The following is a 72,089-nucleotide window of genomic DNA, read 5'->3' as shown; positions in this document are numbered from 1 at the left end:
TCTCTGCTTGGGTGATTCTTATGTATCTCAGATTCAAATGTGTCTGTATTGGTTTCCCATTGCTGCTGTAAAAAAAATTTCTGCAAACTTAGTGGCTTCAAGCAACAGAAATTTATTATTTTACAGTTCTGGAGGTCTGGAGTCCAACACTGGTCTCACTGGACCAAAATCAGTGTTTCAGCAGGGCTGCATTCACTCTGGAAGCTCTAGGGGAGAATCCATTTCTTGCCTTTTCCAGTTTGTGGAGGCTAACTGCAGCCCTTGGCTTATAGCCTATTCCATCTTAAAAGTGAGCTCCCATCTTTCTAACATCACATTACTGCAACTCTTCCTGCCTCTGTCTTTCACTTAAAAGGAGATCTGTGATTACCTTGGACTCACCCAGACATTCCAGGATAATTTCATCTCAAAAACCAAAATCATATTTGCAAAGTCCCTTTTGCATGGAAGGTAACATAGTCACAAGGAATTAGGGTGTGGACATCTTTGGAGGCTATTATTTTGCCTACTACAGTGTCCAAAACTAAATTTGTGATATTCCTCCCTGGTTACCTCTTTCCTTCTCCCATCTTTCCCATCTCAATGATTTGAACCTTAGTCTATACTGGTGCCTCTACTGAAAGCCTAGCCATCATCCTATAATACCCCCTCTTAACTCATTTCCCACATCCAGTTGATAAGTTCTGTCATCTCTTCCCCCTAAAAAGTGTCTAAATCTGCTTGGTTCATCCTATGCCATCAAGTACCCCGGAGTAGATCCTCATTACAGTTTCTTACCCATTTCACTGCTCAGGCCTCGCAACCAGTCTCCCTTCCACCAGAAGTGATATAAAAACATACTGGAGTGAAATTCATGAGCAGAAGCTTTACATCCTCCTCAGTATCACATGCAGCTGGGAAGGAGACTCACATAGAATAAAATGCCAAAGGCATACATTGGATACATTGGATAGTGCTTCACAGAATGCTTTCATAGTCTTACCATGGTTAATCAGCTTCATAGCCGTGTGAGTCAGGGACTGTTCTTGTTAGTGAAGTCAAATGACTCAGACTCAGGTTTTGAAACAAGTCTCCTCCTTCTGTTGCCTCCTGCAGTGTTACCTCCTTACCCTGCTAACTGTCATTTCAAATTGTTAAAAGACAGTTCCTCCTCTGACTCCCCTGGTTCTGTCATGGAGCCCCCTCCCTTCTCATCTACCCACCTGCAAATTTACCTTTGACTTCCTCCATCTAGCCAGACACCAAGATAGGTTGTATTTTCTTTCAAAATATATCTGGCGTCTGTTCCCACAGCCCCCACTGTAGCCAGAATGTCCCGTTTTACCTTCCTGCTAAGCCATTTCAGCTGCCCTGTTGCTAGTCCTCATCTTGTGTATCTCTGCAGAAATAGAGCCTGAAAACATCATTTTGTAATGTCACTTTTTGTTGTTGTTGTTTAGTCGCTAAGTCATTTCTGACCCTTTGGCGACCCCATGGACTGTAGCCCCCCAGGCTCCTCTGTCCATGGGATTTCCCAGGCAAGACTCCTGAAATGGGTTGCCATTTTCCTTCTCCAAGGGATCTTCCCAGCCCAGGGGTCGAACTCGCATCTCTTGCATTGGCAGGTGGATTCTTGACCACTGAGCCACCAGGGAAGCACCTGTAATGTCACTCCTCAGGTCAAAGTCTTCAGTAGCTCCTTATTTTCTATCACATTAACCACAAGCCCCTCAATGTAGCTTTAAAGGTCTGCCATCACTGGAGCCCTCCCTGTCGAGTTTGTGTAATTCCTATGGTTGTCCGCTTCGTGGACCACACTGGTTATTCTTTCAGTGCGTGTGTCCCTGTTGATATCTCCCTGGAAAAGCCTGCCTTCTCCCTCCTGCCTTTCCAAAACTTGTTTTCCTAGCACCTGACTTAATTCGCTTCACACCTAATGCCTTCACTCATAACCAATCCTCAGGAATCATTCTCCTCTAACTTATATAGTCTCTGAGGACTGAGCAACCGAAAGCCTCATGTGTTCTCTCTCACATTCCTCTCATCTCCTCCAGACAAACTGCAGCCAACCTGAGAGCAAGGTCTAAGTTTCCTATTTTCTTTTTCTATAAGTTAATAATACGTTCTTTTCTAACCGATTCCTTTAATTACCCCCAAACTGGTGATACATCTCTGGTCTGAGAATAACTTAGTTCAATGACGTTCAGTTATTTCAAGCCAGGAAGATACTGAACCCGCCTTGAGAATTCAAGGGTTTATATTCATTGATGAGAAAATGATAATAGTGGAAAATCCCAATTGAACCATCCCCAGTTTCTTAAAAGGGACAGAGTGTAAATAACCAGCGTAAACTACACACAGCTATCATGATCGTTCACAGACTGTTCATTGAGGGTTTCTTTGTATGTCAACTGCAGCATGAGACTGTATAAAGTTAGAGAAGATAGAAGAAATGGGAAGAGGACCTGGAACCTGCCCCCCACTTCAACCTCAGGGAATTTAGCAATTTAGCGTGTAGAACATGGTCTGATGATCAAATGAAGATAAACATAAAAGGGAGGGATAGGAGAGCAGTGTAAAAGGACAATCTTTTGATCAAGAAAATAAGTGAATAATTTATAAGCCAAATTATTACTCTGAAAGAGACTTGTCATGACACTGTTTTGCAAATAGTTAATAGCACCATCAAAACCAACATTAAAGGAGGCAAATCCATACCCAGAGTGCCTGAGTGTGAGAGCATTCACTCTGAGAAGATGCGTCCTGTAGAGACAGCTCTTGACAAACACATATTCGGACACGTTAGCAATTTACTAATTTTGAAACTCACTTCTACAGTCTAGTCAAGTAAGGGTTTTTCAGGTCTTTATAGTAAAAAGAGACAGCTTTCTTATCCATACAGTGATTCTCCATCCCTTCACAAACACGTTATAGAATGTCACTAGCTATTTGTACCCTAAATGTGAAACAAGGAATTCCCCAGATAATTTTTAAATTCTGGGGCAATTACTACATAGAGCTTTAAGAGCCAGAAGGAAGAATCAATCTGCCAGGCAACTATTAAGGATAGAATTGCTTCTGCTTCAAAGTATATGCTGGAGTAACTTCTAAAGCAGTTTATTACTTGTCAGTTCATGCTGTGGTGTCACATGACCTAAAGAGAAAAGCACAGTCATCCAAACCTAAGGAGGTGGAAGAGCAGGAAGGTCACGATTTCCTTTATCTTTTAGACTGTGTCTAATGGAACTGGCTTAAAAGTCAAAGCATCAAAAAGCAATTTTTGTTTTGCCAAAACAATGTTGAACACAAAAAATTTTCCCCTTTAAATAGATTAGTTGTTTAAGTGAGTCAACTGATGATTGTTAGATCATTATAAAGGTTTGGAATTAACAGATATACACTATTATCTGTAAAATAGATAAACAACAAGGACCTACTATATAGCACAGGCAACTGTATTGAATATCTCATAATAACCTATAATGGAAAAGAATCTGAAAAGAATATATATCTGTAATGGTGAATCACTTTGTATATACCTGAGACATTGTAAATCAACTGAATTTCAATTAAAAAAAAAGATATAACTGAAATTGAAGCTGCTTATCAAAGACTCAAAAGCTAAATATTTTGGTTGAATATTGCGACTTTAACAATGAACTAAATTTTCTTGGTGAAAAGTGGGGAAATATAGAATCCCAGCATTCATTTCACTTTAGAAGTACCTAATGGGAGATGAAGGACACACTGGTGTTAATGAAAAGGCCAGGAGCAGGGATGGGACATGAGGCACAGCTATTGCCATTTCACCCTTTTCAGACCCAAGGCAATCACCACTTATCAGTCATGGCAGTCTTAGCTCCACCAGCCTTGGACCTGGCTTCAGAAACCTCATCTTGGTGCTTCGGGTGGCCACTATTGGTCAAATGGAACTAGATCTCGAGATAAAATATATTTGCAACATATGATTTAAAAGGAAAATAAACTCAGAAAAAAAAAAAGACTCTGGCAATATACATTTCATTCTCAGAGTTTGTCAATGTCTGTGAAACTTGGGGAAAAAGAACCCTCTTGGTTCTTCAAACCTATTTGGTTCACTGACACCATTGATGGTTTCAGTCTCAGGATGCCTTATCAAAATATTAAAGGTGAAGAGCTAAGTTCACCCTGTCTTCATGTTGATGGATTAGGAAATTGCATCAGGCTTGAGCCACATCCAGCTTAGAGCTCAAGCTTCCTTCCTCTGTGTTCATTCTCCATCTCGTGCTGCCCCTCCAGTGACCATTTGCTGGACTCAGCACATCTTCATTGTCTCAGTTGTATCATCTATGTGTTTATATACAGACTTAAATGGATTATTGACTAAAATAGTACTGTGCGAAAATGACTCACTACTAAACTAGCTATTTTATCAATCTGTAAAATTCTACTCACAACTTCAGATGTTAATGGTCAAAACATACATGACCTAATTGCTGATTTTGGAATAAATGTCTCATATGCTTCGAAGAATAAATGCAAATCTAAAACAGATGGAAAGAAATTGAATGAGATTTCACAACTAATACCAGTTTGTATAGATTCAAAACACGGAAGAGTTGATTAAATGATTTATGACAATTTCCTAGGATTTCAGCATTTCCTGTGCTTACTTAAATTCCTAACTAAAAAGGAAGGCTCCCTAGTTTTTTTTCAAGCGTTCAGAAAAGTAGTATTTAAGGTTCTTTTCAGGACCTACTAGGAGGCAGAACACAGACCTCTTCTCCTCAGCCTTCCCTTCACCTCATCTTTGACTTCTTCCCTTTTTGTGAGTCGTGTAAGTTGACTTTTCCTCTTTATGTGAAAAGTAAAAATAATACTAACCCTATGTCATATACATAAGAGGTCAGTTACTTTAAACCAGTGGTTCTCAACCATGGCTGCTGGTTAAAATCATCCGCTTTTAATGTTCCCAATCCAGATCAGTTGAATCAGAATCTCTGAGGCTGGAGCCCAGGTATTGCTGGTTTCTAGAACTCCCCTATGTTTCCAGTGTGAACTCATGTTTGCCAACCACTGCCTTGAACCAAAAGGATGAAGTGTTACTGCAGGAGCATCATAGATCCGATGAAGGAGAGGCCCCAGCTACAGTTCAGAGATCCTCAGAGCCACCCCAACATTGTTTTTACTGTTTCCACTGCACATCACTGTAAATGTAGTATCCTTCTTCAGAGTGTAACCAGGAAAGGAAATCAGAAGCAGTCTCAGCCTGGGGTCATAGATGGATAGATCCCAAAGTTCTGAAACTGGCTAGTTTTAGCTTGCAAGGTTCAATTGTACAATTGTCAACTTTTCTTCTGGACTTTACGTTTAGTGACGTCATATTGCTAGCCTGAAGGCGGCCATGGTGGGAGTACCATGGAAATCGGTAAACCTTACTAATCATGGCTTGTCATCCCCTAGACAGTCTGTGGTTAAATTTATCAGCACAAAGCTGAATGGATCTTAGTCCTTGAACCTGGTCAAACTTGAGAGAAGGAAACTTAAAATCATCCTTGGTTCATTAGCAAAGCTTGTCTAACTCCTGGCACATAAGGAGGGCAAGTTAAGTCACATAGCAAAAAAATTCAAAGTTTGCTGTCATTTGGATTCTGGCAGCTTCACAGGTAATAGGAGATGATGAAAATAAGTTAATATGGACTGATAACATCCCTTTTCTTTATCACTATTGCCTAGGCACCTGTCTGTTATTTCTTTGGGTAGAGAACCAAGTTAAAGGAAAAATGAGAGTGTTCTTGCATTGGCTAAGTTGTAGTATAAACTGTTCTAATACAGGGACTTCAAAGCTTAGTGGCTTACGCAAGAAAGAACTTGATCATGGAAATTTCCAAAGGTAGATGATCCAAGGCTGTTATGGGAGCGTTCATCTCTGACTACTCCCAGCTCCTGTCATCACATCTGCATACCAAATACTCGGAGGGGAGGAATACAGTGGAGGGAGGGGAGCACATACCTTTCCCATTAAGGACACAACTAGGAATGACTTACGTCATTACCACTCACATCCCACTGGGCCGAACTTAGTCTTAATGGTGCATCTAACTGTTCCAGAGGCTGAAATCAGTCTTAACTAGGCTGTGTGCCCAGCCCAAAATTGACTACTGAAAGAAGAAGGCAAGAGGGAATACTGATGGATATTGATGGACTTTGCCACCCCATACTATTCATTTAAATGCAAATGTGTATGTTGTCATGGCTGGCGGTGGAGGCTTAACAGGACAATACTTTTGATTGACTACAATTTCTTCTCAGTTTTCAAGTCCTGACTTTCGCAGGAGTTTCCTCTCTTAGAAAATATTATCTCAGAAAATTCACTGGAAATAACAATGTACACATGTGAAAACATTTGTTATAAAATTTGGTGATAGATCTAATGTAGTATTTTACTTGATACATTTTTGGCCTAAATGATTCTTTCAAAGCGTATCTTATTAGGACTTATGAAAACACATGGAGTGTTTTCACAATAACAAAGTATAAAACTGTAGACCATTAACATCACTAATTGTAAATAAATAGTAATTATTGTAATTTACAGTCTTTCCTTCTGCAATCTATTTTACACTCATCACACTAATCTTTCCTTTTTTTATTGAAAAATACCTTATGTACATTATTATATTAGTTTCAGGTGTACATTTAAATGTGTACACATTAAATGTGATTCCACATTTAAATACACTGTGAAATGATCACCACATTGTCTGGCAACCATCTGTCCTCATAAAAAATTATTATGGCATTAATGGCCAAATCCCTTAAGCTATATAATATATCCCTATGACTTATAACTGAAAATTTGTCTCTTAATCTCCCCCACCTGTTTCTCTCCTCTCCCTGCCCTAGGGCAACCACCTGTTTGTTCTCTATGACTCTGTTTCTGTTTACTTCTGTTTATTTACTTTACTTTTCTACATTCCCACATAAGTGAACTCATACAGTATTTATCTTTCCCTGTTTGACTTATTTCACTTACCATAGTACCCTCAAAATCCATCTATATTGTCACAAATGGCAAGATGTCCCTTTTTTTTTAATGACTGAGTAATATTCTTTTCTTTTCAATTTATATTCTTTATCCATTCATCTATCAGTGGGTATTTAGGTGTTTTAATATCTTGGCTATTGTAAATAATGTGGCAGTGAACATCGGGGTGCGAATGTCTTTTCAAATTAGTGTTTTCCTTTTCTTCAGATAAATACACAGGAGGAAAGCTGCTGGATCATATGGTAGTTCTATTTTTAAATTTTTGAGGAACATCCATACAGTTTTCCATGGTGGCTATACCAATTCACCTTCCCATGCACATCCATGCCAACGCTTGTTATTTGCTGTCTTTTTTATAATAGCCATTCTGACACGTGTGAAGTGGTATCTCATTGCAAATAACCAATGGAAATGACCATTTTCCTGTTGACCAATGATATTGAGGCTCTTTCCATGTGTCTGTTGGACATCTGTATGTCTTCTTTGGAAAAATGTCTATTCAGAGTCTCTGCCTGTTTTTTAATTGAGTTGTTTGGTTTTTGTTATTGAGTTGTATGAGCTCTTTATATATATTGGATATTAACCCCTCAATGAATACACGATTTGTAAATGTCTTCTTCCATTCAGTAGGTTATCTTTTCCTTTTGGTGATGGTTTTCTTCACTGTGCAGAGGCTTTTTGCTGCTGCTGCTAAGTCACTTCAGTCGTGTGCGACTCTGTGTGACCCCATAGATGGCAGCCCACCAGGCTCCTCCATCCCTGGGATTCTCCAGGCAAGAACACTGGAGTGGGTTGCCATTTCCTTCTCCAATGCATGAAAGTGAAAAGTGAAAGTGAAGTCGCTCAGTTGTGTCCGACTCTTAGTGACCTCATGGACTGCAGCCCACCAGGCTCCTTCATCTGTGGGATTTTCCAGGCAAGAGTACTGGAGTGGGGTGCCATTGCCTTCTCCTTTTAGTTTGATGTAATTCCCACCACCCCCCTGGGTTGTTTTTTTTTTTTTTTTCAAACTGGAGGTTAATTACTTTACAATATTGTATTGGTTTTGCCATACATCAACATGAATGATGTAATTTAATGTTTATTTTTGCCTTTGTTTCCCTTGCCTTGGGAATCAGATCCACAGAAACATCACTAAGGCTGACATTTTCTTACTGCCCATGTTTTCTTCTAGGAATTTTATGTCTTCAGGTCCTACATTCAAATCTTTAATCCATTACGAGTTAAATGTTTGTTCTTTTACATGTAGCTGTCCAGTTTTCCCAACACAGTTTATTGAAGAAATTGTCCTTTCTCCATTGTATATCCTTTGCTCCTTTGTCATAGATTAATTGTCCATATGTTAGGGAGTTAATATCTGGGCTCCCAAATTTGTTCCATTGACCTGGTTCTCCTGCTTTGCAGGCAGATTCTTTACTGTCTGAGTCACCTCCACTGATGTATGTGTCTGTTATTATGCTAGTACCTATTGTGCTAGTACCTAGGATCTTTGTGTCTGTTATTGTGTTTTGCTTACTACAACTTTGTATTAATAATATAACTTGAAATCAGGCAATGTGAGACCTCCAGCTTTATTCTTCCTTTTCAAGATTCTTTTGACTCTTCTCACTAATCTTTCTTGAAAATCACCTCTGTCATAGCACTCTCTTGCTATCCTGTTTCTTAAAGTCAAAATGATTTTGCTTGGCATCTATGTGTGTTTGCTGGAGTCCTAAGTATCATCTACAACGGAAAACAGAAGACTAATCAGAAACTTAGGAGACTTGGATTCTAGTTCTTCTACTTTCTAGTTGGGTGACATTGGACTCACCCACATTCTTACTCTGGGTAGAGCTGACCTTGAAGCTAAGATACAAGATAGATTAGCTAGGAAAAGAGCTCTCTTTAAAGCAGTTGTGGAGAGCAGCTTCTCAAATGATTCTCAATGATTCCTACCTTCTGGTATATACCCCTTGTCTAATCCTCTCCCCTGCACCTAAGGACTTGCTTCTAACAAAAAAGAAAAAAAAAAAAAAGAATACAGCAACAGTGAAGGGATGTCATTTCTTAGATTTCTAAAGACTGATTGCTTGCTCATATTCTCTCTCTGGCTTTCCTTGCTTTCTCTCTGATGAAGCAAGGTGTCATGTTGGGAGAGGTTCTGTGAAGGGATCCCATGTGGTAAGGAACCAAGGGCAGCCACCAGGCAGATGCCAGCTTCTGAGTAGCTCCATAAAAAGGCCTACATGACAAAGAACTGATACTTCTAGTTACTTCTAGTCAACCATCAGCGGGATATGAGGCCTGTCAGGCTCCACAGGAGAGAGCCTGGAAGCAGATCCTCTCCCAGTTGAGCCTTGAGGTGTCTAGAGTCCCAGTTCACACCTCGATTGCATCTTCATGAGACGCTCTGAGCCAGGGGACACCACTAAGCTGTGTCCTGGTTCTCAACCTCTAGAAACTGTGTAGTAATGAAAACGTTGATGTTTAAAGCTGCTAAGTGCTAGAATAATTTGTTACACAGAGATATATAATATAGCTGGTGGCTCAAAAGGTAAAAGAATCTGCCTGCAATGCAGGAGACCCAGGTTTGATCCCTGGGTTGGGAAGATCATCTGGAGAAGGGAATTGCAACCCATTCCAATATTCTTGCCTGGAGAATCCCACGGCAGAGGCAGATTAGAGTCCACGGGTTTGCAGAGGATCGGATACGACTGAGCGACTAACACTTTTCAAGACCTCGTGTCATTTGAAAAGGAAGGGAAATTAGGGGCAAATTACTGAGAAGTTAAACCTAGTAAAGTTGACAATGTGACTATGAAACTGTAACTTTGAAAGTTTGAAATTATTCATTTACTCACAGATGCACCAAGTAAAGAAAAACTAAAGAAATAAAGATACCAGTAAGTGTTGGTCCAGAGACTAAGATGAATTCTTACCCTTAAGGATTCAGAGAACTGTGCTTGGTCTTCCAGAGAATGACTACTGTTTTGGCACAATGTAAAAGACTATCTTTTCATGAATTGGGGATAATAGATCTGAAGAAAACATTGTTGTATAGACCAAAAATGACTAGTTTCAACCAATTTCCTGATAATTGTGATGAAAAAGAAAAGGTGCCTTATTTTTATGAGTGTTATAAAGCTATGCAGTCTAGTACTGTATCCATTAGCCACTTGTGATTTCTTAAATATAAATTAAGAGTAATTAAGATTAAATACAATTTAAAATGTAGTTCCCCACTCTCACTAGCCACATTTCTAGCGCTCAGTAGCCTCAGAGCCAGCGGCCATAGTACTGGGTGGTGCTGGTAAGAACATTTCCTGTGTTGCCAAAGCTTCTATTGGGCAGTGCTGTTGTAAAGTGTTTTCATAAGTCCGGACACCAGTCCTTCTGAAGTTTGTTTCACTGTTGTTCTCTTCATGTGTGGTTAACTAGTATAAAATGTCAAGTGTTCCTGGATATCCCCAAGGGGTCAACCTAAAGGTCTTCTGGACACATTGCAGAGGACCAAAGCCCAATGGGGAGAATCCGTGTTCTGAAAAGTGTTAGAAGGCTAGTACCAAAAAATCAGCTACAAAGACCCTGTCTTAAGGTGAACCATGAGAACTACCACTTCTGATGTGGACACCCAGACATAGCTCCCTTCATCACCCTGGGTGCAGCTTCCCTGTTATCAAATGAGAGCAGAGGGCCAAGTAATCTTTTTAAGCTCCATCAGGCTCTAGACACAATGGCTCTGTGTCTTACTCTGATGAAAAAACAATTGGTTGTCTGAATTATTGCATCCTGCAATAAATGCAGGATGCATGTCCTGTGACTGGTTTAAAACCATCCTCCGCAGGGTTTCCTTTAGTATAGGTCTCCTTCCTTCTCCCTAGATGACATCAGGACACAGGAAGGGGCTAGCAGAAGAGAGGAGGACTGTACCTGGGGACTTCTGCCATCTTCCCCTGAAAACCAGGCCACTCCTGACCTCCAGTTCCCTGGTAGCTCAGCTGATAAAGAATCTGCCTACAATTCAGGAGACCTGAGTTGGATCCCCAGATTGGGAAGATCCCCTGGTAAGAGTATGGCAACACACTCCAATATTCTTGCTTGGAGAATCCCCATGGACAGAGGAGCCTGACAGGCTACATACAGTTCATGGAGTTGAAAAGAGTTGGACACGACAGAGTAACTAAGCACACACAGTCTTTGTACATCCGTTATGGGTTGTGTGCAACCATGGGAGCTTGTTCCATACCACACAGCCACTGCAGGGAGTGCAGTTTGATGGTCTTTCAGAGAGATCTTAGCCTAACAGTATTTTGCCACCATTTTCACAACCTGGTGGTTATTTCATGTTATTGTGGGGCTAAGATGCTTGATAACTTCCTGACCTACTATTTTCTGGAGAACACTGGATTCTCCCAAATTTATCTGCTCACTCCTAGTTCTTCCTATACCCATTGGCTCTTGGATCTGTGTGTCTACCCCAGGGTAGGGGTGGAGGGGACCTCCCACATTCACCGCTGACCTCTTACCCTTTACCTCACTTTAACATCTGACCTCCTGAACTCACCACTTCTTTCCTTCCTTTACCTTTTTGTCTAACCCAAAATGCTTGTCCATCCTATCCTGCCACTCTGCACTGGCTTTTAGCAAACTTTTCCCTCTAATACTTTCAAAAGAGTTCTGAGAAACTTGAACATTTTTAGCTTCATATCTAAATTTCTTTTATTGTAAGTTTGATAATAGCAAAAGATGTAATCTCTGGTGTATTTTACTTACATACTCTAAAATGTACTTTTATGTCAAAACCCTAGAACATTAGATTTTTCTCATTTACTGTCTAGAAGACATCCATGCAGAACCTAACTGGCAAAATCAGTTTTTGTTGTCTAGCCAATAAGCCAGATAATCCATACTTTCTGTCAGAACAAATCTTGATTTTATTTCTCAATTTAAGTCAGTGTTTCAGTATACATCCTCATGGCAACCATATCACTTCTGAATTCTAATACATAGATGCAAATAGATGAGGCAGTGAGCTATCTGTGACTCTGCAGTCTGGATGAAATAAGACTCAGTGACCCTCAGGATTTTACTGTGAATTCACCTGACGCTACTCTCAAAGAACTCTCCTTTGGGGCATGCATTCTCCAACTGTCCAGTCATTTGGTGACCTAGAGAGTTTTGCATCCTGAGGCAATAAACTATTTTAGGATTCTAGATGGTGGAAGGTATGATTCTCTTTTGTAAAGGAAGAAAACAATTTGAAAAGGCAGGTTAATCTGCCAATTCTAAAGGCAGGTTCATTTTAGGAAAGAAGTCACTTGGAAGTTGACAGTTTCCGAAACTGTTCCCTTAAAATTCTTCCCTTAGTCTCCATGGCCCCCACTCCAGGGGTACACACAGGCCAGTGTAAAGACCACAGCTTACCAGTAAAGCTCTGTGCTCAGACCCCCAGCTTTGCTTTTACATAGGTGTTGAAAAAGGAAAGTTTTAGAATTTAGGTAAGATCTTTTTTCCTCTTAATAAAACCTGGAATTATCTTGCTGTGCACTTAAGAAGTTTGGTTTGACAGTCTAAGCTGAGTAATGACTTTGTTCTAGTTGAATATTCATCCTTTCCCAGAAGTACTCAAACCCATAGATTCAATGAGTGAGGGGTCGTAGGACAACATCACTTATGAGAAATGAAAATTACTTTGGTTTAATATTTCAAGGGTATTATCTTTCCTTTATCTTTAATTTGGAACACGGATCAAACTGACTCTGCCTTGGTACAGAGTAGGATCAAAGGAATGTGACATACAGGAGCAGATTTTTTGAATTGCTAGGAGGCAGAAAGAGAGCTGAGAAATCAAGCCTCCTGTGACCCAGATGTCTCAGAGGCTCTGCCTGTGGAGTGAGGTTGACTTGTCCTCGTCTCTCCATTCCCACCAGGTTCATGTCCCAAGGTGTGCCCAAGAGTTCACTGAGTTCCTTTCTCATGGTTACTGCTGACTCTCTATGCCTGCTTTCAGTTCTGCTGTCTGTTTTGCAGCCTGTCAATTCAGATGCATAACTCACTCTTTGATTTTCACAAACAAATTAGAGTGAGAGAAGGCCAAACAGAAGAGACAAAGAAGGAGCTGTTGACATCACAGGAAAATAACCCAATAAAGGGTCCATGGTGTACTAAGTGGAAGGACCTCCGGCGAGCCCCTCTCAAGATGGTGCTGGTGGTCCCAACCTCTCTCCATCTTTTCAAGTGCCCTCTCTCCTCACTTTTCTCTGTAAACTTCTCCCTACTCCTTTTAGGAAGAACACATGGTATTCTCCCTGCCTCATGTAGAACACTTTGGCATGAGAATACAGCCATGTTCTTTGAATCTCACCATACCCTAGTGCCCCAAAGGGGTCCATCTTTCTCTAAATTCTGCTCCCTTTCTAAACAAAAGAAATGGATCATTGGCTGTTAGAAACCTCCAGAAAAGATCCCAGCAGTGGTGGTAGGAGTGGGTACCAGTGAGAGTTAGACTAGGGAAGCCTCTACTGTCCCTTCTACATCAAAATTCTTTGATTCTACCATTCTGATGTGAAGAGATTTTTCAAAATGAAAACACTACTACTATTGGTTCTAAATATGAAGATAACATGTATGCATTGTGAAAGATAAGACAAAGTGAGATAACACAAAAGTATAGAAATTCAAATAATTCACCCATATTTCCATCACCCAAAGAAAAGCATTGCCATTTATATTTTGACAATCATCATTTGAATTTTCAGATTCACACAGAATTTATTTATTTTCATACTTATGTTACAAACATGGGATTGACACTTTGCTTTGTGCCAGAAACCAACACAATATTGTAAATCAACTATACTTCAATTTTTTAAAAAATGAGATTAGAAAAAAATCTTCCTTTTTTTTTTTTCTCTTTCATATATTTATACAAGTTTAAAATGAGTTCATGGCATCTTCTAAATTTTTGGCCAAGAGTAAAAAAACAGGCATTTAAACTTTGGAATGTGCCTACATAGACAGAAAACTGACTCAAACAATAATGGAGGCAGATGCCTGAGAACCAAAGGGCTGGGGAAGTCAGGAACATCTGAAAGAATCTTCAGCCAATTTATGAACTTGGTGCAGTGGTACCTCCCGGCTGACACTGTACACCAGAGATGTGGTTCCATCTAACTGGCACTTGTCCCTTCCGTTACAATTGTAAACCTGCATCATCATTTTTAATAGCTATATAGAATCCTATAACTTAACCAACATCCTGTTTTTGGACATTGAGATTGTTTCCATTTTGTAGACAATGCTGCAATTAACTATTCTAGCATAGACATCTTGTAACAAATATTTTAAATGTTTCTCTTCCCTGAAAATTTTTGAGAGTAACAATTTTACTACACATTTTACACTTATGGAAGTCTGTTTTCCTGCACATTCTTAAATTCTTTAAGATGTACTTGTGCTGTCATTTTGGAAAATGATGGTGATCAAAACAATACCATGTTATTGCATTGTGAGGTTATGGCAGTTCTTTAAAAATTCAAATAAAGGCTTTTTTTGCATATATTCTATATATTATATCCTATTAAAAATATTCCATATGATTATTATTGGTCAAACTCACAAGGATAATTTTTTACTAATTTGAAGCTCATTCTACCACTCTAGAGAAGTTGGAATAAGCTTACTCTCCTATAGGGAAATCCAATTTACATGAAGTTATATGTCTACAAGGAAACAGCTGGCCTGTGATCCAAATGACTATAGTAAAGCTGATATGATATTTAACAATAAAGTTTTCTCAAATCATATTGAAGTGATCTTCAAAAATTCTACCTAGAAAAAAAATTTGCAAGTGTCCTGAAATGAGTCCTACAAGATTTCCTCTGGAAAGTAGAATTCTCTTTGTTAATGCATTTGAGTTGATTAATCCGAGTTTGTGGAATGACCTAGAGGCTGTAACAGTTCTAACGTAACAGCTAGTTATAAATAGCTTTCCTGTTAAAGTATCAGAAATCAGTTCACACTCTGAAGCTAAAATGGGAAATGTGTTATGGGAATACGGAGGAGGTGTCTTGTCAATGGCGTCCTGGGGTTCTTGACACAAAGACCTAGAAAGGTGGGCAACCGCTCTCACTGGGGATGCTCTCTGCGTCTTCTTGAGCATCAGCTCTTTCTTTCCCTGCGTGCTGCTCTCCTGGTCCTCTGCTATGAGAGAGGCTTGCCCCTACCCTTTTCACCAACTCTCTGGAGAAGGAAAGTCAATGACTCTTTTGCTCTCTTTCTCCCAATTGTTAGAAAAGGAGATTCTGACTGGCCCAGCCTGGGTCAGATGACTGTCATGACCCAACTGACTATGGCCAGAAATCAGGAACACACTGCTCAAAATGGGAGCGCAAGGGGGCCTCTGTGAGCTGGGAACAGAGTTCCCAGAAGAGTTCCTTGTGAGAATTGAAGCTTGAGAGAGGCGAGACTGAGAGATAGAAAGTTGACAGCCATTAGATTCTAGATGTTGATTAGACACATGGGAATAGATGAGACCAGGCAAGGAGGGAAGGAATTCTGAAGAATGTGACTTGAAGGCTGAGTCAAGGAAGAGGAGCCATTTCTCTCAAACTGACCCTGGCTTGTCAGGGAGAACTCCAGGAATGTGTCAAGAACTGGCATAGGCAATTTCTGGCTGCCTTTCCTTTCTGGAATTTATCAGGTTTGCTGCTTGTTTCTCTCAAGGGATTTTCTAGATCTTTTGTCTGTTCCTTTTCCCACTTGTGGACTCTGTGAATTTTTCACCTTGACTGATGATGACTCAGTTACACTTCCTCACCTGGGGCTCCTCCGCACAGGGATGGATCCAGGTTTAGATGGGACCTTGAAGTCCCCAGAATAGTGGGGACCATCTTTACAAAATCATAAATTTTGTAGGAAGTATGAAGTTATAAATACAAAATAAGTTACAAGAACAAATATTTATTTATAATGAGAAAAGAATTGACAATTACAATATTTTTAGGTTAAATACCACAGATATCACAAAATCTAGAAGGTCATGTAGTTAAAAAAATTAATTCTTTTAAATACCTCTAGAATACGTTTCCTGTGAATTTTTGATATAATAGATTTTAATCACTCCTGAATATTCATTGGAAGGATTGATGCTGAAGTTGAAACTCCAGTACTTTGGCCACCTGATGCAAAGAACTAACTCACTGGAAAAGATCCTGATGCTGGGAAAGATTGAAGGCTGGAGGAGAAGGGGATGACAGAGGATGAGAAGGTTGGATTGCATCACTGACTCAATGGACATGAGTTTGAGTACACTCTGGGAGTTGGTGATGGACAGGGAGGCCTGGCGTGCTGCAGTCCGTGGGGTCACAAAGAGTCGGACACGACTGAGTGACTGAACTGAACTGAATGTGACAATGGTTTTGTAATAATCATTTTCCATAGAATAAATAGAAAGATAATTCACTGTTTCCTCTAGTATAGTTTAAACTTTCAAAAATTAATAGTTTAGAAAGTTTTTTTCCAGCATCACAAACATTATTGATAATGCCATGTAAGTGTTTAAGGTTGATGTTGAACCTAGAGAAACCATCAAATTTCTTTTCTATATGAGCTATATATACAGTTCAGCCAGACTAGCTTCTGGCCCTCAGAATTTCAAACCTGTTTCTCCATTAAACACATTAAACATCCAGTGCTGGGCTCTGTAAGATGCCTTCGTCCTGTAGGACAGCTGCTGGCTCAGCTCTTTAGGGTCAGGACCCCTCACATTGGAGATGGGGAGATGGGAGATGGCTGGGGAAGGAGAGTGGTCATTTTTGTTGTTGTTGCTTGTGTTGTGCAGTTTGTAGGATCTTAGTTCTGCAACCAGGGATTGAACCTGGACCCCCAGAAATAGAGGCACTGAGTCCTAAACCACTGGACCACCAGGGAATTCCCAGGAGGGTGATCTTGAATAGCAATTCAAGAGAAATTCAAGGGAAAGAGAGAGGTGAAGGTGTGTCTTAAAGTAGGTGAGTCCGAAGAGGAGATGACAGGAAGTTGAGGGAGTTCCTGCTAATGACTTCAGATTTACCATGAGACAGAGTTGGCTACGAGGGGGAGGAAGAGAATTTGGAATTCCATTTTAATTGGGTATTCTGTATTTTGTCTCACAGTCCTAGGTGGGGCCTTAAGAGAAAAGTGAAGCTCTGGAACAGTCATTGAGAGGATTACAAAGCTGACCAAAGATTAATACAAGGAAGGTACGGTTGAGATTAGAAATCAGAAAATTCCTGCCAGTGGTGTTGGGGTGTTTCTCTAATGGGGCTCAGATGTTCAGGTACATTGGTATGCACACAGCCTGTGATTACAGAAACAAGGTTTAAAATATATGGTAAAAGATGGGATTCAGCTAGGTTTCTCTCTTTTTTTTTTTTAATGCTCACTATTTGTGCTTTCAATAAAACCAAGGCAGCAGAAATTTTAAAAAGAAAGATGTACTGATTATAGATTGGCATCCAAATCACAGAATGTGTTAACACAAGAATATTTTATTCTATGCTTCCCAAACATGCCATAATATATTCACCCAAAGCAATAAATCCCAAGCTGCACAAGCAAATTATAAACAAATGATAGAAGCTGAAGTTTCCTCTCAAAACAGGCTAAAGAACAGATAATTTAGAAAGAACAGATTTTATTGGAACGTCAATAGTTTTCATGACACAGATACTTAAACTACTCGTTTTCAACATACCCATATAAAGAAAATTATAAAAGGATTTTTGTGTGTGTTTTTTTAAAGTATAATTTGACAGATGGAGTCTTTTTATGGGATCAGTAGAAGTGATAAAATTGAATAAATTACCAAGACTTTATCTCCATTTCTGTAATTCTCCCTAAAGATTTAGAGATGGCAGATTGAATCAACTGGGAAATAAATTTGCATGTTTATAACATGTCTAAAACAGAAATTAAAGACAAAAACTTCTAACTTGTTTTCAAGAGTGGTTTGTCTTAAGGAAACCTGCTTGCATGAGATATCACACATTTCTTAACCAAGGAGCAAGGCTCATTGAAAGGACCTGTACCACCAAAGTTCCAAACACCTGGGTTCAGTGAACTGTCTATTATTAACATCAGTGTCAAAGGACAGATAATAATAATTGTGAGCTAAAAAAATTGGAACGACTCAAAAAATGTACTAAATTCTAGGTAATTTTATACATGAGGCAATTGTCTTATGACCAGGCTAAACTAGATTTTATAAAGTAAGTTACTAGTAAATCATATCATTTAGGATGCTTTATGCCAGTGTGCCTAATTGTACTACAGTGTCTTGGAAGCAGGACCACTTCCATCTCCAACTAGATCCATGTAATAAAAAAGGATTTGGGGGGTTATTTTGCTAGTGGGTGTTCTCCCTCTGTGTAGGATCCCAATTCTAAATTTGCATTGGTTGCCGTGTATGGATGAGAGATGTTTTGAGAAAATGTGACGCCAGGGGAATAAGAAATTGGAAAGAAAGCAGGGGCTCTAAATGAAGCATGTTGCTGTCTTCCTTTGAGGAAACAGTAAGCTGTTATTTGGATGAAACACGGCTCTAGAACGAACATATTGTTGACCTGGTTGTAGAGAGAAGCTGAGAACATTGTGGTAACTGCATTCTTCTTTTCCTTTTCCCAAGAGCAGAGCGCATCTGCCAGCCCAGCTCCCCCTGCCAGAGGGCACCTCCTACCCTCACTTGGAGACCTCCTGGACTCTTCTTGGGCTGTCTAGCCAATGGCTTGCAGTAGTAGGTGAAACTCACTTCTATTTTGATGGTTGGAAGGAGTGAGGTCTGGTAATCAAACTGGGCATAAATCCCAGCTCCATCACTCACCAACTGTGTGACTTTGGGGAAGTAACTTTTCTGAACCTCAGTTTCCACAACTATAAAACAAGAAGAATAATTTGTACTTTGCAGAGTGGCTGTGAAATTAAACAAAGCAAAATATGTAAAGGCCTTAGTGGTTTCTGGTCTTCTTAGCGGAGGCAGTGGCCTAGTATAAATGCCTCTGAGCCTTCTTCCTGTTTGGCCACCAGTGGGTTGCCTCAGTTCTGGTGCCAGGTTCTGAGAACAGCCTGCTCCACCCTCTTTTTCTTTTATTCCTTCTCATCCCTGTGTTACCTCCTATCCCGGCCTCTCTCCAAATCTGGTTTTATATGACATTGTCTGCCTAAAACTTTGAAGGTGTTCCCAGGCTAGAAATCTCAGGGGTGTCTTCTCTCCTTTCCTACCCTGCCATACCTCCTCCCTGGCATTCTGACTTAGCGATCCCATCCATAAGTGTGGCTTTACCTCGCTTATCGGGAAGGCTCTTAAATTTGTTTCATGCCTTGACTTCTCAAGCCTATCTTTGTCCTCCTTGTTCGCAGAACTCAACCGTCGGGAGAAAAGTATACAATCTGCACTTAGTCATTTTGCAGACATAGCCTATGAAGGCATAGCAACATCCCCTGTTTATTGAGCACCGAGCAGGTCCCTGTCTCTGCACCAGGATACAATACGGGAGGAAAAGATGTGTTTCTTGTCCTCAGGGGCTCCTGGGTCAGAGAGAGTTCCAGTAGGTGCATGAGGCATAATTATAAACAGGTGTCACTGGAAATAGAAAGTTATTTGTCACTGTGGCCTTTAATGCTACCAACGGAGCCAAGAATAAACCATTGGCAGTGCTGTCACCTGGGAGAAGATAATGGAAAGAAAGAAGGGAGGAAGCAAAGGAAGTAAAAGAGAAAAGAAAGAAGAAAAGGAGAAAGAGAAAGGAAGAAACAAAGAAAAAGGGAGGAAAGAAGGAAGGAAGGAAGGGAGATTTAAGAAAGCAGGAAGAGAGAGAAGTGATGAGAAAAGTCAAAAGAAGTCGTATATTAATGCATATATATGGAATTTGGAAAGATGGTGATGACGACCCTATATGCAAGACAGCAAAAGAGACACAGATAAAAAGAACAGACTTTTGGACTCTGTGGGAGAAGGCGAGGGTGGGATGATTTGACAGAAAGCATTGAAACATGTATATTACCATATGTGAAACATGACCAGCCCAGGTTCGATGTGTGGAACAGGACACTCAAAGCCCGTGCACTGGGACAACCCAGAGGGATGGGATGGGGAGGGAGCGGGGAGGGGGTTCAGGATGGGGGACCACATATACCCGTGGCTGATTCACGTCAGTGTATGACAAAAAGCACCATAATATTGTAAAGTAATTAGCCTCCAACTAAAATAAATAAGTTAATTTAAAAGAATAAAGCAAGGGTTTATATATGATGAATGTCACCTAGTCAAACTCCCATCTAAGACTTAATTTCCTCTAGACTGTTTGCATCTAGGTGTGTGACACTTATGCCTGAAAAATTCCAGGGACAGGAAACTCACCCTTAAATATTCCTGGAGCCGATTCCATGGTGGACAGTGATAATTATTAGAATGTTCATCTAATAATGTAGAATTTTAAATTGCCTTCCTATCATTTTTTCTATTAGTTTCAGTTCCCATCTGGGCCCTAAAGCTAAGCCACGCTTCCTTCCCTGGCCTTCACAGCCATCACTGGGCCTGTCTTGTTCTTGAACTTCATTGTGTGCTATTTGCTTCTTCAGCTCAGTTTGCCTGGACTCCTTTCATTGCTAATACACCAAGCACGTTCCCACCTGAGAGCCTTCTGACCAGGGCTCTCTCTCCTGCTCTCTGCATGAAATTTAGGTTTCAGCTCAAGTGCCACCTTGCTAGAGTAGCCTTCCCTACCAGAATAGCTAGCACAGCTCCCTCTTGGGAGGTTAAATTTGAAGACACTGAAAAAGAAAAAACACCTCTGATGACAAAGCACCCATAAGCCAAGTCAAAAGTAGAAAAAACCTGAGAAAGTATTTGCATATTAGCTATGATATGACTGATTTCCTGAAAATATAAGGGCTGTTCCTAAAAAAATCAACGGGGTTATTGGTCTAATGTGAAAAAAAAAAGTGGGCAAAAGATATGAACAGTTCACCAAGCAAGCCACCCACATATGTTGCTCAAACATGTAAAAAAAGTACTCAAACTCACCTTTGGTTAAAAAAAAAGAGTGAAAGAGATACTTTTATACTGCAATTATGCAAACAGTAACCCTCATATCCTGCTGGTAAGAGTGTAAACTGGAACAATTTTTATAGAGGGTAACTTGATAGTATTTATAAAAATTACACATGTGCAAACCTTTCACCCAGTGATTTTTACTCCTAGTAATTTGCTCCACAGATAGTACAAAGGTGCTCATGACAGTGCTGCACATAACAGCAAGAGGCTGGAAATACCTATGGATCAATCAGTTGGGAAAAGGATAAATCAATTACAGTGCATTCTTCATACAATGAAATAATATGTGGTTATTAACAAGAAAGAGGCAGATCTGTGGCACTGGGGTGCAGTGAGTATATTTTGTATTGGCTTGCAGATATTTTTAATTTAGTTTTTCTTAGAGAGGGCCCCTTGAACTGTATCAGCTTCAGGCTTAACAAAACCAGGGTATTCCGCCTGCAATTCACTGAGGAGACAAGACACACACCTGCAGTGACAGCGGTTTGGTCCACGGTGATGCGAGCAGGAGAGGGATATGGAGGGATATAGGGTTGGGATGGACAGGGAGGCCTGGTGTGCTGCAATTCACGGGGTCGCAAATAGTCGGACATGACTGAGCGACTGAATTGACTGACTGACTGACTGGGGAATCTGTCTGCATTGCAGGAGACCCAGGTTTGATCCCTGGGTCGGGAAGATCCCCTGGAGAAGGGAATGACTACCCACTCCAGTATTCTTGCCTGGAGAATTCCACGGACAGAGGAGCCTGACGGAGTACAGTCCATGGGGGTTGCAAAGAGTCAGACATGACTGAGCAACCAACATTAATATGTTTCAATTATGTGGGCATGGATCAAGGTTGAGAGTGTGAAACAGTTCCACAAGAGTCTACTATATAAAAAATAAACAACAAGGATCTACTGTATAGAACAGGGGAACTATATGCAATATTTTATAATAATATATAATGCAAAGAATCTGAAAAAGAATAGATAGATATAGATATATGTCCGAATCACTTTGCTGTACACCAACAACTAAAGCAGCATTGTAAGTCAAGTATATTTCAATGAAAAAAAGTTCCCTAGCTAATTCTGATATGCTCACTGCTTTGAGATTTACTACTACTCTGGGTTCAGCTGCAAGTCCCTGGTGCTGTGCAACCCTTCCCACATGCACCCTAACTCCTCCTTATGACTTCAGAACCACTTGCACCGTCAGTTGAAGACTGATCCCTGCAGCTAATGTCCAGGTGCCTCCATCCGTCTCGTCCATCTCCCTGTCCTCATCAGTCTAGTTACCTCGGCCCTTGAGGTACCCCTCAGATGCTGGGACCAGCCATCCTAACTCCAGAGTTGTTTTCTCTCCCTGGCTCTTCTGGCCTCTGATGTGACATGCCACACAGCTACTATTCACCTCATGTTTAATGGGAAGATGGCAATATGCCACCGGGAATTCCCAGATCATTCTCAAAGCCTATCAGTGTTCTAGAGGCAAGAAGCCTCTGAACAGTTCTTATCTTCTATAAATTGCCTGGGTATTCACTTTCAATTTGTCTCTTTTTTGCCAGTTGTCAAACACCTGCTGCTGCTGGGAGAGTTTGGAGAAATTTTGAGGAAGGTGGGGAGTAAACCAGCCTGACAGGAAAGATTCCAGTCACAAAAAGCAATGAAGTTAGGTTTAAATATATGTGGCTATATAGGTATATACATATATATACAAATATAACCACATATATTGGGAAAATCAGATTTCCTTGAGTTCTGTGCATGAATATAGAAAGTTAAGTATGCAATGCGTTCATTCAGGATATGGTGAATATCTGACTGTGTCAGGCATTGTTTTGGGCACTTAGGGTTGCTGTGGTGAATCCATTCCTGCCCTCAGACTCCTGGGAGGAATAGATGTAAAACAGATTCAAATAAAAAAAAAAAGTCAAGTTTTGATAGGCACCAAAAAGGAAATAAACAGGAAGCTGAGATGGGCGATGCCTCCTCTTGTTTGGGTGATAAAGAAGGCCTTTTGGAAGAAATTTCATGGAGGAAGTGATGAGAAGCTTCCTTTCTGGAGGGTAGGGAAAAGTGTATTCCAAGGTGGAGATACTGTATATGCAGCATTACTAAGGTAGGAAAGAGAGCTTGGCTTGTTTCAAGAACAGCAAAAACCCTTGTGTGACTGGATCACAGTGGGTGAAGAAGATGAGGAACAGTGAACTGGTTCCTGGGCCACGTTAATGAGTTTGGATTTTAAGTGCAGAGATTTTTACAAAGCAGAGTGATGCCACCTTATTTAGGAAAGAAAATTGCTCCAGTTTCTGTGTAGAGAATGGATTGATGTGGGGCAAGTGGCAAGTGGAAGCCCCAAGAGAAGGCTGTTGCAATAATCCACTTGGGAAATGGTGGCAGTCTGGACCAGTTGTGGTGGTGAGACAGGGAGAAGAGGATTTGGAATTACAATTTGGCAGTCAGATTAAGAGGCGTTGCTGTGAATCCAGTGTGGGAACGGAGATTACACATATCAGTCGGTATCCAGCTGGGAAAACAGAAACCATTCTAGGTATTTCATGTGGAGGGAATTTAACCTAAGGAATGAGTTGCAGAAGTGTGGAAAGGTTGGAGCAACCAAAGGGGAGGATGTGTAACCTAGAGATGAGCATCCGAGAGAAGGCTTGGACCACTCCAAAGGCGGAAGACGAAACAGAGAGATGGCAATGTTTTCAGAGCCCAGGAGTATCTGGCATCTAACACTGCAGAAAGCAGCTGATGCTGTTGGCACTGGCTGCTGTCCCGACCAGGGATGCTATTGCTGGAACTACTGAAGGCCACTGGCAGCCACTGTCAGAAGCTTTTTGAAAAGTGGAGGGTCTCTCCTTCCCTCATTTCATCTGGTTTCCCACCAGTGTTTCCCACTGGCAGCATTTAACTGGGCCAGCTGGCAAGGGAGTCTGGGAGATGCCATTTACAGGATCCAAGCCACCTCCAGCTGACCAGCACACAGGATGGCAGGGACTGTACTTAATACCCACAAGCCAGTGACCAGCACATGGAAGAACTAAAGATTTGTTTTAAGTAGGAAAAACAATCTATATTTTAAAAATATATATATATATTTTAGGACTTCCCTGGTGGCCCAGTGGCTAAGACTCCGCGCTCTCAACACTCCCAATACAGGGAGCCCAGGTTCAGTCCCTGGTCAGGGAACTAGTACATTCGATCCCAGCTCTGGGAAGATCCTACCTGCCACAGAACAACTAAGCCTGTGTGCCGCAATGGCTGAGTCTGTGCTCCACAACCCAGAGGCTGCAACTACTGAAGCCCGAGTACCTTAGAGCCTGCGCTCTGCAACTGAGAAGCCCGCACACCAACTAGAGAGTAGCCCCGGCTCAGCGCCACTAGAAAAAAGCCCATTCACCAGTGAAGGCCTAGCACGGCCTAAAGTAAGTAAAAAAAAGTGTGCACTATTTACTATGACTACAAGGTGACCATTTCTCTGGTGGTATCTTTTTGACAGCGAGTAGCTGAAAACCATGACTTTAAGTTGGCTTTAGAAATGAGGAAATGCCTTATCTCAAATAACTGGAAGTCCAGAGGTAGGACAGACTCCCGGAATAGTAAGATAAACTGCTCTGGGATGTCACCAAGGTCCCAAATTCTTTCCACACTATATTCTGCCTTCCTCTGTGTTGGCTTCCTCCTGAGCCTGGCTGCCTTCATGGTGACGAGACGGCTGTCAGAGGCCACGGAGCTGCCTGTTTCCTTTCCCATGTTCAGCAAGAAAATGAGATCCCTCCCTTCATATTCCCTGAAAGGAATATGAATTGCTTTCAAGCAGATCAGTGGTTCTCAGTACTGCCGCAAGTTAAAATCACCAAGAGTGCTGTGTCATTTATTAATTGACGATGATGATATATTATTTATTTGCTATTTTATCTTTGAAACTGCAATACCTAGGCCTTTTCACTAGAAATGTTAATTAGTCGGGGTGGGGCCCAGCTGGAGGTCATTTTTGGAAGCTCCCAGCTGATTCTAATGGACTGCCAGAGCAGAGAACCACTGGGTTAGGTCACCTGCCCACCCCTAGACTAGCAGTCACCAGGGTAATGCCGTGAACTGACTGGCTTAGGAAAGGGCCTCAAAGTGTGACGCATACACCCTCACCCCGACCGACTAGCAGAAACAGCTCCTAGGACCTGTCAGAGACGCAGGTTCATGGGCCTCACTCATGCCTACTGAATTTGAAACTCTAGAGGGCCAAAAGTTTGTGTTTTAACAAGTTTGTCGCTGGTTCTGGTGGATTACTTATGTCTGAGACCTGCCTTAGATCAATCAGGTTCACCTCTGAAGCTGGGGAGGGTAAATATGTTTTACCAGGGAACCCCAGGACATTGACCATTTTAATGCTCCCTCCTCCCACTGCCAGGTCAGAACAGAGCAGGGGATTAGCCTCCTGAACCCCCAGACTCCTGGCTGTACAGGGAGGCCTCCCGATTGTGCCACCAAACCTCAGCCACTGCAACGGGCTCGACAGTGGGCCAACCCAAGATGGGAGGAAGCCATCTTCTGTAGGTACCCATTCCTTCCTACCCTGGGGAAACTGGAAGTTTCTGCAGGTGCTAAAGAACTGAGAAGATAAATCTGGCATATATACTTTCCTGAAATCACTCTGAACTAGTTTCAACTACTGTATAATTTCAGCAGCATCCTGGAGAAGAAAAAGGCCATGCAGTAAAAACAGAAGCAATCTGAACATGAAAAGGACTTTGGTTAATAACAATGTCTCAATATAGACCATAAATTGTGAGAAAGGTACCATACTACTATCTGATGTCAGTGGGGAAACTGGGTGTGGGCCTATGGGAACTGTGTGTAAATCTTCACAACTTGCCTGTGAATGAAAAACTATTCTCTGTGTGGCCCCATGGACTGTAGCCCGCCAGGCTCCTCTGTCCATGAAATCCTCCAAGCAAGAATACTGGAGTGGGTTGCCCTTCCCTTCTCCAGGGATCTTCCTGACTGAGGGATCGAACACGTCTCTTGCATGGGCAGGCAGATCTTTACCTCTGAGCCACCAGGGAAGCCCATTCTAAAATAGGTTTATTTTAAATACAACACATTACGATGTGAAATTCTAATGAATGGAAGAACCTTTGGAAAAGCTTTATAAAATTAAGTAAAGTTAAATTCTTTAAAATATTCCATGCTAATATAAATTTCACACTGCTGTATTTTTATGATTGATGCCATGTTTTTAGCCAGAGCAAATGCTTTTTAGACATTTTTAACTTAAACAAGAGCTGAATTGGAAAATACTAATGAATATTCCAAATACATTGCACTTCCCAGAACCTGCACACAGCAGAATTATCAAAGAGCAAATGAGAGCGGCTTAAACTTGTCCATATGCATTAAAAATTATTAAGAACCAATATAGAAAGTTGCTTTCTTTGCCATCCCCTTAGACCTGGAAATGAGTAGGATGGCTGGACTCCACAAGGAATGGGACATAATCAGATGCATCTCTTTCTCAACCCAATTCATAGCAGTGAGTTCAAGCACATGTTCCCTTCAGGCACTCTCTCCTTATTTCACCAGCTCCATTTAAATGAAATGTACATCCTGTGTCCTGAGGGGCGAGTCACACAACCCGGTGGACTGAGGTGTGCCTCATTTCCCACTACTACTCTCAGCAGACTGTACATCACTGAATTTATATGGGATTCTTGGAAACACTGGGCTATAATTGGAATGGAACAAGGGCTTCCCAGGTGGTGCTAGTTGGAAAGAACCCACCTGCCAATGCAGGTTAGATGTAAGAGACATAGGTTTGATCCCTGGGTCAGGCCGATCCCCTGGAGGAGGGCAAGGCAACCGACTCCAGCATTCTTATCTGGAGAATCCCATGGACAGAGGAGCCTGGCAGGCTGCAGCCCACAGGGTTGCACAGAGTTGGACACGACTAAAGTGACTTAGCACTCATGCAAGGAGCAAAGCCTAATTTGTAGCTTGGAAGATTCCTCTCAATGTAGTTGGCTAAATAATTCAGGATAAGCTTTTTGCTTATCTTCCTCTACACCAAGTATCAGTAAGGAAACCAAGAGTTAAAATTGTCATTGCAGGTGAAAATGCCATAATTAAGACTTACAACAAAAAAGAGTACTTATAGAGGAGCCTGGCCTGCTACAGTCCAAGGGGGCATGAAAGAGTTGGACGTGGCTTAGCAACTGAACAACAAAGGACAAAAACATTGCTATGTCAAGCAAGTGGCTCAAAATAACCACCCCCCACCCCACCCCTGATCTTATCACATTTGGAATCACTTGGGTTTTGTCTGGCATTGTTATATATCTCATTGTGTGGTCTTGGACAAGCTCCTTAGCCTCTCTGTGCCTCATTTTTGTCATCTTCACAGTGGCAAACATAATAATTCCTTGGCAGTGTCAGAAGAATTGATAGAAATACTATTTGTAACACTTTTGGTACAGTGCCTGGAGTAGTAGTGTTAAAACGTGTTTGATAAATCAATAAATAAAATCATCCCTGCCCACATGAAATCCATTCAGTTTAATCAAGATAAACCTCTTGATGATATGGCATGGCAAAACACGGAAAAGAATATTCAGATACCATCTTGGAGGGAGGGAAACTCTGGCACAGTAAGATGTTGAAGGAGTGAAAGAAATGTAGATGGTTTTCATCAGAAATAAAAAAAGATGTGATGGAACCCTCCCAAAGTATCAGCAGAAATGTAAAATGGCACAGCTGCTGTGAAAAACACTATGGCAGTTTCACAAAACAGTTAAATGTAGAATTACCGTGACAGTGGGGAAAAAAGTGTTAGTCGCTCAGTCATATCCAATTCTTTGCCACCCCTTGGACTGTAGCCCACCAGACTCCTCTGTCCATGGGATTCTCCTGGCAAGAATACTAGAATGGGTAGCCATTCCCTTCTCCAGGAAATCTTCCCAACTCAGGGATGGAACCCAGGTCTTCTGCATTACAGGCAGATTCTTTACTGTCCAGGAAAGCCCCATATGACCCAGCAATTCCACTCCTAGGTATATGCCCCCCAAAATTGAAAGCAAGTACTCAGATACTTACACACACATGTTTATAACAGCATTGCTCACAATAACCAAAAGGTGAAAACAACCCCAATGCCCATAGTTATGATAGATAACTATTATATATTCATACAATGGAATGATCCATGGTACAGCATAGATGGATTTGGAATACATATTAAGTGAAAGCAGCCAGACGTACAAGGCCACATATCTTGTGATTCCACTTGTAGGGAATATCCAGAAAACGTGAATTCATAGAAATTCTAAAAGCAGATTGGTGGTTGTCAGGCACTAGGGAATCACGGAGTAATTGCTTAATGGATACAAGGTTTTCTTTTGGAGTGCTGAAAGTGTTTTGGAATTAGAGAGGTGGTGATTGCATAATATTGTGAATATACTAAATGCCAATGAATTGTACACTATTTTTGGTGAATTTTACCTAATCCCCTCTCCTCTGCAAAAAAACAAATCCCACATACATACATAAATAAAATAGGAGAGAGTGCTCTCTTGTAGTTGAGAGCACAGAAACATTCCAGGCTTCCTCTTCCACTGACCAGAGATTCCTTCCTTAGGAGAGTCCCTTAATGTCCAGGCCCGCTGGACCCTGGTTTCCACTTTGGTTGGAAAATGAAGTTGGACCATTCAGATCCCTTCCAGTTCAAATTCCAAAGCCAAGAAATTCAACTTCCTTCTTTTACCCTCTCTCATCTACATGCTTGAAAAATACCTGCCTCTGTGGTGCAAATATATACTGGAAGACCACATTGTTGAAATTAAATTACAGGGAAATTAATTTGTTTTAGTTATTAATAGGAAAAGTATTTTAATATTTGTGATGATAATGGCACAAATTAATGGACAAATAAGTAAAACAAATGCACTTTAGCCATTATCTTGGTGTTTGCCACTCTGATGTTCAGACTCCTCTGAGCCCGCGCACGGCTCCAGCCTGTCTGCACCCCTCGTAATCACACACTGTGCTTTTTGCCAGTCACAGTATCTCAGGCTCCTCTGCCAAATGCAGTGCCGGCAGCCCCAAGTTGATTAGGAGGCCTTTGATTGATTGATAGGTGCCCTTGCCAAGTAGGAATGGGGGCAAGGGGTTGAATACCTTTCTAAACTGCCTATGCTTTGCAACCAAAGTGATCTAGAACAACTTAAAGATTTTAGTCACTAGAACTTGCTCATGGGCTGTTTTGGTTACAGCTGGACTAGTTACAAATTCATTCTAAAATTACAGATATACGATTTGAATAGTGAGCTGAACTTAACCAGTGCCGGGATTTAAAGCCCCAGGTTAACAAGTTGATTCTGGGAGGTACGGATGTATTTTTCTGTATTTCACTGATAACCATGTCCTCTACCTTCTCCGGCAGATTTCTGGTCCTCTGTAAATTCCCAAATTATTCCTAGAAGTGTCAGGTATATCTTCAAAGAAATTTCAGGTAGCAAATTTTCAGCCAGCTACCAAATCTGTTATTCCCCTCCCCATCCCCCACACCATGCTTCAAATTCAAATATACCTACTTCTGAGGCTACAACAATCCCCAAAGCTGCAAAAAACCTCCAGCCACTGCTTACCAGGGCCCATGTTCAGGCAGCCTCAGACTACTCTTCTCTTGATCACTTGTTATCCATAATGCCTCTGAAGGAGCTCACTGGAGGGCCCCAGGTATCCTGGTTAGGCAGGGTTTAAGCACACTGGAGGAAAGGGCCTTCCTCTCTTGGTATTGCATCTTCATGTTAGTCCCTGCTGCAAATGAGCAGTCCCAGGTTTCTCTTTAGGTCTCCTGCTCCCAGAACTGACCGTCCTCAATGGCTGGATAGAGAGGCGAAGCCAGGAGACGAGTATCCTGCAGAATGCCTAACTGCCCCTTCCTTCACTGGCCCCTGGGGTTTTGCTCTGGGCCAGGCTGCTCTGCCTGATACTCTCCTAGTGATTTCTCTCTGGGGAGGCATCTCTGTTTATCATGCAAATAGGGCCAGTTTCCAACCAGCCCAGACTTGCCCAAAGCCCACGTGGAGGTTGCCATGGCTCAGGGTGAGACACCAGTTTCCCAATACCTACTTGTTAGGCCCCTACTATGTGCTAGGTGCTGGAGGTCCAAGAATGATGGGCTCTTGTCATCCAGGAGCTGCTGTGGGAATTTAGACAGCAGCTCCTTGAGGCTGGCCAATCAAGCTATTACCTCAGTTGGTGCACCTCCTGCTGGAAGGTCATACCAACAGTGCCAGCTTAGTGCTGCCCTGGCAAAGATCCTCTTCCCTATATAAGTAGGAGTTTCACTGGGGTTCTCACTGACCGCTCCTCTTGAGCATTCTTCAGTTCTTACCTGACCACGTATTTCTGTCTGTTCCTTTCCATCAGTAGCAGCAGCAGCCCTTTCCCAATCTGCTCTTTGTTCCTGACCCACACTTCGCTCCATTTCTCCTCTCAGAAGAAGAAAAGAGAGGGCTGTGGGCAGGAGAATAAAAGTGTAAAATCTATATGAGATTGTATATAAAATAAACAATACCTGTAATACCTGTACAATCTTTTTTTCTTTTCACAAATGTTCATTGTACTTTTATTTTTATGAGTGAACTGTTTTTTCTTTTTCAGTTTAAATAAACTGAATAAAAGATAAAAATGCAGTTAACATTTGTGGAAAGGAAAAAAAGAGAGAGAGAGAAGAAGAATGTACAGGTTTTACAGGTATGGTAGGACTTCCCTGGTGGCTCAGTGGTAAGGGAGGGTGGGGTGTTGCTCGATTTCTAGATTGGGAAGATACCCTGGAGAAGGAAATGGCAATTCACTCCAGTGTTCTTGCCTGGGAAATCCCATGGACAGAGGAGCCTGGCGGGCTACAGTCCACGGGGTTGCAGAGTTGGATGTGACTTAGTAACTAAACAACAACAACAAATTTATTGTAACTTGCAACTTAATGTGAGAACTGTACATTCTTTTGTTCAATTTCAATGAAGAACCCAAGTGCAAACTGATGTAAAATTTAAAATATAGAAATGGCTTTGCATGCAATTTATGAATCTTTTTCTCTTGAGTCTGTTCTCTGATGTTCAGTAGGAAAGAGAATTTTAAAAATCCATTAATTAATCAGCTTGCTGCTGCTGCTGCTTCTGCTAAGTCGCTTCACCCCATAGATGGCCTCCCACCAGGCTTCTCTGTCCCTGGGATTCTCCAGGCAAGAACACTGGAGTGGGTTGCCATTTCCTTCTCCAATGCATGAAAGTGAAAAGTGAAAGTGAAGTCGCTCAGTCGGGTCTGACTCTTAGCGATCTCATGGACTGCAGCCTACCAGGCTCCTCTGTCCATGGGATTTTCCAGGCAAGAGTACTGGAGTGGGGTGCCATTGCCTTCTCTGAAGTAATCAGCTTACCTTTGGATAACTAAAAAGTCTTAAAGGACATACCTATGTTGGCTGTTACATGAATGAGCATGTGGTGAATTTTGAAGGCAGACTTTCAGAACATCATATTTTAGTAAGAAGCTTGAAAGATACATTGATCAAAACATTCAGCAAAGCAAAATACAATATTTTCAGTATAAAATATGACCCAGTATTTCTTCATTGTTCGTTCACACCCTCCCTTCATTGAGCACCGGGGCCTTGAACATAGTAGCAGTCTGGGAGATGCTTGTTAATTTTAATTAAAATTGGATTCCTCCCAGTCTCTCAAAGTCTTGAACCTCCCGGCCTGGGTCAAACAGCTGAGGAAAGGAGAATAAAGTACCAAGAAGCTAGAACGAGATCATTGCTAAAATATTTGTTTCTGGGTTTATTATTTTATTCAAAAGTCTAGGAAGTGACCGGTCTAGAATGTGGCAGCAAACTGCTGTTAATCCCATTTACATGTTCAGAGTTGGGATCCAGGTTTTCAAGTTTGTTATGGGATTTTAAGCAAAACTGGGCAAATCGATAGCATTCTTAAACTGCCGTCTGTTCTCCGGCTCCCCTCCCGGTCACAAACAAGCGAGGCTGGCGCCGGGCTTGCCTGGCTCCTAGAGCGAGGGGTAAACCCGCCGGGAGATGGACTGGGGAGAAGGGCTGTCCCGGGGGCGGTCCCGGGGCGGAGCCTGGGCGGGGCCCGTGACGCTTGGAGTCGCCGGCTCAGGGGCTGGACCTCAGCTTCTCCCCGCCTGGGGCCGCCGCCGCCGCACCAGTGGTGGCTCCACATTTCTAAAAGGGGCCCTCCGACGCTTCACTGGGCCAGTCTGGTGCTGAGTCGCGGAGCTCCGCACAACTTCCGCTGGTCTCTAAACGGGATCCCTCCTCCCCAGAGTTGCGGGCAACTTTCCCCTCTCCCTGGCGCCGCGGTGGCTTGGGGACCGTGGCCGCCGCAGGTAGCTGAACTCCGGGCCACGCTCCCCGCGTCTCGGCTGAGCGCACACGCAGGTCGCTCTCTGCACGCTGGGGGTCCCCAAGCTCGGCTTTGCGGGCGGGATGCCCTTAGGACATATCATGAGGCTGGATCTAGAGAAAATCGCCCTGGAGTACATCGTGCCCTGTCTGCACGAGGTCGGCTTCTGCTACCTGGATAACTTCCTGGGCGAGGTGGTGGGCGACTGCGTCCTGGAGCGCGTGAAGCAGCTGCACTGCAACGGGGCCCTGCGGGACGGCCAGCTGGCCGGGCCCCGCGCCGGCGTCTCCAAGCGGCACCTGCGGGGTGATCAGATCACGTGGATCGGGGGCAACGAGGAAGGCTGTGAGGCCATCAGTTACCTCCTGTCCCTCATCGATAGGCTGGTCTTGTACTGCGGGAGCCGGCTGGGCAAATACTACGTCAAGGAAAGGTCCAAGGTAGGACGCGCGCGGGCGCCCAGCCGCTGCTGCAAGCCCGAGGAGACCGGGGACGTTCGGAGTCCGTTGTGTGTCGCCTTGGCAGGGCTGCAGTCGAACTTAGTTTTTAAACAAGCAAGAAGTCCGCCTGCCCCCATCCCCCGCCCCTCACGTTTCCATGGCTTATTAGAAACCTTATGTATGATTTGAGACACACTCGAACTCATGATCTTAAATGCCTGCTTTAAAGTCACTTAATAGTGCCCTTCAGACCTTCATTGTATTCAGAGGGGATTACAACAAAAGCGCGTTTAGAGAATTCTAGAGACAGTGTGATTTCACAGTGTGGCATTTGGTTTGTGGAGTCTGGCAGGTGTGAGGAGAATTTGATCTGTGAAAGAGTAAGGCTCATCCTCACTTTTGAGTGCTGCCCTTGGCTTGTTGGCATTGTTTGATCATCCAGTTGATGTGAAAATTCTCTCCTGGTGCTGAGCCCCAGCCACCACTTACCCTTCCTGTCAGTTACTGGGGAAATCCACTCAACCAACCAGTTGAGTGATCAGGAGAGGGTAGTGAAGTACCTCTGGAAAGAAACCATGTTTTTGTTCACATCCCAGCAGTCACTCCTTAGGTGGTAATTTTTCTTGGACACGTTAACAGGTAGATTGGCAGAACTATGGGAACGTGGAGTACCGTAATGTTGGTGCATGTACATTATGCTGGGATAGTCCAGCTACTCAAGTGTTTTCTACAAATGATAATCCAGCCAGTTTTCCAGGGTAGCTCTGAGAGTGATTTATACTCCTTTTATTGTAGACCCCGTCAAGGGGCACTTAGAGCTGTAGAGAAGTTTTACTTTAACACAGTGAGGCACAACATACTACTGTGAGAAGGAAGGTGAGCATTCACCTATGTACCACTCTGTGACACTGTGTGTAGTATTCTTCAATTTAAGATTGCTCCTGCGATATTAATAAAACACACCGTTGTTGTCTCATTTGTCCCATAAGCTGAAAGGAACACTTTTTATAAAGGACAAATGGTGAAGACTGAAAGTGCATAGAAAGGAAGGGGTTGGATTGATCAAGTAGGACAAGGGAGAGACTGCAGTTACCTTTCCAGCCAGGAGGACATGGTTAGACTATCTGAAAACACTATTTTTAATAGAATGCAAATAAAGTAAATCTTAGAAGGAAATACTGCTTTCTAACTTTTGATTGAGGGAAAGCTCAGTTAGCCGGTCTCTGCAGAACATTTACAGTAAAGTGTCTCTTTACTCCTGTCCCATCATTTTGGTGATGGACTAGAGAACCATTTGTCTTGATTAGTTTTGTTTCCGCACTTGTTTTGTAAATAACTGTGCCTTTTGAATGGGGGAGGGGTCTGGCTAGCCTCAGTGCTGTAGAGGTGCTTGTGGCTTCAACCTGAAACAGCAGATGGCTTCTCTTCAGGTTTTCAAAGTTTCTTTCAAATTTTGTTGTTATGAAATTCACTCTCAGCATTATAGAAATGGAATTTGCTCAGCAAGAGATCAGAATTAATTGATAGAAAGAGGTCACTAACATATTTAAAAGTTAAATTTTTTGTTTTTATTGTAGATTTGACTTAACAGACAGTAAGCTAGAATTTAACTCCGCAAATTGAATGAAAAGCATTGTGTACCTCTGAGTAAGGGAAACAAAAAAGATCTCTAGATATGATTCTTCAATTATGGATTATCATCTGGGTATAACAAAACTTCAGTTAACCCTTTCAGAAGGTGACTGAATTGAAAAGAGAAAATTCATCTTTTGGCCAATGAAGAGACCTCTATCCATACTTTGATTTTCAGCTTTCCTTTAGCTGTTTGGCACAAAGTTCTTTATTTCTGCTCTTTAGAATAATCACCTTTAAACTGGGATATTCATTCCCTGGCCAGCTAGAACCAAATGTAAACCACGCTTGAGCAAACCATTATTATACTAGGAAAAAAAAAAGTTTAGTTTGTTTGTATAAAGAAGTCTCCTTAGTAATGTCTTGTGGCCCCTCATTCTCTTACCTGAAGTTCATTATTGAAGCATTGTAGAAACACATTTCATTTTTACATGATTTATAGTAGTTCTACCTAATTTAACCTTATTTATTTCTCTTCCCTCAACTGAATGCCTTACTCTACTGCTTCCCAGGGTAGTGATACAGACCCAGTTTCCTGCTCCATCCTCAAAGCAGATTTTCAGTAAAAATTAAAATTAAAAAAAGAATTTGTACATTTATTTTAAACATTTATTTGTAATTTTTATTACAGAAATTTTCAAACATATATGTGTAGAGAGGCTAGTGTAATGAGCTCCCATCACCCATTTGCAAGTGCCAATAGACACATTTATGTATTTCAGACCAGTTGTTTTTTAGGTACTTGAAATTTATTTGTGTTTTGCTTAATCAATCCTGATTAAGCACTTTTTCCCCTGAACTTTTAAAGGTCATTGAACAGTGTAATAATGCTTTTTATCTCTATGAAAGAATTACTAGAAGCATTGGAAATAGAATAGGAATATATGCTAGTCCTAAAATTGAAATTGTGGAAGCGTATGGAAAGAAATATTAAAGGGTTCTTTCCCCTCCCTGCCACAAAAGTTGTTACTGATCAAAATTTATCTACCTCCGCTTTGTTAGAAAAAAACCCAGGGGTGCTGAAGACTCTCCAGGGAAGACGATTCCACGATACACAGCAGTATGGTGCCCCCTAACTTCAAGTACTATCATTGCTTTCAGGCTATGAAAAGATTTCTTATCTGTTACTCCCTTTTGGATAATTTTGACCATATCCAAGATAAATATTGGTTCTAATTTGCTTCTCTTGCTTTAGCTGCCTAGATGTTGGATGTGGCTGTTTTCCAGATGGCCTGTAGTTTATAGAACCCAGAGTCCTTCTGTTTGAAGTATCTCACTGTAGACTCACTAGTTAATAACTCTAATAATAATAGCTACCTTTTAATGAGCAGTTGGTTCCATCTGGCACTGTGCTAAGCACTCTTCAGACACTATCTGTCTGCCTTAGTCTTCAGAACCATAATCTTTGGCAAACTGAGTGATTAAATCATCTGCCCAAGGTGATGAAGTCAGCAGTGAATGCGGTTTGTCACAGGGGTTAGGGATTTGAACTTAACCTTGACTAACCTTGTAGCCGTAGGTAAGTTTCAGTTTTCACCAAGTGTAAAGTGAAAGATACTACCTTACAGCTTGAGGGGTGGGGAGATTGGTGAAGAAGCATGAAATAAGATAATGAACATAAAATTCTTAGCACAATTCTGAGCCTTCATAAATGTTAAAAGAGATTTGGGATTCTGACCCAGTTCTGTTTGAGCCTAGAGTTTACTTTTGACTCTTAGGCTCCTAAGAGGCTACATGCCCTCCTTTCATTTCCTCAGCATGGGGAATTTTGCTGGGATAGGGAGACAAAAGTGGACAGGCATCATGCCTGCCCCACTAGAGCTTACATTCACTTGTACTTTTGAGTTGTAGGACTCTCTGGCTTATACTTGATCAATTCTCCAGCTTAAAAAAGAAAAAAACTCAAATATTGAAGTGGGTCTGTTAAGTACATTTGAAGAAGAGAATGGAATGCCGTGCTAATGTTTTCCTACTGTTATTTGCAAGAAACGCATTTATTAACAAAGTTGGTTGTTAGGGTCCCCGACTGGAGTAGCTCTGGATGATGGGGTTATGGGATTTGTATTATGAATCAACAGGTCAGTCCTCCCCTGGAAACTGTACAGAGAAATGATGAAACAACCATAAGTTGTGGATAACAAAAAATATATAACAAATGGTGGGTTTGTTCCTTCACTGCTAGCGCAGTGACAGTTTTGGCCCTTCCTTCTGTGATGTCAGGAATATTCATGACTTGATGGAGCTCATCATGGTTGCAAATTGCCTTAAGCAAACCTGGGATAATGAATTTCAAAGAATAGAATCTCTCTCAGGACCCAAGTGCAGGAAATGCGGTTGGGGTTCACAGAAGCCTGGAGCCATGAACTGAGAACCAGAAAGTCCTTAACATGCCTGAAAGCAGGTGTGTTAGTTCTTGTTTCTGGCGCTCTATGGCCTTCGCGTTTGCTTCTCTGCTTGCATGCTGTTTCTTGTCGTCTCTACCTTCCATCCAGCTTTTACTGATTTCCTATGCAGTTGGCTCAAGATGGCTGCCTCATAATGCTCATTTCAGCCTCAGTTTGATTTCAACAGAGACATGACTAACATTCTAGGAACCCTTTTCATTTCCTGAGAAAAAATACTATGGTCTCATTGTGGCTCAGAAGATCCATCAGCCTTGGGTGGGGATGGTTGGGGGGCGGTGGCGGAGGGGGGGGGATGTGGAATCATACATAACAAATACAGGTTACCAGGGCCTGTAAGAGGTGCAGTTCTTAGAGTACAGGGTGTGGGGCCTAGACATCATATGTGGTGTCTCTGCAACTAAAATCTTAAAAATTTATCTGTCAATGAGGTATTTCAGGGGAAGGAGGCAGGAAATTTTAAAGCATGGGAACATCTTTCTATAAGGATGTGAGGATTCTTATAAAAGGTTTTGTATTTGAAAGTCACTTAGCTCTTGGAGGAAGAAAATAATTTACTGAATACAACCTTAGTGAAGCAAGTTTCTCCACAGGGTGAGTTTTCATAGAGTTCTTTGTGCATTTCATTGAATGACACTTGGGGACACAGAAAAGAAGGTGTGTGTGTGTTTCCTTTATCATTTCTGTTGTTCAGTTTTGGGCCACTGGCCACCGCACCCTTGTGTGCTTGCAGTGAAGCGGGAAATCAGGAGGTATCAATTTAATTTATTCATTCACAAATCATTAAATGTCTTACACTGCACTCCATCTGTATGTGGATGGGAGAAAGGAGATGGAAAGGGATGATAAAAGCACCTAAAGAAGTAAGCTGAAAGATGAGTGGCGTAAAATAGTTGTTACCAACTTTGTGGTCTCTTGTTCTGTTTTAACAGGCCACTTTTATACTGATGGGTCATTTTTGTTTCTCTTCTTTGAGCTTTCTCCAGTTTCTCTATTTACTAAACACGAAGTAACCAAAACTATTAGGATTTTAATGATAAAGTTTTTTGCACCTAGGGAGGTATCAGAAGGAGACTAGCTGGCTCAATGGTAAAGAACCAACCTGCCAGTGCAGAAGATATGGGTTTTATTCCTGATCTGGGAAGATCCCCTGGAGGAGGAAATGGCAACCCACTCTAGTATTCTTGCCTGGGAAATTCCATACACAGAGGAGCCTGGCGGGCTACAGTCCATGGGGTTGCAAAGAGTTGGACACGACTGAGCGAATAACACTTAGGTGGGAATTATGTAGCCTGTCTGTGCATTCAACTTTTGGATGTCATGAACTATTTCCCTTTCTGACCTTACTCAGCTCAAGCAAAATTTGTAAATTCTTTCCTGATTCTGGGCTTCCCTGGTAGCTCAGACGGTAAAGAATCTGCCTGCAGTGTGGGAGACCCAGATTCAATCCTTAGGTCAGGAACATCCCCTGGTGAAGGAAATGGCAACCCACTCTAGGATTCTTGCCTGCAAAATCCCATGGACAGAGGAAGCTGACAAACTACAGTCCATGGGGGTCACAAAGAGTCGGACACGACTGAGCGACTTCACTTCCTTCCTGATTCTAGACTCTGGCTAGAAAAATTTCAGGTATTATTCAGATGCATATTATTACAACTCTGTCCTGAAAATGCTCCGTGTCTGGGAGACCTCTCTGATGAGCTTAAAATTGGGGATGGAGTTTAACCCATAAGGAGCAGAGCACATTGGAGAAGCATCTCCGAGCACCCCAGCATCCTGGCATTGGAGGTTAAAGTTCAGAGAACACCTCACCTGTGGCCCATGCTTGCTCAGTTTGGCAAGACCTCTGCTTTTGACTCACCTTTGTGGCCTCCAATAAATTAAATGACAATTTGACCTGTGTCTGTTGAACACCAAGGAGCAGCTTGCAGGTTAACACAACAGAGAAGGTTATTAATTCTTCATTAATTATTATAGGTCTAGACTTGATAGTTCCTTTATAGCAGTACTTTGTGGCTGTTAACTAATATTGCTCTAAGAAACGAGTGTCATTTTTCTCTAGTGTTTGTCAAATGTGCATGTTCTGACAGTAATGATAGTTCAGATGTATTCTGCTGGGCAACTGCCGGGGGTGCCCAGTGGGTAGCTGAATCCAGAGACACTAGAATTGTAAATTCGACAGACAAATCATTTTATGGTGCCAGACTAATGAATTCGACTTTGGTAGATTGCCAGGAGCCGTTATTTTGGCTCAGATTCAGAGCTGTGTGTCTGTTTGCCAAGCAAGATTAGTTAGCTTGGTTCATTTTACATAGGATTTGTACCTTCTTTCCCTTGATTATTTTCATCTTAAACTAATGTGGCTCTCACCTTAATTTTGTATCATCTTTTGGTATTGATTTGTGGGCAAGTTCCTATTCTTGTTTTTGGTGAACTGGTAGTGACAGAGTGTCATATTTTTTGCCCCCTGCCCCACCCAACCCCAGCCTTACCGATACATGAGTTTGCAGTTGTTGATTGCAAGCTTTCAGATCTTGTTCTGGATTCGTTTTGTTCCTACTTACTGAGTGTCCTCCAGGTTCAGTACAAAGTTAATACCTCCTTAAGTCAAACCAATGTAACTTTAACGTTTTATCTTTATAAGATTTTTAAAGGTTACTTTCCATTTACAGTTACTACAAAATATTGGCTACATTCCCTTTGTTGTACAATACATCCTTGAGCCTGTCTTACAGCCAGAGCTTGTACCTGCCACTCTCTCACCTGTATGTTGTCTCCCCCTCCTCCTCACTAGTGACCACTAGTGAGTTTGATCTCACGAGCAGTTTGGGCTCATCAATCTACTTCTTTTTAGCTATATTTCTTCATTTGTTGTACTTTTCAGATCCCACATACAAGTGATATCATATGGTATTTGTCTTTTTCCATCTGATTTATCTCACTTAGCACAATGCCCTCCAAGTCCACCCATGTTGCTGCAAATGGCAGGACTTCATCGTGTTTTATTGCTGAGTGGTATTCCATTGTCTATGTGTACCACATCGTCTGTATCCATTCATCTGTCGATAGACCCTTGGGTTGCTTCCATATTTTGGCTGTTGTAAATAGTGCTGCTATACACATTGAGGTTAACGTATCTTTTTAAATTAGTGTTTTCATTTTCTTTGGACATATACCCAGGATGGGAATTGCCAGGTCATATGGTAGTTTTATTTTTAGTCAAATCAATTTTTCATTCTTTAGGGGATGCAATGATCACAGTTTCTCAAATTCTGGAGTAAATGTACCTATCTCATTTCAACTCTTATTTTTGTTTCCAAATGAAATTCAAATGCTATTACCATATAGAAATAATCCCCAAATACAAAGATTCAAAGAATATGAGAGCAGTCTTGATTATTTGCCAGTAGGAAGAAGACAAATTGAAAAATTTGATTCCAGGTGTCAGTGACATCTATTTTTGGTTTTCTTAGGGCAGATTGAAATTGTTTTGAAGTATTCAACATAATACTGTTTTTGAGCATTGCTTGGGAATAGTAAAGATGTACTGTACTGCTTGAAACAGCCTGGACACTTGTGGGGAGTTTGCTTGTGTTCTCAAGACACAGAGAACATTCTTCCCGTGCCCCTCCCTCCATGTTCCCTCCACATCCCCTCCCAGTTCTACTCATCTGTCTAGTCAAACCTGAGGGACTATTACTCAGAAATCTCAATACCCAACACAAAGTTGGCAATCTTTTTTTTTTTTTTTTTAGGATGGCTTTCCTATTGATATTGTTTTGCTGGTTAATTTGATTGTTTTGGAGTAGATAAACAAAACTGTTTTAAACACTGGAGGTTCAGTCAGGAACATGTAGTAGTTTTGGTTAAAATCTGGCTATTTTGTGCTGTTTTAGCTTTTGAAGGCTCACTGTAGATACTTAAGTTTTGTCTTTTAAAAAAAAAAACAAAACTAAAATTTGTCTGTCATAGTATTGTAGAAATCCTTGAGGAGGGAAGTCTTTTAAAAACACCTACTTTAACCAGAAATCACCTACCTTTGGTTCTTGTCCTCCTTGTAAGCCATTTTAAAGTGTTTTGCTAGAGCATTAAGTAATGTACAACCGAACACTAATCATGCAGTCTCCATGCTCAACAAAAAAAAAATTTAAAAAACCCAAGAGTGCTTTCTCCTCATTGTCCACCATTTACGCTGTGAACTTAGCATGCTATTTAAGTTTCTCCGCTCCTGACCCCATCTGACCTTTCTACATTTAATCTCCCACTGACAGCCTTCCTTCCCTCCGGATCCCTGAAGTGCTAGAAACTGATTTGCCAGGCAAACCAGGCATCCCCATTGTCTTGTCCTCAAAATCCATCTTAGTGCCTTTCCACGAAGTTCCCTCCTGCCCCCTAGAACTCTGTGGGTGGCTCAACCTGGGCCGCCCCAGTAGGCTTATTTCTTTGGCTGCTTACCCTGCCCCTCATTTACTTATAAATTCTTTGACGGCAGAGACTTTTAAGCTTGATATATACTTGTAGTGCCTCCCCACAGTCCTTTACTTTTGACTTAATTTCATCTTTAAAAGGAACTTCGATTTTAAGGATGTCAGAGTATCAAAAAGAAAAGTTAATATATATTTTGTTAGGCCAAAAGGAAAGATTTTCAACTTGGTCCCTAATCTGATGCTAAAGGGTTTAACTATTTTATTACATTAACAGGCTGTGAGGGACCAGCTGATAGGAGAGACTTTGGCTTTGTAAGTTTTTTTTTATCAGTTCTGAAAGTCTATGCTTTGCCCTAGAAAGTACCAAGTCACACTCAGATTCTGGCAGCTTGTACTTAGTGGTCAGACTCAGAGAAGCCTGGGACCACGAGACTAGAAACCCAGCTTCGGGTCCTCCCTCAGTCCCTTACAAGTAGCATCTCAGGACCTCAATTTCCACTTCTCTAGGAAGGAAGTCAATTTTTATTTCTATATTTGAACTTAATTTTAGTCAGCACCTTACTAGGCAGTGGGATGGACATTTTATATTGTTTCACTGTGTTCAGTTCTCTGAGCCTCACTTTCCTCATCTATAACATGGGTACAATAATAAATATCTACATCCAGATGATAAGGAATTAAATGAAAACTGAGACTAAGATTTCATTTGAGAGAGCAGGTAAGTATTTTCAGTGCCTCTGATTGTACTCCTGAAGAAGAGATCTGACTCTATCAGCAGTCACACCTCAATGCTGACATGACAGTAATCCTCAGCAATGCTACAGAGTTGCAGTTGGAATGTTTCCTGCTAATTTCAAGAGTCATGCTGCAAAGCCTGTGCCGGAAGCTGCCCTGTAGGAATTCCTCTTACTTCCTGCTCTACCCATCACCTCCTGTTGTCTGAGTTAACTAGTTGTTGTTTGTTGTTCAGCTAAGTCGCGTCCCACTCTTTGCGACCCCATGAACTGCAGCACGCCTGGCTTCCCTGTCCTTTACTATCTCCCTGAGTTTGCTCACACTCATGTCCGCTGAGTCAATGAAGCCATCCAACCATCTCATTCTCTGTCACTCCCTTCTCCTCTCCCAGCATCGGGGTCTTTTCCCATGAGTCAGCTCTTCACATCAGGTGGCGAAAGTATTGGAGTTTCAGCTTCAGCATCAGTCCTTCCAATGAATATCCGGGGCTGATGTCATTTAGGATTGACTGGTTTGATATCCTTGCAGTCCAAGGGACTCTCAAGAGTCTTCTCCTACACCACAGTTCAAAAGCATCAATTTTTCGGCACTCAGCTTTCTTTATAGTCCAACTCCCATATCCATATGTGACTACTGGAAAAACCATAGCTTTGACTATATAGACCTTTTTTTTGGCAAAATGATGTCTCTGCTTTTTAATACACTGTGTAGATTTGTCATAGCTTTTCATCCAAGGAGCAAGGGTCTTTTAATCACTGTCCATGGTGATTTTGGAGCCCAAGAAAATGAAATCCGACACTGTTTCTACTTTTCACCCATCTATTTGCCATGAAGTGATGCGACTGGATACCATAATATTAGTTTTTTGAATGTTAAGTTTTAAGCTAGCTTTTCCACTCTTCTCTTTTACCTTCATCAAGAGTCTCTTTAGTTCCTCTTCACTTTCTGCCCTTAGAGTGGCATCATCAGCATATCTGAGGTTGTTCATATTTCTCCCGACAATCTTGATTCCAGCTTGTGAGTTAACTAGTGCAGTTGACTAATTCTAATTCCCCTTGACTTTTTATCATTTAGGCTGAATCATTGCACAGAAACTCTTGGTTTGTCACAAAATAGCCATGATTTCTCAAAGTGTGGTTGTTGGAGCCGCAGCAGCAGCCTCACCCAGAAACCTATTGGAAATGCATAGTCTTGAGCTTCTCCCCAAACCTAGTGAAAGAGAAACTCACAATCCTCCAGGCATTTCTCATACAGGCTGAAGCTGGAGAACCACTGAGTGAAATAAATATAAGGAGGCTAAATGGGGATATTGTTCTATTTTTCTGTAGTTTCTCCATTGGTGAGAAAATCAGTTCCATCAATTGATTCAATCTGAACTTATTCACAGTGAAAACTCAAAAAGTACAAGTGTTTTTGGTTCATTTGGGAAATTTTTGAGAAAAGCACTTTAACATGTTAAGTACACACACACACACACCCCACACCTATGATTTCTCTGTTATTTGTTCCAATAAAGTTAAGCTTTCAGAACGAGGATTGGGGTGGAATTTGGAGCCGAGTCTCTCCTGTTATGTTGAATGAAGGGGAGCATCTTCGTTAATATCAGTAGGTGCACAGTACTGCTCCCCTGTCTGTATCCTCCAGTCCAGCAAGGAGTGCGAGCTGAAGGCATGAAGGAGAGCGAGAAAGAATCGTAATAATTTGGGAACAAACTGGAAAAGAGCAGTCTCATTCTCATTCTCTCTGTATTGAGCATCTATCATGCGCTAACTGAACACCACACAGAAGCCTAAGGTTATGTCATCTGACCCTCTGGGGTAAGACGGCTGAGGTGTGGGATTCTAAGGGAGGGGAAACCTGGAAAGGAATCCAACTTGATCGGAATCAAAGGTCTGACTCATTAGAAATCTGAGAGTAGCTGGCGCTTGCCTTTTCTGCATGCAGGGCTTTGAGTTCTCAGTAATGCAGTGTGAGCCCATATTTGGTAAGTAACGAGTATCCTCTGAGAATCCTTTGTTATCTTGGAATTGAAGGAAGACAATTTCACTCGTGGTCACTCTGGAAATAATGGGGCATGTTTTCAGTGATCAGCCTTTTCCTGATATTTCTGAAGCACGGTTTAGTGGTGGGAAGACCATGTTTAGTTCTATAACTTCCTGCAAGTTACTTTTTGTCTCTCTCAGTTTCCACATTTGTAAAATGGAGCTTTTTTTGGAGCCCCATCTTGAAGGGACATTGCTGTTGTTGTTCAGTTGCTAAGTCATGTCCAACTCTTTGCGACCCCATAGACTACAGCATGTGAAGGGACTTGGGGACCATTAAATTAACCATCACTGCCCCCTAGACTCAGAGTCAGGCACTCCTTTATTTCTAGTCCCCTTGCTGCTCACCAGAGTGCTTTATACATTTCTCTCAGAAGAGCCTTTTATTTTCCACCCATCTGAGTGGTCCTCTGGATCTCACCCCTGTTGAAAGCCACAGTGTGTCTATATCCAGTGTGTTCTAATTAATATGATATTAGAAAATTCTGTATGGTGAATTCTAATTAATTGTGTAGTAGTAGTCAAGCCTCTCCTGAATAAGCTTTACACCCCAGGAAGGAAATTTTGTCTCATCCCTCGGTTTCCTGGGAGTTTACTAAGTGTTGCCCTTTGTCTTCCCAAGGGAAAATACACTTTGTATTTCCTTTAAAGTTTTTTCTTGATTGATCGTTTACCTTCTGACTTTGAAATAGTCTGAAGACCTTAGATGGTGTTGGGAAGGGGACGGGAAGGGAAGTCGCTCAGTCGTGTCCGACTCTTTGCGACCCCATGGACTGCTGGTGTCGACCTGAGCTAAAAAGCAAGATCCTGGAGAGACTGACTTCCTCCTGCAGACCTTGGGGTGGGACCTGGGACTGAGACTGATGGTTGTTGACCACCTGCATCCCAAGCAGATATGGGGCTACAGTTTAAGCGGGATTGAGCTCTGCAGTGTGACTAACTCATCAAAGACCACTAATGTTTTGCTGCAGGATTGAGTGTTTCCTTTGCTCTTTGCTTTTGTTGAAATACAGCCCCCCCCACCGACCAAATCCCGAGTCCCTGCTTTCTCACCTTTGCCCTGGAGATTTTGGTTCACAGACTCAACACTGAGCACACTCATTTTTCTTTCTTCTGCATTTTATGATTTTCTGTCATTAAGCAAAGGGTGACAGGCAAGGGTGAGAGTAAGTAGATAACCTCAAGAAGAACTGAAGATCTTAGTTCTCTCAAAAATGAGGTGAATCGGTTAATATTAGACATTAGATAAGCTGCGCTGGTAAAGCATGACGTCATTCTCTAACTGGGTTCCGAAAAGCCAGTTACTTAAACTCCTTGTGCCTCAGTTCCTCATCTGTAAAACGGAGGTGATAATGGTCCCCACCTTATGCAGTTACTATGAATAGCAAATGAGGTAGTATTTGTGAAGCACATAGAACAGTGTCAGGCACGTACAAATGTTTGTTCAGTAAATAAAAGTGCCTCCTGAGTTACATGAATTCTGGTTCTGACTTGCTGTGTGCCATTCCTTTCATTCAGCAGATCTGTTTCCAAGTGCTGAAATTCAAATGTGAATATAAGATCTGGTTTCCTAGAAAGTTCTTTAACTTTACTTTTTCCAGCATGGTTACACTATCCCAAGTCTCTTCAAATTCACTGGGAATTGCAAGTAAAGTGCTTCCTGTTTCTCTTAAGAACATTGCTTCAAGGCATTTTTCTTGACATGTTTTGATTGGTAACTATATATTTTTGTATATTACTCAATAAAATCTTGTCTTACCAACTGTATTTAAGTTATCATGGATTCCCTCAAGTGTTTTAGGATTCATTCCAGATGAAAATTTAAAGCCAACCGTACTTAATTCTCTGACATTCCTGTGGTCATAAACATTCTTTTTGTTTTTCCTCTTCAGCTCAAAGCCTTTAGAAAGCCACATGTAAAGTTTTATTTACTGATAAGTCTGTTTCTCACATCAAAGGAAGTTAAATGGGGGAGTTCCTACACCCATACTGCCTTAAGGATTACTCATGAATTTGTTTTTCTGTAGGACTGGGATAACTTCTAGATCCCTATGATAGCTTCCAGGGTTAATGACTTCCACTGAAAACTTGTGGGCAGGGTGACTCAGGACAGACGGCCACTAGTTCACCTTCCCCTTAACCTGGAGATTAAATGAGAGAATGTGTGTAAATTGCCACCCTCAAGTGCTCCTTGGCTACATGGGTCTTCAGGAAATAACAGTTGTTAGGATTTTGGGGAAAGGTCTCGGAATGGAGAGGGTTAAATGGCCTTAACCCAGGGCCTGGCTGACTTTCGGGGATTTCATAATTGCAAGGAAGCCCTTACTGAGAACATTTCTCTGGTGACTCGGGTGGGGATGGGGGAGGGCGCTCCCGTGCCGGTTCTGTGCTCGGGTGTGGGCTGGCTGCCACCCTCACGCAGCGCACGTAGCCCTGTCACTCAGCCGTCACCCTGCTGGCCCGGAGCCAGGCCTCCGCGGGAAGGGCTGCCTTCCCAAACCCAAACAGCCTGTATTGCTGTGCCGATGTTCCCGGGCCTGTTTACTGTGCTTAATTGCAGGGCTCTGCCTGAATCCCCTCCAAGGAGAGGAATTAAGCACAATCCAAAACGGAGTGACAATAGTCTCTTAAATTCCTGGTCTCTGAGAGTTTCAGTGGCTCCTGGGGGAAGGGTGATTCCCTCAAGTTCAGGGTGATTCACTCAGGTTCATGCACAAAGTGCAGGATCCCCTCGAGAATTTTGATCTAGTTCAGTCAGACTTTACAGGCCTGTGACTCCTCTGTAATCTTAGGCATGCTTCTGTGTGTGTATATATATGCATATTTCTGGGGGTGGGGTGGGAGCCAGCTCTTGAGTGTAAGAATCTGAAGGAGCTATTATCACTGAGCTAAGAGAACTGAGGAGAAGGTTTCAGAGTCTTGATAGTTGCTGATGGTTTGTTGAAGTTGCTGATGGTTTGTTGAATGATCCCAAAGTTAGGACCAAGTTCGTAATAAAGAGGGACGCTGATGAAAAAGGTCTACCTGAGGACAGGTTTTCAAGTGAATATGGTAAATTCCCTGCCTTTCTAGGCAGGCTGCTCTTGCCTGATAGGAAGGAACCAGCAGGCCCACTTCACCAGAGCCACGGAGAATGGCTTATAACTTCTGATTTTTCATTTTCAGAATTACTGAAGCTCCTGCATTTCAACAGAATTTAGGTATGGGGCATAACAATTATTGTTCTAAATTGGGGGTAAGGTTATATGTAGCACAGTTCTGGGTATGTGGGTTCAGGGAGAAGAATTTTTAGTGCAGATATAAGGCGCGTGAGGAAGGCAGAAGTTCTCAGTGTAGATACAGAATTAGTAGAAGATATTTGTGTGAATAACTTGGGGTTTGTTGGAAGGATTACTTGCCTCTTGGATATTGACTGCCTGATGTTCTCAATCTTCTGAACAAGGTCAGCATGGTCAGATGCTGAAACTCTGGGAAGGGGAACGTGGTAGCTGGATCCAGCTCTTGTTGGTGCCCACCAAGAGCATTTTCCCCATTTCTTCTTCATTCCCTTACATCAGCCTTTAACTTGGGCAGTAGGAGAAAGGAAATAGCTAGACTTGCTCTTAACTAACCAGATAGATAACAAGCAAGATGCCAAGATATCTAGTGACAGCTTGTATACTTTTTTCTGAAGCTAGAATGAATATAAAGACTCTAAAGCACTTTTTCTGCTTCTGAGCTATTCAGCAACACATTGAGAGCTGACTTTTTTCTAAAACTGGCAGCAATGTGAACTGTTTAGTGACATTCTCTTGAAACTCTTGAAGAAGGCTTTGTGTAGTTGCAATTATTTTGTAAACATGCCTTGTGAATATTGTATGAATTTAAGTGATTTAGGTAATATATATTGTTTAATGTTCTTTAAATATAGTTAATTCAGAATATCATGAATTTTGGGTATGCAGCAGCGTGATCCAGTTATACATACATATCTATACACACACATATATTCTTTTTAAGATTCTTTTCTATTATAGTTTATTATAAGATATTGAGTAGTTTCCTATGCTATGAAGTAGGTCCTTGTTGGTTATCTATTTTATATGTAGTACTGTGTGTATTTTAATCCCAAACTACTAATTTATCCCCCCCCCCCTTCCCCTTTGGTAACGATAAGTTTTGTTTTCTGGGTCTGTGAGTTCTGTTTAGTAGATAAATTCATTTGTATCATTCATTTTTAAGATTGCATGTATAAGTGATATCATATGATATTTGTCTGATTTACGTCCAATATAAATTGGACCCATTTCTGGCCAGTAAACTTCATCTAATACATTCTCCACTCTGATTGCTTGGCTGTTTTTCCAAGCTGAACAAGGCGCATGGTCTTGTGTATTTTTTCTCAAGTCTTTACTCATCTAACATTCTGTGTGGTTGGTGTCTTATGGTATAGTGAGGAAGGATCCTGGGCCCCCTTTGCTGTGTCTGGAGCAGATGTGGTGGAAGGACTTGAGGGGAGAGAGGTTTGGTGAAGGCCTGTGCAATGTGGATGGCAGTGAAGGATATAGTTGAGCCTGGTAAAGAGAGACAGGGAAAGCACCCCTGTGTAGCTCAGGAAGTGTCACAGACAGTTCCTGGGCCATAGACAGTGATCTCAAAATCCAGCCTGATTTTTTTGTTTGTTTGTTTGTTTTTTTGTGGCTCTGATTTAACAATTAGGGTTAAAAATATTCAGGAGAGTTTATATACAAATCTGGTTCAGTTACCTGCTACCCTCCTAAAACCTGCAGATTTTTAATGTCTGCCTCTCATTGCCAAGGATAGAAAATTCCCTAGTTGTAGGTAGCATAGCTCACATTCCAGAGTTCTGACAGATATATACCTGATCGGCTTCAATATCTTAAGTAAGTGAAAGTCGCTCAGTTGTGTCTTGACTCTTTGTGACCCCATGAATATAGCCTGCCAGGCTCCTCTGTCCATGGGATTATCCAGGCAAGAACATTGGAGTGGGTTGCCATGCTCTCCTACAGAGGATCTTCCCATCCCAGGGATCAAACCCAAGTCTCTCGCATTGCAGGCAGATTCTTTACCATCTAAGTCACCAGGGAAGCCCAAGAATACTGGAGTGGGTAACCTATCCCTTCTCCAGGGTATCTTCCTGACTCAGGAGTCAAACTGGGGTCTCCTGCATTGCAGTCAAATTCTTTACCAGCTGAGCTACCAGGGAACCCTTCAATATTTTGTTACTTGCAAATCCCACAGGCTATGTGAGTTTCTCAGCCCTGCTTTAGAAGCTGCACAACACTTAGGTAGGATCAGATTCCCTAAGCAGAGACATTCTGAAGCCCCAGTTGAGGGGAACACAAACGTGCGCGTCATCAGTGCATATTTTAAAAATAGCTGACATTAAGCTGTGACAGACTTTATTTTCTTGGTCTTCACAATCACGTGGATGGTGACTGCAGCCATGAAATTAAAAGATGCCTGCTCCTTGGAAGAAGAGCAATGACACACTTAGACAGACTGTTAAAAAAACAGAGACATTTCTTTGCCTACAAAGGCCCATATAGTCAAAGCTATGGTTTTTCCAGTAGTCACATATGGATGTGAGAGCTGGACAGTAAAAAAAAAAAAAAGGCTGAGTGCCAAAGAACTGATGCTTTTGAACTGTGGTGCTGAAGAAGACTCTTGAGAGTCCCTTGGACAATAAGGAGATCAAGCCAGTCAATCATAAAGGAAATCAACCCTGAATATTGGTTGGACTGATGCTGAAGCTGATCCTTCATTGGAAGGACTGATGCTAAAGCTGAAGCTCCATTACTTTGGCCACCTGATATGACTCATTGGAAAAGACCCTGATGTTGGAAAAGACTGAAGGCAGAAGGATAAGGCAATGACAGAAGATGAGATGGTTGGATGGTATCACCGACTCAATGGACATGAGTATGAGCAAACTCCGGGAAATGTGAAGGACAGGGAAGCCTGGCATGCTGCAGCCAATGGGATCAGAAAGAGTTGGACACAACACCAACAAGGCAGTGTTTGGTATGTGCCAGGCCTTACACTGGGTGTTTTACACCTTCAGTCCTCATAAACCCATTCTACAGATGAGAAAACTGAGATGTGAACAGGTTAAATACAGGTTATTCTGTATTTAGGTTGCATTTTATTAAAGGTATGTTCTGCTTAGGGACCTTCCATAATTCAAAACAAATCTTTACCAAGATTGGCTGGTATTTCTGTTTCACAGTTGGAGGGGCTTAGTATTTGGCAGTAGACCAAAATACCAGTTTAAAGTTACTCAACCTGGCAGCTTCAAAGTTATGCTCTTTTTAGCAAATTTTTCAAAATGGATTCATATTTGTTATCAACTTGGCAAGTAAAATGAGATGATTACTGTTTTAATGTGCTAAGTTAAAATTTCTATAAAACGTCACTCTCTACCTTAAGATCAAGTCATACTAGTGACTGATGCTGAAGTCATGAGATATATATATATATATATACACACATATACAGTATACTATACAGTATACTGTATAATATATATATATACAGTATACTATACAGTATACTGTATAGTATATATATAGTATATATACTATATATATATAGTATGTATATATACATACATATATATATATAGTACATTTCTGTAGAAAATCTATGTTGCTGACTGTTTTTAATGAAGTGGTGAGTCTGAGTGGAAGAGGGGATGGGACAGATGTATCCGTTTCCGACCTGTGGATCTAAAATGATCCTCATTGCTAAATGGACAGTGGAGGTTGCCAACACCAGTTTTTTGAAGTGGTGTATAGGGAGCTGTGGTTGGTTTCAATTAAGAGCATTCTGTTTAGGCGCTGGGATGGAAATCCTGCACTTTCCTTTTTCAACTTTACCTTTGGGATGGATGAGGTATGGCTTTTCACAAAGCCGACTCAGTAAGCGCTCTTAACAGAAACCCTGTTTTCTTTTCCACCTGCAGCATTTGGGGAGCATATTTTGTTACTTGGGTTTGGCTGTTAAAGTTCTACATCTGTGTACATTTTCAAAGCATCGTTACACATTTCCTGCCGGAATGTGGCCGCCTAGGTATCCAGAGCGCCTGTCTCTGGTCTGGAGCCAGTCTGGAAGCCTGGGAGGGGTTCACCCCTCTCCACTCATTTTCTTCTGTTAAAAGTTGTAGAGAGGCTTCTGGGGATGAAGTGGGGTTAGGGAGTGGGTGGAGGAGTCTGCAGTGGGGCCAGAGGAAGGGATGGTGAATGCATAAAGAGATGTGGATTTATCAGCACATCCAAGGCTAGGACTATAGGACTAAATTGTATGTGTAGTGCTGGTCACACTAACACCTTATTAAACTTTTATAAGTTGCAAGTATTAATCTAGTCCAGAAGTTTTGATGAGTAAAAAGTCAGTGATAAGTGAAACTTCCTACTGATGGGTTTCAGTGTTAACTGCACAGCACATTCGTCGCTTGATCCTGAAATACTCTGGTGATGTTCTTATTGTTCTGGAGCATTCTCCTCTGTACAGTCTAAAGCCCTTCCCTGCTTGATGAGGTTTGGATAGCAGCTCCGTTGACCTGATCAGTTTCCGGGGTTTGTTTCTGCCCCGTGCATGATTTTGGCACAGAAACGTGTGACTTGTTATTGAAGTGAGCCTTGCTTCTCAGTGCATCCTTAGCCTCTGTGGTTTTGGACTATGTCAGAACCCAACAAATATTGGGAATGTGCCCAAGCCAAGACCCATCTCGTGTGGCTCTTGTCCAGAAAACACTGATAAAACTGGCCTGTGTGGTTTCAACAGGGCCACTGAGGCTCACAATGATTTCCTTCCATTATTTTGAAGTTGATGCTATGGTTTCAGGAACCAAAAGAGAAGGTGAAGATTCACTCTGGCCAGAAAAATTCTGTTTCTCTCCCTTAATCAATCAGATACTTTGCTGACATTAGGAGTTTTGTTCTAAAAATAAATCCCCTGGAATGTGCCAGCTCCTTCACTCTGGGTATGTTTTATAGATGCAGCAATTCATAAAGGAGGTACTTTTGTGAGTTTGTATCTTTTTTTTTTTTTTTTTCAGTTTTTAATCTAAGCTGAGTCCTGAGGCAGATAAGCGCTTCCTAATGCCCCAAAGAACTCTGTTGCTGCTTGTAGGGGTGATGCCTAGATAGGGTGCTAGACCTTCTTGGACCATCAGAGGCCAGGTAACCTAAGCCCTTTAAAGGAAAGACACCAAGCCTGGAATCACATAATTAGTTGCAGGGTGAATTAGATGGCAGGCATCCAGACCACTGACCTTTTCCTTAGAGTAGAGCTGTTTAAGAACATAAGATTATGTAGCATTGATGGAGTACTTTTTCTTCTTTTCAGAGCTTCACAGTGGGGAGAGGCTGAGTTGGTAGGGAATCCAGCCTCTAATTATCTGTGGCTTAAGTGACATTCATTATTGGCTCAGTGGTGGCTCTTATAATCCTAATAGCTGCTTCCAGGGATGGGTAATTCCCTAGTCATTATAGTCGACTTCATTCATCTCTTCCCTAGCTAGGCCCATCATTTCTATCTGCTACCAATCACCTTTCCCCAAGCCATCCTTTGCTTGGTGGTATCATTTGTTAAATCTCAATTGCAGTAACCTCAGAATTCCATCTCTGAAAGATGTTCAAGCTAACAGTCTAACTTTAGCTTTAAGATGGCATTGCATTGACATTCAAAGATAGGATATGGGGATTGCTAGCTGCATGGGGATATAGAGTTGGAGAGATATGGTAATTTAAGCCTTAAGATCACTGTAAAACTGAGTTACTCTTCAGCCTTATTTTTGTTCTAGTATGCAGTGTGTGTGAGGCCTTTCAGGTACATGCCTCGTTCATGTGTTCATGTTACCACTGGGAGTGACTTGGCACTCACGGCACTGAAGCTAATTCTTGAGCCACTAGTGCATTAGTGTGGGCTCTACTTGACTGGTATTTCACCAATGAAACAGTCTTTCCATTTGTGAAGGAAGTTGTGAACTGAATTGCTACATCTATGTTTGAAGATGTGCTTTTAAAATGACAAAATCCCTACTGATCTAGGTAGAAAATAAACTTACTCTTTAGCGGGAAGACCTGCCTACTAATCATTCATTTACTTATCAAATTTTAAAACAAAAGCAAATCAGAAAAAGGGAATTCTCTGATGGTCCAGTGGTTAGCATTCTGAGCTCTCACTGCCGAGGGTACAGGTTTAACCCCTGGTCAGGGAACTAAGATCCTACAAGCACTGTGGTGTGTGTCCACCCCTCCAAAGTAAAATTTAAACAGATAGGTTCCATGTTTTAGGAACTGTTCTAGGCACTTAAGAATACATCAGCAAACAAAAAGGAAATATATCCCTTTTCTCATCTTATGTTACCAATATCTTCCCTGCGAGTATCTCATCCCTATGAAGATATTTTAGAAACAAGGCAATCTCCTGTGAAAATAACTGGCTTTTTACACTTTGTCTAATTTTTTCTATCCCTTCCTATAAATTTTCCAGGGAACATTGAGAGGTTTGTTACTTTCTTCATAGTAATTCCCTAATACTAATTTTAGTAGGATTTTTAGTTTGGCTTCTTTCTCTATTTCTCCGCTTGAATGATACAGGTAGTGTTTGGGCAAAAGGAAGAGAATCATTTAATTTGATAATTCTCAATAGGAAAAAGACAAGCGTTGAAAAATGCATTAAGATGTCTGTGGGTTTTCTTCTCTGAACTGGATTTGACTGTCATTTATGCTTCCCTGGTGGCTCAGATGGTAAAGCATCTGCCTGCCATGCGGGAGACCCAGGTTCGATCCCTGGTTCGGGAAGATCCCCTGGAGAAGGAAATGGCAACCCACTCCAGTACTCTTGCCTGAAAAATTTCATGGACTGAGGAGCCTGGTAGGCTACAGTCCATGGGGTCGCAAAGAGTCGGACACGACTGAGCGACTTCACTTCACTTCACATGCTGGCAAGTTGGGCCACGGTTTCCATTGACCCTTCCCAATTTTTTCTTGTCCTGAGCATTTTATTGAGCAAGCCTAACCTTTTTCTCCTTCGTGATTGGTTCCTGTGTCTTTGTAAATGCAAGTATCTTAGCCATTGATCTAAGATAGTGATTGATTCAGTGATTTTGGAGCATTTGCTAGTAAGGCATAATCTCTAAACCTAGTGATTCTGATCTTGTGGGTCTAGGGTGGAACCCAGAACCTGCCTTTTCAAAAAGAAAGATTTAAGAGGGGCGGGACGTTCTAATGACAACATAGATGCTATCTAAAATGTTCTAGAATTGTGCAATTATTGTTGAACTGCTTTCCACTGGGCCGAGCAGTAAGACATAACTTGGTTGTTAGCGTCATATGCTGAAGAGTCCAAATTCACGCACTGTGCACAAACTGAAGAGGCCAGCAGACACCTGTGTCCCATAGCGGCTGAGGAGGCGATGTTATTCAGGTCTTCACTGGTGGGAGATGCTTGGCTCAGCTTTGGTAACCAGCTTCCTTTGGATTTCTCTGTAGGCGATGGTGGCTTGCTACCCAGGAAATGGAACAGGCTATGTTCGACATGTGGACAACCCCAACGGTGACGGCCGCTGTATCACCTGCATCTACTATCTGAACAAGAACTGGGATGCCAAGGTACTTGGAATAATGAGAGTAGAGGGAGGGCTGAGAAACCACAGGAAAAGAATTCAGATGACTTAGAGGAGAGTTTCGGAGAAGGCAGTGGCACCCCACTCCAGTACTCTTGCCTGGAAAATCCCATGGGCGGAGGAGCCTGGTGGGCTGCAGTCCCTGGGGTCGCTAGGAGTCGGACATGACTGAGCGACTTCCTTTTCACTTTTCACTTTCATGCATTGGAGAAGGAAATGCGAGTAACCCACTGCAGTGTTCTTGCCTGGAGAATCCCAGGGATGGGGGAGCCTGGTGGGCTGCCGTCTATGGGGTCGCACAGAGTCGGACACGACTGAAGCGACGCAGCAGCAGCAGCAGCAGAGGAGAGTTTGGAGTTCATAATCCCCACTGAAGAATCTTTTCTATTTCATATTATCCTTTTTTCCTGCTATGGTTTTAGTATTAAAGTTGATGAGATGAAAATAATAGATGTAAAGTTAATTTGATGGAGGTGGGTGAGTAGAGCCTTTATTAGGTTATAGGTTATAATTTGATGATTGATGAGGAGAAGGTACTTTATTTTTTTAAAAATTGGGATCAGTGTTTTTAGTCTAATCCAGAGCTGATAGGATTCTTGATTCTCATGGTGGAATAAGATATATACTTTTCCCTGCCAGGAGCAACGCTGAGAGCATTTCACAAAAATAGAACCGTAGGATGTTAAAACATCCCCAAGTGACGTTTCCCACACAGTCTTCTCTCTGGGTGAAATGTCTCCTTGGTGGCCTCTTGCCATGGTTTACTATGATTGTGAATGCCAAAGGTTTTGTAGCTTATTTTCGTATTTTTGAACATATATATAGATAGAGATATAAAGTCTGGTGCCATGCTCACAGACATTTGTCTGGAATTTGTATGTTTTTTAAAAGTTAAGGATGATTTAGGAGTCTGAGAAGTTGGAGAACTTTTCAAGCTTATCTGGCTTTTGAACCTTCTGCATCTCCATTTCCTATTCATTAGGCCAGATACTAGCTGTCATAAAGCAAGGATATTTTATCTGGGGTCAGAAAAAGTAAACCTGGGAAACCAGTGAATTAGTGACAAGGTTTGTGTCAGTTCCCTATTTGATAACATGACTGAAATATATTCCTTAGTTATCCTTTAAAATCTTGAAAGGTAGTGTTATAGGCAAGAGAGTCAAGTTGTCAGATCAGTGATGATAAATCACAAAGTTTGAAATCATTCAAAAATTTTTTGAGTGCCTGCTAGTGCCAGGCATCATGCTGTGGGGAACCATCAACATATAAGACCAGAATTCTACCTTGACAAGATTATTCTAGTAGGACAGATTGGATGTACATGTAAAAAAATGTAATTCGAGGGGGAGAGTGAGTGGTATATGTCATGAGAAATACAGATAAGGTGGTCTGAGCATTCAGAAAAAAAAAAGCGTGTAACTTCCAACTGATGAAATCAGATAGGAGATGGGGAACTCAAAAGAAAACTGTAAATTCTAATTGAAGGGGAGGTTATATGTGGTCACTGCCCTCTGGAGCTGTTAATATTAGATTGAATTACATGAAATGGCTAGGGCGGGGAGGAGGTTATGGGTCAAACAGTCAGATATTGGCAAGTCTGTATAACTGACCTAGTAGAACTCTACTTTGTGTCCATGGGCTTTGAGATTGTGGGGGTGAGAAGACTTCGTTCAGTTTGACTTCAGTATGTCTAGTCAAGTTTAAGATAACATTTAATACACAGGATGGCACTGGAGTTAAAATTTGGGAATAATATATGCTAACAGTGGCAGTTGGAAGCTGCCACTAGCTTTGTTTCTAGATGAGACTGAAGTATCATTGTTAATGAACCGTGTGTGAGGCTAGGAAGTAATCTACCTTCTTTGTGGCCCTCAGCGACATGGCGGGGTCCTGCGAATATTTCCAGAAGGGAAATCATTCATAGCGGACGTGGAGCCCATTTTTGACAGACTGTTGTTCTTCTGGTCAGACCGCAGGAACCCACATGAAGTCCAGCCCTCCTATGCGACCAGGTAACAGCCAGGGCCACGACTGCTCTTGAGAAGCTTCTTGGACCAACCTCAGTTCCCAGAAAATTCTCAAATGTGTGTTGTTATGGACAAAAGACCAACCATCCCCCTAAGCAGAGAGCAGACCTGTTCGAAGTCAATAAAATTAAAGGAGAAACTGTGGCTTCTTTAACATATAAAGTCTAACGTTGGTTTCAACTATTAACAAGTCGTTTTCCATTAAGTGAGAGTCTCAGATTCCAAATTTCCCAGAGCCCTTTTTTCTCTTCTCTTCTTTCTTGCTCACCACCCTCCCTTAAAAAAAAAAGCCTAATGTTGAACTGTGCCTAGAGAATGTTGGCTGCCACATGTCAGAAATCCTATCTGGTTAACTCTGGATGAGTTTACAAGCTGCCAGTTACAAGCAGAGAAAAAACCTTGAGAATAGAAAGGAGAATTTGTAACACAGCATTGTAAATCAGCTATGCTCTAATAAAATTTAAAAGGAGGTTCAAAAGGGAGGGGATATATTAATCCCTATGGCTGATTCATGTTGAGGTTTGATAGAAAACAACAAAATTCTGTAAAGCAATTATCCTTCAATTAAAAAATAAATTAATTTTTAAAAGAAGAAAGAGGAATTTGTTCTGACTTCTTTTCCTTTTCCCCCTTTTCTTAGCTTAAAATTGGATTGGGTTTACTGTACCCAACATGTCCCAACAATTGGATTTTTCAGACTCCTTTCTTTAGATCACGCATGGGAAGATTTTTCAGAGTAACAGAACAATTTAGTATTGTTTACTATTAATATAGAAATTCTTGTGTGTGCGTGTGCTTAGTCATTTATGTCCAACTATGTCCAACTCATTTATGTCCAAGCAATGGCACCCCACTCCAGTACTCTTGCCTGGAAACTCCCATGGACAGAGGAGCCTGGTAGGCTGCAGTCCATGGGGTCACTAAGAGTCGGACATGACTGAGCAACTTCACTTTCACTTTTCACTATCATGCATTGGAGAAGGAAATGGCAATCTACTCCAGTGTTCTTGCCTGGAGAATCCCAGGGACGGGGGAGCCTGGTAGGCTGCCGTCTTTGGGGTCGCACAGAGTCAGACATGACTGAAGCGACTTAGCAGCAGCAGCAGCATGCCACCTCATGGACTGTAGCCCTCCAGGATCCTCTGTCTGTGGAATTTTCCAGGCAAGAGTACTGGAGTAGGTTGCCATTTCCTTCTCCAGGAGATCCTCCAGGGATTGAACCTGCATCTCTTACATCTCCTGCACTGGCAGGCGGATTCTTTACCGTTGTGCCACCCGGGATGCCCAGAAACTCTTGATATATCTTAATTTCAGATTCTATCTCATTTGCATCTGTTTTATGGCCAAAGCTGTAAACCATGTGGTACTGGAGCGCTGTGGGGTGCAGCTTGAATTGGGAATAACAGTTGGGGGCAGGGAGGAGAGAGGTTGGGTGGAAAAGATAATGACTAAACCTTAACAAGACTAATTAAATTAAAGTCACAGGTGTTAAGTGTTCAAGGTTTATGTGTCCCCCTCCAGAAGTGACAGATCTGAGCCCCACACAGAGTTGCCTATGAAATGTCAAACTGGGATGTGCCCTAGGAGAGCAGATAACTACTTCTCCCACCAAAGCCTGTTTGTGGCTTATTAATGGGGTACAGTAATCGGTCCTTGTCATTTGTGCAGAATTTCCTTGCTCCTCCCCAGTTCCTCTATGACTAGGGTCACAGGGGAAACCTTAACACCACATGTTGACGGAAAGCCTTTGGAAAAATTCAAGTCCTATAGAAATTCCAGTAACTACTACTAAAAATGAAACAAAACTTTTTGGAAACTCATGCATAAAATTACTCCTGTATAGTCTAGCCCATAAATGGGACATAGTAGAAAACGTGACGGTACCAATATCCCATTGCTTCTTGCCTCAGCGTCCAAAACTAAAGACAAAAGTCAAGAATTTTAACGTCCTGTCATTCGATAAGTTATTCTTCAAAAGCTTCACTCCTCATCTCTGTGTTCTCCCCACCAGCTTAGGTCCCTTAGGCTTTAGCTGAATGATTCGCTGAATGATTTGCTTCCAGCCCTTTCTTGTGTAGTTCATCTGGACCTGTTATATTATTTGTTCAATTGCCTTTCCCCTCCCTGCTAGAGCCTGAGCTCCTTGAGAAAGAGGCTGCTGTATTCACAGGACAGTTTCAATTCCCAGCGCCCAGGATAATGGGTGGTGCATACTTGGAATTCCTTACATGTTCTATTACATTTAAATAGACTTGAAACCAGAGACGTTTATTTTAAATTAAAATTGGGATGGACTTCTGATAATAGGAAAATTTTTAAATGTTGGCTTTACAAATGTCTGTTATGTGAAATTTATAGTATTTTTATTTTTGGGTCATATTTTTAAACCTCTTTTCTAATATCTTCTTATCTTTCTCAGATACGCCATGACTGTTTGGTACTTTGATGCTGAAGAAAGGGCAGAAGCCAAAAAGAAATTCAGGAATTTAACTAGTATGTGTTTGATAATTTTCTGTGACTTTTGCTCAAGTCAATCCATTATTTTTATTTAAGTTTTTTATGTATATGCTAATGTACTCTGTGCAGTCTCAGCTATCTATCTATGCACACACACACATATATATAAATGACACCATGACGGACTTAGTTCTGAAACCCTGGCCTTAGCTCTGCTGAAAAAAACAGAAAAAAAATGCAAAGAACGTCCCTGGTGAATGCCCACTGACTGTGGGACAGTGTGTAATAGATGGGATATGGTTAACTTTTGATCATTAATATTCACCCATCAAATATAACATTAAATTTTGCCCATGGTTTTGGCTTTGTAATAACAAAGGAAATGCAATGAAACCCAACCACCATGGTTCATTTATTATATTGGTATAGGAATGTGACTTTCAGTATAAAAACCAGGCTCATGTAATATAAACTGAATATGACTTAATGTCTTTCCTGTCCCCTCCAACCAGTATTATAAGGCATATTTTCCCGAAATACATTATATTGAAAGACATGTTATGAATAGTTTGTGAGAAGGTAAATTCCTGGTCCCCAAGTGTGGGAATTGTTACGTACAATATCTCTTTCTTGAAGAGTAACTGTGTTTATGGGCATATTAATCAAGAAAAATTAACCTAAGAAATCCTACAATAAACATGTACGTAACGTCATGTAATGTTACATGACCTGTTGAATGTAACATCATGTAATAGGTCATGTAACATCATGACCTATTTGAACAGTCTCCCTAGCAAATGCCAAAGAAAATACATCAGGAGGTCCTTTGTTTAGCTTTGTTCTATGAGATGGGAAGCATTTGCTAGAGATTTTAGGGGTGACGTTTGTGACATGAGGTTCATCAAATCTGGCTCCTTAACCTCTGTTTTCTTTTCTGTTCCTAACCCAGGGAAGACTGAACCTGCCCTTTCTGAGGACTGACCCTGCTCTGAAATCCGCTGGCCTCATTCACTTTTAGTAACAGTTTCTGAATTTGCTTTAAGAGTTGAGATCCAAAGAAGGCCTCTTCAGTGACTCGGTGACAAGGAACCCCTCCCCTGCCCCCCACTGCTTGCATCACTCAGATCCCTGTCTCGTGTATGGTACTTTGTGTTTTCTTGCCAAGACTGCACCTACCTTCAGACACTCTTTTTGCCAGATGAACTCATTTGCTAACTCCAGAAATACCTGCAGACAACCTAGTTGGCCAGCGGTTTAATTATTAGATTTGGTAATCCTGGCTATCAAAGCAAGAACCTGAAAGCACGGGCGAGGGACTGAGTCTTACTTGCACTTTATGTACACTTTCTAATTTGAAAGGAGGAGGTTTGCAAAGAAAGAAAATGGTGACAGGTGCCACGGAGAGGCATCACTGAAGCCTTAACACAGGAAACAAATGTGTGTCATCTGAACAATTTCCAGATGTTCCTAATCCTGGGCTATTGGGGTTTCTGGAGAATTATCACAACCTAATGATATTATTACCTCTAGAACAGGCTGCTGTTTTAGTAATCAATTTCTAAGTATCCTGTGGGTGGACACTCCCTTTTCCTGGTCCTGTAACCTGGACTTGCTGCCTCTGCCCCATCTTGCTGAAATACAACTTTCTGATCAAAGATGACACCATTTGTTTTCTATTTTCACTTCTTACATAGAGAACCTAATTCATTAATTATTTTGGTTGCTTTGTTGAAATACAATTTGAATTTAAATCAAAGGGGGAAAAAAATCTTCCTGGTAGTTCAGAGCCAACAACCTCTGATAATGGTGTCAAAAAACCTGGGTCTGCTGATATACAATAAACGTGTGCATTTTAAACAATTTGAGATTGGAGATGGAGTTGGAAATGTAGGCATTCCTGTTTTTCACTTTTCGTTTTTAGTGACCTCACTCTTCTCTAATGACACAAGAAAATCACAAAAACTAGGCTGTATTCTAAAAAAGGTAATGGAAAATAAAACAAAAAATCCTGGAAAGCTACTTGAGTTCTTCCACATTTTCTGACCCTGGTAGCCTCTTCGACACTTGACTCTCCAGATCTTCTGTGGTTGGCAGTGTGGCCAGAATCATGGAATTTGCTAGAATTGTGGGAAATTCTCCAGCAGTAAACACAGATTCCAATGCCGCACAAATTCTGTATGGAGCTCCTCTTTTATGAAAGTTACTCTGCTTAATTTTCAATTCCACTTTCATATTTTTAAAACCCCTGTAATTTCTTGCTTAAAAATCCCATGAACATTAAGGGGCCAGAAATATTTTCTTTTCTCACTGACAGGCACATAGACTTTCCAAGGAAAAAGCATATTTTTGTGCGTGTCCGGTTTGGGAAATTTTCCGAATAAGAATTGTCTTCATTCTCACAATTGCTCTATTTTTTTTTTCCCTGTAGTACTCATTACCTTCTAACTTACTATGTAAATTATTTATTATGTTCATTGTCTGGTATCCTTCCTCTAGAGTGTAAGCACAATGAAGACAGGGATTTTGTATTTTTTAATCAATGGAATGTATTCCTAGCACATAAAATAGTGCTTGGCATATAGTAAGGGCTCAGTAAATACTTATTGAATAAACTCGTTCTCCTGCCTTAGCCTTTTAATGGTTTGGTTCATTTCCTCCATCTTGGGCAGGAAGGGCTCACTAGCATTTTTGTGCACACTCACCTTTCTCTTGTTGTTGATGTGTAAATTTAGGCTAAAGGTTATAGAAAGCTTTGGTCATAGTGTCCTCTCTTATCTGTTTACCTGTTTGAAGAGGTCATTGACCACAGTGCATCTGAAGACTGAGGAGGATTCTGTCCTTCTGGGTCCAGGGACCATGGGAGTAATGTAAGAATAGCTTTAGACAGGACAGACTACATTCCTCCTTCAGAACAGTTTTGAAAAACTTCAGCAAGAGAGAAAGAAACAAAGCTGTTTATTAGGAATTTTATGTTCCCTGTAATGGTAGATAAGTTTTCTTCCATGATTATTAATGTCATGAGAATGATAATGATATTTTGAAGGAATACCATATCATTCCAATACTATGTCTTATATCTTTCATTTTAGTTAATATTTTTACTTACAAAAAGATCAGACCTTGTAGGCCTTGCTTATTCCTTCTGGACAAAGGTCCTATAACCTAATAATATATATATCAAATCAATTTTTAGTGCACTGATTTTTTTCATGGCTGAATTGGAGTCCTGGAAGATACAACTAATAGTGACTGCTTTTTGCTCCTCTCTTTGACAGCCCACTTAGAGGAGGACTTAGCCCTGATGAGGAAACATTATTTAGCAAATAATCGGATCAATTTCTTTATATTCCTGGCAATGACATGTTACGTCACCTACATAGTGCAGAGTCCTTGGCAGGAGATTAAATTTTGGACCAAAGATCCAATTTCATGGAAATAAAAAGTCTTACCTAAGTGCATTAAATAGATCTTCAGTAGAGTAGTTAATACCAACTAGCTGCTGGGCTATCTGAATCATGAATTACCTACTCAGATATGATTTTGTTTTTCTTCTTTACATGACTCAGGATTTTTAGAGGCTGGGTCATCCTAATTTCTTTGGGTCCCTCGGTCTTGAAATTTCCTGTGATTTAGGGAGCAGTGATGGGAAGTGCCATGCTGAGTCAGCAGTTTGTATAAAATAGGGGTTGGGACATGACAGGTACTTTTATACTTGATTAACTGTGAGGACAAGCCCAAGGAATGTTCTTGGTAAAGTTATTTTAAATAAAAATAATACAAAATTGACTTAGCTTCAGTCTTGAATCTTTTGAATGGCATGAAAATAGTACTGGTTAGTGAGGTGGAGAAGGGAATGGCAACCCACTCCAGTGTTCTTGCCTGGATAATCCCAGGGATGGAGGAGCCTGGTGGGCTGCCGTCTATGGGGTCACACAGAGTCGGACACAACTAAAGTGACTTAGCAGCAGTAGCATTAGCAGTGAGGTGGTTGGAAACTATTGTCAAAACAGTGGAAATAGCTCTTTTCACGATGAAGCTGGTTCTAGTTGAACTCTTGAATGATATATGCTAGTGTATATTTAAGGCCCTATCTGCTTTCAGATCAGTCTATTCCTGTCTAAAAGTGATTTTCAATATATTGCCATCTCTGTGTTGATAGGTTAGGTCCTTTGAGATGCTGGGCTTACTATGGCTTATCTTTCTTACATTTGCAAGGCCAGCATCAAAGAGGTCCAAGTCACGATGTTCTGCAGCTGGTAAGATGACTCTACGTATGCCAGTAGCTCTGTTCCAGGCCTGCGCTCTGTGCTCTCACACATTTATTCTCTGCAGCCTCTGTCAACTCTTGCTCTTTTCAGATGAGGAAATGGTCTCAGAGCATTTGGGTGGTTTGTTAGGGGCTGCAGTCCAGGGGTTGCAAAGAGTAGGACGCGACTGAGCGACTAAGACATGACATGATGCAACATGGGGTGAAGGAGTACTGCACCCGAAGCTTCCAGCTCCCAGGATCTGCTGTCTTTGGTGTCTCCTTCCTGCAGAGGAGATGCCAGACAAAAGAGCAGGAATGAGTGGAGTCGGGAGAGAGGAAGCTTTAAGTGTTTGCTGCTTGCTAGCTTCACATGAGGCTCACGTTATCAGCAAGGTTCTCATGCCCAATATCCTAAAGGAATGTCAGTTACTCAGAAGAAACCACATGAGCAGAAAACATCAACGGCATAGATGAATTCTCCCTTGTCTTTGCAATGGAATCTTCACTGCACGCCTCCCAGGATCATGGAGGAAGTTGGGAATATGGGCAACATTGGTCTCTCAGGCTAACCCTGGGTATGAGCTGTGTGGGGCATACCGTCCCCCACAGAGCAGAGTTCAGCAGTGTGGACCCTCTGGAAGAGAAAACAGACTGGAACTTCCTGGGTACAATTTGGAAGCCTCCCAGCAGACTACAGGGCACGCAGGGCAAGGGGACATTTGGACAGTGTCCAGGCTGCCGTCCTCAAGTCCCTAGGTTGATGCCCTCTGAGGGGAGGAAAAGAAACCTTTTTTTTTTTAAATACACCTAACTTTCCAGTTTAGGCTTAAGATTGAGATGTCAGCATGGTTCTATTACTGGCAGTTCTCTATCTGATACGTGGAAATCAAGAGAAGCAGCTAAGCTAGGTTCTGTCATTGTAGGGAATTCTCAACATCCCCTCTAAGTGACATTGAGTGGAAATTAAAAAACATTTTTAATTCTCCGAAGCTCTTAGATAGTCTCTTAGCTAATCTTTTGGAGGTGCTTGTAGAAGGATGTCATTTTCATTTCTTTAAAACACAGCTCTTTTGCCTATTTAAATACCCTGAAAGACTATGAGGGTTGAAAAAAGCTCCAGATTTCTTTCTTGAATCCTGTTTGTTTGACCTTTGGTAAACTTAGTATTGTACTTAGAAAAGCTTTCCTTGAAGCAGTTGCTGCTTGTGCTCCTGAGTGCTGAGATTTTTCAGAAATTTTATAAAGACCATTTTGTGGTTCTTTTTTTTTTAAGTTAGAGGAACATCTCAGATAGGGAATGGCTGTTGCACTTTATTGTCACAGTTTTGTGTAGAGATTTTAAGAGCAGCTGTGGAACGAAATTCATTATTTGCACTAGGTTATTAAAAATTAATTTCACAGGTAGTCTTTGTTTTGTGCCTATTTCTTGAGCAAAAACGGCACATCCCTTATGATGAATGCCTGGTGGATGTAGAGGAAGAAGATTCGGGACTTCATGTATCATTTGTAGTGGGACTTCAGTGGGTGTGTGGTAGGCCGGTTTTGAAAAGAGCTGTGGAGCAGCCCAATTTCATGGCAAATCTCAGAAAAGCTGTTGAAGATGGGGAGTAGGGTGGGGGGTGAAGGGTTGGGGGTGGCATGGGGGGGGTGAGCTCCTAGCAGCCAAGGCCTGGCTGCTTGCTGCCAGCTTCCTTCATCCTCACCCAGTTTAAGCATTTACTACCTGGATTTTGAAAAATTCACTGAGGACAGGGTTACCAGCCATAAAAATGCTGAGAAGTAGAAATTGCCCTAGAGTGTTTTCCAAACACCGATATTTTTCTGAAAAGGTAACAAATGCATGTGGGGCAGGGGCATGGATGGGGAAAGGAAGCAATCAGTTTTTAAAAAGTCTCTCGTCACCAGAATCAGGCCCTTGGCCAGTTTCTTCTGTATCCCTGGAGGGTGACCACCTCTCCTGGAAGGTCAGCACCTCCTGGAGAGCCCTCCTCCCGCAGGACTGGCACGTTTGCTGGGTCATTTCCTCATATTTTTATGCTTATTCATCCTGTGGCCTGTGTTCTCCTGCAGTTTTTTTCTCCATCCTCCCGGGGGAAGAGATAACATTCTCAGGACCTAATTCTCATCTGATAAGTTTTATTTTTAACCAACATCCACATCCTTTCTTCTTATTTTCATGGGCCCCCTGTACTTCTCGGCCTTTTCTGGCTTTCTCAGAAGGGAAGAGCAGAACATTGGGGTACTGTGTAGGGCGCCAGGGTTCCTCCCATCCCATCCTGGAGCTGCCACTCGGGGCTGGGCACCTGGCTCATTTTCTAATAGCAGGGAGACTTCCCTCTGCACCAGGTCCTATTCCCACTCTTACCTCCTTCTGGGCTGTCTGTAGATTTCCTTGTCAATAAATTAATGTGATCTTGAGGAATGAAACACGCTTTAGAAAACTAGACAGCTGTGACTTGCAGGGATTAACATGGACTGAGTTGCCAATCCAGGGTGGCCTTGCAGCCACTTAAGGCTCCCACAGTGTGACAAAGTCATGACTTGACAGGATGATTCTTGGATTGAGATGAATGAAAGCAGCCAGGATCCACCCAACCAAAGGGAAAGGTTTTATTTGGCTTGGTTTGTTTTTCTGTCCTGAGCCCTCTGGCCCAGGCTTTCCCAGACAAGTATGTTCGCTGTAACTGTGACCTTAGCCACGTAAGCATATATACATTCTTTTTCTTTTTTGACTTTTGACCCGACCCCTCCCCAGATATGACTAAATATGGTTATGGCTAAAAGTTTTCCAACTAACACTAGGGGGAAGTGGAAGTTTTGAACCTGGGGAGGGCGATGGAGTTTGTGTTCCCCAGAGAGGGTTGTGCATGGGAATGCTGTCCCAGACTTGAACTTCATGGCCTCCAACTGCAGTTTGTTCTCCATGGACCGGTTGTCTCTCAAGCATCTCTTGGCTCTGCCGTGCATTGTGTGTACAGTCCCTATGCCTTTCTTATAACCCTGTAATAGGCTCTTAGAAACAAATCTTAAAAAAAAAAAAAAAAAGGTTTGTGATGTAGCTTCACAGGATAGAAGACTTATCAGAGGATTTAAGAAAAAACGAATAAAATACTACCACTTAATCATGGAGTACCAACCAGGGTCCCAGGAGGAAATGGATGACACTTACAAATTAGGATAATTGTAGGAGAGTTAAACAAAAAGACTTTTCACCAAGGTGGGGAGCAAGTAGGGAAACCATAAGAGAGAGCGCAGTACCCAGCCTTCCAAAGCAGGTGGAGCCGCTCCAGACTCCAGACTTGCAGGCAGGAAAGTGGGGGAAACAGTGACCAGAAGAGGGCGGCTTCCTGACGGGAGCTAGGGCCTTTGCTGAAGGAACCCAGCCAGCCCATGGGACCCTGCAAGAAGAGAGCTGGGTAGTTAACACCCCACCTCTGGCTTTTCCCTCATCAGAGTTGCTGAAATGCACCCTGGGCTACGCACATCTGTAAGTCACCAGTCAACTGCCCACTGATAGAAGGCCACAGGTCTGGTCAGGCTTCTGTGGCTCAAAAGAGGGGCATAACCTAGAGAGTGTGGAGGGGTAAAACAAAGAGATCTCCACGGTCCCGCCCTATCTCCCCCTCGTAGCCTATCTCTCACTACACCAGGACTTTTCTGTTTGTCAAACAAGTCCAGTCTGCCTCTGCCTCAGGGCCTTTGCGCTTGATCCTTCTGCCTAGAGTGGTCTTCTCCACTATAATGATGGGTCATTCAGATCCTGGCTCCCTAAAGAGGATCTCCACTCCTAGTGTTCCCCCATCTCACCTTCCAGTCATACTATTTCACAGTCTAGTTTTATTTTTACATTGAAGAGAGTAATGGAACCGTTTTGACTTAAAATGCCAATATTTACTGGAAGTTTTATTCTTTGCAATGATTTAAGCTTAAGATGAAAACCAGATATCAACTTTCAAATATGCAGGGGGTACTTATTTTTACAAAAGTTGCCCGAAGGTGTGGAAACATGTTTGGATATCACTGAGAGAGCCTGAATGCTGAAGGAGGGAGCAGTTCTCTCCCTCTGCTGGAGGCTGTGTGCCTGTGCTTCTTACGCCAGCTACCACACAGTGTGTGTGAGTTGCTAAGTTGAATCTGACTCTCTTTGACCCTGTGGACTGTAGCTTGCCAGGCTCCTCTGTACATGGAATTCTCCAGGCAAGAATACTGGGGTGGGTTGCCATTCCCTGCTCTAGGGGAATCTTCCTGACCCAGGGCTTGAATTCCAGTCTCCTGCATTACAAGCAGACTCTACCTCTGAGCCACCATGGAGAGAACATGAGTTGGCACGAGTCAGGAGGTAGCCACCAGAACTGTATTTCTTTATTTACAGGGACCTACAGAATCCCCCCCAAGAGCTTCAGAGAGAGATTTTCTTCCTTCTCTGCTGGCTGCATCCTGACTCATGCTAACTCAAGTTGATGCAGAGCAACCCAAACTTGAGGAGACTACTTTAGCTCCACCTACAGACTTGGTTTGCGTGCCAGACCAGAGGCAATTACCTTGTCTTTGTGAAGGGCCACACCCCACTCTTTTCGGGCCCCATTGAGCAGGGAGTGAGGCTTGCAGAACCAAGTCTGGATGGGAGCAATTTGAAAACTATGCCAGCCTGATAATTTATAGTGAGCTTTTAAGGCATCATTTCATTTAGGGAAGGGCATGAAGCCATTCTCCATGGCTTTCCTCCAACTGCCACAATTGCCCTGACTTAAGTTGGTAACCAGCCCACGCCTGCTGGCGTCTGATGGGGCAGACCTTCCTTCTGACGAGTGGGGCCTCAGCCACATAACTGTCAAGAATTTTCAGGACCACCCGTGCTTTTGAGGATAGATCTGTCAGTTTTGGTCTGGAGGCCAGGATTTTGTTCCAAGGTCTGCTGCTGATTGAGGGCCCCCATGCTTATCCTCTAGGTAGCTCCCTGGTGGGGTTTGAATTTCAGAGGAAATGTCATGGGCATCCCAGAGCAGGCCACGAACGGTGCAGGCTCACTGGACTAGCATAGAAGCCATGAGAGCAGCCAGGAGTGAGGAAACTCTCTCTCTCTCCTGCTCTTTCAGCTAAAGAGCTCCTTGACGCCCTAGCTATACAGCTTTCCTGCTATATGACTTCCCACCTATGGAACCTTCCAGCTGCTTTTAGTTTTCTGGTTCCCAAGGAAGGAATACGATTTGCAAAGCTCATCTTGTGGGGCCAGATCAGCAATCTGGATTGATTGCTCTGGGGCAGGTGTTCACTAGCGTTGTTGATGGTTGGGGGAGCTAGGGTAGAATTCTTCGGTTCCTATAGACTGCTTCCAGCTGTTCTTCTCAGAAGGGCATGTAGACTGGGCAGGCCCCTCCAGATTACATAGCAATCATATGGGCTTTTTCGGGTTCTGTGAAAGACAAGTGAAGTAATTCCAATTGACACTAAAAGGTGAAAGCTCTGTTCTTTAAAAAATATACCACAATTGTGGTAGGCTGTTGACTGGCCTCTTCCATGTGTCCCGACTTGTGAATCAGATTCATCAGGCTCTGAAAGCAGGGGCTGGAAGAACTAGGACCAGTTGGGGGGAAACCACAGGAGAAGGAGGCGAGGCCAGGCTCCAGGAGCTTGGAGGAGGCGAGTAGAAACAGCATCCTGCTCAGTGGGCAGCTGAAGGTACTTCTCATTTTACCACGTTCCCGGAGATGAGCCAAGTTCCCAGCTCACTTGACTTATCAGTAAGAGGGAAGCAGTGGTTGAGTAAGGGCTGACCCTGTCCTAGCCCACAGAGCTGGACAATCAGATCACGTCTCTAAACTCACAAAGGAGCCTGGTCTTGGAGGTGACCTAGGCAAAGGAAAGTCATATTATTACGAAGTTTCATCCTCAAGGAGAAGAGCCACAGCACGACCATTTCTTTTCCTATTAGATTCTACTTAAAACAGACAAGCCACTTCGCCTTTACCATGGTCCCAGCCACGTGTTTCTCCTGCTCCCATTAGCTTGCACTGCCAGGAGGGCATCATCAACAGGTCTTCGGAGGCTGTGTTAGCCACGCCCACCATCTCTAGAAGGAGTGGCATTAATAACCCCTAACCACCTGTAAGCCCTGAGTCCTTCACAGCTGTTGCTCCTTTTCTGAACAAACAGCAGAATTCGGGCTTGGAGGCATCCTGAAAGGTCAGTGGATCCTCTCTGAGAAGCTCAGGTTTCTCCCCACTCATCACCAGTTTAGCCTTTTTCCCCTCTGCAAAACCACCATCACCACAATTGAGCCAGACTCAGCAGTGCCTGCTACCCACAGGATAGGAAGTGTGGTTGTCTAACTGCCCAAGGTCAGGACCCATTTCTGGTCCTTGAAGTAGTGTTTCCATTCTCGGAAACACGCTGCTCTGAGATCAGAGGAGAGTCTAGCTCGAAGGTGAGCCTCTTGGTTTTGACATTCTTGGGGAAATGGTGCTGCTTTTTGGGTGAAAAAACAGCACAAATGGCCAGCAAGTACTGTAAGTAGCCCAGCTTAACCACTTGTGTGTCTGTGGGCTGAAGGTGACTCAGGAGCCGAGAGCACCGGTGGGTTGGGGTCTGCCCATGTATTCATCCCCAGTATTTCACCGCGGCCTGGCAGACAGCCAGGGGCAATATGGTGTGGTGAAAATAGCATGGACTTTGGAGTCAGGCCTGCTTTTTAGTCCCAGTTCGGCTATTTCTACCTGTACAACCTCTAAGTTATCTACTCTCTGTGTGCCTCAGTTTCCTCCTCTGCACCCCCACCTCCACTCCCTGTAACCCACTTTCACAGTGCTTCCTGTCCCCGTGGAGCTGGGCTCTTCCTGTCAGAGAGGTTTCTGTGCCCAGAGGACAAATGCTTCCTTCAGGAGGCACAGGGAAATTTCTGATGAATTTGGAATTTGAGAGAGCCAGCCGGAGGCACTCCTTCAGGAGTAACTACCAGGGAAATGGGCCACAAAAACGAACCACAGCACAACCCAGAGTGGACTCGAGTGGTTGACACACTCTCAAGGGAGGATTAGGGTCAACCGTGCCGGAGGAGGTTTCAGAGGCATGTGCATGGCGGATGTCTGGGCCTTCCCCTGGGCTGCGTCCTTGGTTTCCTGTGCGCATAATGAGGATGGACAGGCAACTCCCGCAGCAGATCCCAGGCAGCACTACCAGGACTCAGCCGCATTGAGAATGAGGGTTCAGGGCCAGGTAAAGGTCCCCTGCAGCTGTAGCACTGGCTAAAGGGAAAGGGGTTGCGGTGGACAGCGAGTAAGTTAGACAGTGATCTGTTAACTGCCTCTGTGTTCCATCCTGCCCTTTGTTGCCTTGATGATGGAGCCAGACTCCTTGCTGTCTGGAACAATGCTAAATTTGTCAGTAGAGGTGCTGGAGGGATACTGCAGGAGGAAAGGGTTGCCTGCAGTTTGCAGGGTGCCCCATGGGTTGCCAGCGTTAAGTGGAGGACCCCTGAGTCCTTGTGCTCCAGCCAGTTGCACCGCTGGCGCCTGGCCCATGCACTCTGCCTGTGATATCTGACCGCCAGCCTTAGCTCACCCTCCGTGGACCAGCTCTGGCCCTGGCCATCTTGAGTTTCTCTGCCACCCAGTGGGCTGCAGTCTTGTCCTCTGGAAGGAGATCTGAATCTCAGCCTGGGAAAGTTTGTTTTTTGCTTGGCTATTCTTCCTCAGCCTTAGGGTATTCTTTCTTTTTTAGTGTGTACTCCCTGTAAATAGTTCTTCATGTTAAGCATCCATATATGGTTTCAAATGTTCAAATTCCCATGTAGTTTCTGTCTCTGCCTGGAGTCTGACTATGATAGAATTGATACCAGGAGCGGTCCCAGTTGATAGATGTCCCCCTCCCCTCTCCAGCCATACACACAAATGGTATTTGGGGATTTGTCTGGGCTTGAGTGCAGTGCTCAGCTCCTTGCCCATGGGAAATGGGATGCTGGTAATGCAGTGGCATCACAGTTAATTAAGCCCTCGCCGGTGGTTAACTGTGATGCAATGTCAATGGAAGCAAATGCCTTGGAATCTCAAACAACTGCTGGACTGTTAATGGCAGTCATGATGACGATGAGGATTGTGACTTGGGGTGGATTGCGCTGAGGGTACTAGAGCGTTTAGAGAGAAAATGACACACTCAGGTCCTTCAACTCTTAAGTCACGGTCTGGCTACAGAATGTCACAGAGCTTCTATGAAGCCCTTACAAGAATTTTTTCTTGTTGCCAGAGGGCTGATATCACTGAAAGATTATACAAAATTTAATTGTGTGGGTGGTTGAATTATGATTGCTAAATTCACAGTGATGCCAAGTATCTTATGTTACAGATTAGGGCATGGACTGGGAGAGAACGGGATTCTGGGACTTGGAATAGGAACAGCTGGTTATATTCCGATACAATTAACACTCCTGAAACTGCAAGTCACCCTGATTCCTTTGCTAGTAGAAGTATATTGCCCTCTGATATCTGAAGAAACGAGCTTTCCTTTGCTGGTAAACTCCATGCTCACCTCATCTGGGGCAGATGCCTTGAAAGAGAATTTTCCTTCTC

General features: G+C 42.3%; 1 protein-coding gene and 1 non-coding gene across 2 annotated transcripts; both read left to right on the top strand.

Moving 5' to 3' along the window:
• Positions 1-32,090: 32,090 nt before the first annotated feature.
• EGLN3 (egl-9 family hypoxia inducible factor 3) lies at positions 32,091-61,298 on the top strand. Its single transcript, XM_069558695.1, has 5 exons — positions 32,091-32,924; positions 54,662-54,781; positions 56,671-56,807; positions 59,242-59,315; positions 60,229-61,298. The coding sequence occupies exons 1-5, from the start codon at positions 32,568-32,570 to the stop codon at positions 60,258-60,260; spliced, it is 720 nt and encodes a 239-aa protein (XP_069414796.1). The 5' UTR covers positions 32,091-32,567; the 3' UTR covers positions 60,261-61,298.
• On the top strand, positions 53,900-53,971 carry TRNAG-GCC (transfer RNA glycine (anticodon GCC)). The gene has a single exon. It is a non-coding gene; the product is annotated as a tRNA-Gly (tRNA).
• Positions 61,299-72,089: the final 10,791 nt, after the last annotated feature.

Source organism: Ovis canadensis, chromosome 18 (genome assembly GCF_042477335.2).
Source record: "Ovis canadensis isolate MfBH-ARS-UI-01 breed Bighorn chromosome 18, ARS-UI_OviCan_v2, whole genome shotgun sequence".
Lineage (NCBI taxonomy): Eukaryota > Metazoa > Chordata > Mammalia > Artiodactyla > Bovidae > Ovis > Ovis canadensis.
Note: the sequence above shows the minus strand (reverse complement) of the source record. Positions and strands in the feature narration are given on the sequence as shown.

Bases quoted from the DNA above. Each gene is read 5' to 3' on its own strand.
- EGLN3 (XM_069558695.1), top strand. From the start codon at position 32,568: ATGCCCTTAGGACATATCATGAGGCTGGATCTAGAGAAAATCGCCCTG. The intron at 32,925-54,661 runs GTAGGACGCGCG...ATTTCTCTGTAG, and splicing joins ACGTCAAGGAAAGGTCCAAG to GCGATGGTGGCTTGCTACCC. The intron at 59,316-60,228 runs GTATGTGTTTGA...TTCCTAACCCAG, and splicing joins GAAATTCAGGAATTTAACTA to GGAAGACTGAACCTGCCCTT.